Source organism: Oryzias latipes, chromosome 20 (genome assembly GCF_002234675.1).
Source record: "Oryzias latipes chromosome 20, ASM223467v1".
NCBI classification, from domain to species: domain Eukaryota; kingdom Metazoa; phylum Chordata; class Actinopteri; order Beloniformes; family Adrianichthyidae; genus Oryzias; species Oryzias latipes.
The window spans coordinates 1255958-1317503 of record NC_019878.2 but is presented as its reverse complement, the minus strand read 5'-3'; the positions used below and the strand labels follow the sequence as shown (position 1 = coordinate 1317503).

Genomic DNA, 61546 nt, shown 5'->3' with positions numbered 1-61546 from the left:
TGTCTTTGGTCCTGTGTGTGTCTTTGGTCCTGTGTGTGTCTTTAGTCCTGTGTATGTCTTTGGTCCTGTGTGCGTCTGTGGTCCTGTGTGTGTCTTTGATCCTGTGTGTGTCTTTAGTCCTGTGTGATTCTCTGGTCCTGTGTGTATCTCTGGTCCTGTGTGTGTCTTTGGTCCTGTGTGTGTCTTTGGTCCTGTGTGTGTCTCTGGTCCTGTGTGTATCTCTGGTCCTGTGTGTGTCTTTGGTCCTGTGTGTGTCTTTGGTCCTGTGTGTGTCTTTGGTCCTGTGTGTGTCTTTGATCCTGTGTGTGTCTTTAGTCCTGTGTGTGTCTGTGGTCCTGTGTGTGTCTCTGGTCCTGTGTGTGTCTTTGGTCCTGTGTGTTTCTCTGGTCCTGTGTGTGTCTTTGGTCCTGTGTGTGTCTTTGGTCCTGTGTGTGTCTTTGGTCCTGTGTATGTCTTTGGTCCTGTGTGTGTCTTTGGTCCTGTGTGCGTCTTTAGTCCTGTGTGTATCTCTGGTCCTGTTTGTGTCTTTGGTCCTGTGTGTGTCCTTGGTCCTGTGCGTGTCTTTAGTCCTGTGTGTGTCTATGGTCCTGTGTGTGTCCTTGGTCCTGTGCGTGTCTTTAGTCCTGTGTGTGTCTTTGGTCCTGTGTGTGTCTTTGGTCCTGTGTGTGTCTTTGGTCCTGTGTATGTCTTTGGTCCTGTGTGTGTCTTTGGTCCTGTGTGTGTCTTTAGTCCTGTGTGTATCTCTGGTCCTGTGTGTGTCCTTGGTCCTGTGCGTGTCTTTGGTCCTGTGTGTGTCTTTAGTCCTGTGTGTATCTCTGGTCCTGTGTGTGTCCTTGGTCCTGTGCGTGTCTTTAGTCCTGTGTGTGTCCTTGGTCCTGTGTGTGTCTTTGGTCCTGTGTGTGTCTTTGGTCCTGTGTGTGTCTTTGGTCCTGTGTGTGTCTTTGGTCCTGTGTGTGTCTTTGGTCCTGTGTGTGTCTTTGGTCCTGTGTGTGTCTTCTGTCCTGTGTATGTCTTTGGTCCTGTGTGTGTCTGTGTGAAACTTATCAGAGGCCCATCGAGACGACTGTTGTTGTGATTTTGGGCTATACAAATAAAACTGAATTGAATTGATTTGATTATTTAAAAACCTGTAATTGTGAAAATCATGTTTAGGTCTCATAAAACATTGAAAACTAAATTCCAGAACTCATCACTGGGATTACGACAAAAATATTTGTCATTTTCCTAATTTTGTGCAACACCAACAGTAAAAATCCTCAATACTTTCATAAACAAATGATCTATTGTTTATTCATGGTCTGAAAAAGTGCAGCTGTTTTCCAGCCTGCATCACTTGCTGTCTTTATTTGTACGTTACTATCACAAACTAAACATCCGTGAAAATAAATGTATATGGAAAAATGACCTCACTTCTGCTCACAGCTCCCTCACTTATGGTGAGCGATTTAACACAACTAAGATTCCCCACTTCCCATGAGTCTTAAAAGCTGAAGGCGGGTCGCTAACCCCCAAATCGCCACAATGTATTGATTTGCTATATGAGCAGTGCTATTTTTGGAGCATTCCCGTTAAATGATATTTACCCTTCCAATAATTTTTTACATTCTCGCTTTAACTGGACTCAGCGTCGGTCTGCAGCACGTGCAACGCTGAGAACCAACCCGAGTGAGCACTTACAGGAGCAGGAGGTTTGCCGTGTCCAGCCCAGGCCGTTCAGACCTACTGGAATGCTCCGAGAGAAGCAGTGCGGCCTGAGGCCCGCCCCCCCAAAGGAATCCAGCGGCTGCACTGTGTCTTCAGTACCAGCCTGTCGGAGGGAAAGAAAACATTTCAGACAGGGTCAGGCTGGTGTGACAATGAGCAAAAGCAGAGTAAGAGTTCTGGTTCTATAGGAGAATCCTGCAGAGCTGAAGGACGACGGCCTCAGCAGAGACAAAGTCAGAGCTGCAGGACTCAGAGGTTTCAAAGGCGATGCTTCAAATCCTTTGTCTGTGCACATCTCAACTTAAATCCCTGTCCACTGAGCCGCTCTGCCCAGCATGCATCTGGACGTAATTAGTCCCTTTAGTTCTTCTTTTTCACGTTTGGTTATCAGAGCTGATGTTAGGCCTCCAGCTCTACCTGCAGCAGTGTGGATTTTCCTCATTCTAGTGTGGACCTGACTTTCTTAAAGGCATTGACATGTGTTTATCTGATGAAGACACTCAACACTGCCACCTTCTGTTAGACAGACCCCCACCACACACACACACATTTTGCATGATGCACTGATGCAGAAGCCTCCAACACCCAGTGGGGCAGATGTCAGAACCTGACTCTCTGCCTTCAGACGGGCTGATGCAGGACTGTTTTCCTGAGGTCTCCTCTGTGCTCCTTACCTCTCGTTCTCTGATGAAACCAGAGCCGTGGAGGCTGGTGCACGAGTGATTGTGCGTCTTCCTCTGAGCTGCATCCAGAAGGCCGAACCTGGGTTGCAGAGGCCGAGGGTTTGGCTTCATTTCTTTAGTCTTCTTGGATGAGTGTGTCGGTTCTTCTCCATGAAGCAAGGCACCATGATGAGCAGAAGAAAGAGGACTGGCTCTGGTTGAGAGAGGACAGTGAGCTGCTGGTTGACAACAGTTAGGATTTGGACCTAAGAGGCCAAAGGGACGTCCACGCAGCCTTTCCTCGGCCAGTGTGGGGGTTCTGGACTGTGATGGAGTAACTGATGAGCAGGGGCTCAAAGATAAGTCAGACTTTATGTGGCTGGATGTTGGAACCAAGGGCTCATCTAACACTAGAGGAAGGCCGGACAGACACTGTGCTGCAGGACTCGTCCTCCTCTGAGCATTAGCTCTACATCCTTTAGGAGTTTCATCTCCCATCCATTGGGTAACGTCCCACTCTGGGATGGGATCCCTGCAAAGGCTTCTGGGGGATGATAATGATGCTAGGATGGTGATTCTGTCTAAGAGGAGAGATGCTCCTAAATCCGCACAGTCCTGCTCTGGAATGAAAAAGGCCGTTTTCAGCTTCTGCACATTTGCTGCTTGTTTGTTCATCTTCCAAAGCTGTTTGGTTATCCAGGAGTCAGTGCTGAAAGACGGCTGCTCATCCTTCGTATCCAGTGATGGAGACTCAAACAGGTCCAAACTGTGCTCGTCCTTTTTCTGTCCATAAGCAACCTGCACATATTTCAGGAAGAGCTTTTCTGTCCTTGCTCCTCCTTCCTCCTCACAGCTTCTCCCTGGGTTTGCTCGTGCATGGACTGTAGGAGGGCTCTGTGTCTCACTGGGCCTCCACAGAAGTCCAACGTTTTTGGCAAAGGCTTCACAGTCCAGGTAGCTCTTCTGTGGGCCCCGCTCAAAAAGCCAGAGCTCAGTCCAAACACCTAAAGAAGGCGGAGCTACCTCCTCACCTTTGGCAGCTTTCAAGCCCTCCATTCTTCTCAGAGAGTTTGTTTGGCCAAACACAGAGAATTTGGAGTCTTGGTCTTCTGTCCGTCTGATTTCCTCTAGATTGCCATGTCCTGTTAACCGGTGAAAGTTGCTTGTTATAGTAGAGGAAATTGCATGATTGGCATTATTTTTACAACTGCCATTAATAACTTTTCCTTTAAACTGTGTGGGAATGAAGGGCTTTTGCTTGCTGGTGCTGCAGACGGGGCTCACCTTCTGCTCTGTGAGAGAATCCTCCGTGGCTGGGCAGCTTCTGACTGAACACAGAGCTTCCTGCAGGGCCACGGGACACACACAGCTTCCATCTATGGCTTCTCTTTGTGTGTTCTCTGTGTGCTTAACTATAAGATGCCCTGGTTGTAAAGAGCTACCTGGTTGAAGGCACTTCTCCTTCGTCATGTCCCCATTCCTGCAGAGCCTGCTGCCCTCCACTCCCTCTGAAACCCAGCAGTCTGGACTGACGTGGTCTTCAGCTCTCACCTGTGAACCTAACCCTTCTACCTTTTCTGCACTTGGACATGCACGGCTATGAGGATCTTCTCTTCTCTCAGACACCAAGTCTGCACTTCTGCAGAATGTCAAGGGTTCAACAGAAAACAGGCCCACCTCCCACGGTTCTGTCCGTCTCAGTGCATCTTCAGCAGCTCCGCTCCGGGTTCTTTTTGAGAACTCGCCCTCTTTCCTGAAGTCCTCTACCTTTCGGTTAGATTCTGACAGTGACACAGAAGAAACTGGGCCACAGCAGAGTTTGGGGGCAGCTTGTAGCACATCATTATGCTGATGCAGACGGGCCATGGAGTTCATGCCTGAGCGATCAATAGGGCTGTTCTGCATAGATTCAGCACCAACACGGAGTGCTGACCTGCTTTCATTGCCACACATCCACAGATCCAGTGTGAAGCAGGTCGTTGGTTTTTGCTGTGACTGTAAAGCATCGTCTGTCCTTGTTAGGTCCGTCTCACAGGGGCGCTGTTGTCCTCCCACAGCTGGAGTTTCTCTGCGTTCAGTGACTAAACCTGTGTGTCCCTCTGCTGGAACATTTCCTCTGTGACGTCTGCTGTCTGTGTTTGTGTCTTGTTGTTGCGTTGCCGCCACGGTGCGGACGGCCGGTTCAGGTACAGGGGAGCAGCCGTCTGCAGGCTGCACCCACTGCCTCACTTCTCCAGGGTCTGCAGCCCTGTTGTCTGTCCTGTGTCCACCTGTCTCCATGTTTTTGAAAGAGGTTTCTGGAAAAGCAGAGCATACGTGTGACTGCTCACAACGCCAGCCCGTCTTCTGCTTCTGTGGCCTGCTCTCTGCTGGGGACAAACCGCTGCTCCTTGGATTGAAAAACATCTCAAGCTCCACCTGGTTTTCTGGACTCTTCCTATCCTTGTCATTCATCTGTCCAGCATCCGTTGCACTGTCTGGGCCGTCCTCAGCTGGTACTGAACCCCGAGCTGGAGTCCAGTCAGTGCAGGTACCTTCCAGTCCTAAGGCAACCACAAGATCTGAGAAGGGGTCCCTGCCCCCCGAGCAGGGCTCACTGTACCTGTCCAGGTGTCTCTCATTACAGTCCAGACAGTTAGCTTCAAAATCTGTCTTTTCTGAGCCTAACTGGTCAGAGAGGTGAGGGCCTTCTTCAAGACTTTCCTGCAGCTTTGGGGCAGAAACAAAACAGAAACAAGAATCAAGTCATTGGAAAGAAAAGGAGGGAAACAAAGAAACCGAAGTTCTTGACCTTATCCTCCTACTTGGAATACATCGAAATCCTGACGGTCAAGAAACCAAAGATGACATGAGAATAAATGCAGACAATAGTTAAACATAGAAAGCTAGTGGGGACAACATGTAAGTGGGAGTGTTTAAGTGAAGAAGTAACTACAGCAATCTTACAGTTTTTCTCAGTCGCTTTAGTACAATTCTCAGATCAGAATGAAATTCCCAAAACTATTTGTTCAATCTTCACATCATGATGTCACTTGTGCACATCATATAAGCAGTTTCTCACTTCTTTGAACAAGTTGCAATTGCTTTGGTACATCCATGCAAATGATTATGTACAATTCTCTGCTCTTTGCTACATTATCAATTGTTTATGTCATGTTGATCAAAATGTATTATCTAGTTCACTGTGCAATAGTCTTACTCCTCAAAACACCTAGTCATTAGTTCATCGTATAAGTCATTAACTGCAAAATGGTTGACCAGGTTGTCATAATGTGACAAACATATTTCGCTGCATTGCAAGAGAGGATATAAGAGAGGATGTGGATGAGAATTTGTGTCCTAACATACAGGAACGACAAGAGGTGTAGGAAGACCACACCAATTCCATCAATCAATCATCAATCAATCCATAGTGTTTTGCTGTTTGTACAAATTGTTTTGACAGAGAGAGAGAGAGAGAGAGAGACACAGACAGACAGACAGACAGACAGACAGACAGACAGACAGACAGACAGACAGACAGACAGACAGACAGACAGACAGACAGACAGACAGACATATTCCTGAGAGCTGTACATAGACACTCACATCAAACACTTTTCTGCATCCTGCCACGGCTTTCATACTTACGCTCCAGAGCTTTAAGACGTCGGCGTAGAACACCAGAAAAGCCCAAATGTGGGCAGCGACTGAGCTTAGCACTGCTCCCATGATGCTCCTCACACATCCGGCCTCAGCGCCTTTCAGCAGCCTCATGCCATGGAGCTTTGTCCTTCCTTCCTGTGCTCCCGTCTCGGTTTATTCAGATCAACAGATCCAGCCAGGAATCCCAAACTGGCCTTTGCCTCTTAACCTGCAGCAGCAGAAAGTCTAACAGCATTGTCGTTCCTCTGCAGGTCCAGTGAACTCCAGGGATGAGGGCTTACATCAGCTGAGCTTAATCCACTGACGGCGAGGAAAGACACTAAGAAGCAGTGCTATAAATACAGCACTGACAGCTCCTGCACCTCCACAGCAGCAGGTAAACCTGAGCCGAGTGTCAACAGGTGTGCACAGGAAGGCTGGAGCCCTTTGGAACCAGCAGGTCACTCAGCTGGAAGGGAAATCCTAGACTCAGCATTCCAACAGAAGCAACATCTAAATCCTGAAGAGGCCATTCCTACATGCAGAGCTCTGTGGGACAGTCCATTCCCAAATCCCCCCTACCCTTTAAATATGGAGTTCACTTTTGATGCCTTTGAGAAGCTCAAGAGCTCGTCTCAGTGGAGGAGCAGCTGATGGAGGCTCCTCTCAGGCTTTAACATCCGCTGAGCTCATTCCACGCTCAGACTTACAGACCTCATCACAGTTCTCTGAGCTCAAATTTAGGCGGGACGCCTGTCTGGACGACCGTTTCACAGCAGTAAAATTCAATTCAAATTGAAACTTTGGTATTAAAATAAAGTTGCGGAAAAATGATTGGCAGTCTTTGTTTATTTAAATACAACACACGTCCAAACAAGACTTTCCATACATCATTTATATTTCATGTACCGCCTGAATGTTTGGTCCCAGTTGACCTTTGACCTGCCCTGACATCATCAAGGGTCCTTCGTGGGCTGGAGTCACTTGTTTGGCCGTCACTCTTCCTGCTGGGGTGTTTTTTCGTTGTTCGCAGGACAAATGTCCACAGGGCTTTTGTGTCATGATACTGCATAGAATGGAGGCTAGATTTCTTTTGGCAAACTTTGATTTTTGTTCATTACTTGTTAGTGAACCAAACCTTGTGGCTTCACCTTTTCTTTAACATTCTTACTTCGGAGTCATTTCTATATAAACGTTTAAATGACATCTCTTGGATTTGTGTGGGATTGAATCATGTCAAAACTTTGTTTCTTAGTGTGTTGTTTTAATGTTCTAAGCACGTGTTTCTATAATTCTGTTATTCTCGTTAAAATATTTCCTTTTGGTTAACATTTCTGTTAAGGAATCTGGTGTCATGGAAAATTGGGCCAGCTGTTTTTGTGAGTAGTTTAAAGGGCTGAACATGTTTCAAATGTCTTAATACCTCTTTTGTTATTCACTTTGGTTATTTGTGACCTTCAGATATAATGTGTGGAGTTCTTATGATTAATAATTCATGTGCTTTTTAAGTGCATGGTTGGATAAATCCATTGTGAGTTAGATTATTTGTCCTCCTCTATAATTTGAAACTTTATTTAAAAAACGACATCTGAGTCACAGAAGGATTCATGCGTCCGGGGCAGACAGTGCAGGGAGGGCAAGTTGATTCTGCCCGTGGATCTTGTCTGCCTCCTGCTGGACAGTGGGGGACTCGACAGGTACCTTCAGTTTCTGCCTAGATGACCCCGTTTGGTGGGGCAGCTCTGGGGAGACAGAGTGGTGTGTGGAAGCCTGGTTCTGGAAATGCTTTGCAGTGGGCTGCAGGATGAGTCTGGACTTTACTCGCTACTCAGGAAAACTCAGATCCATGACTCAATGGTGGTGCTTTTAGCACAGGTCTAAATGCAGAACAGTGTGGTCTCTATGCAGAGTTGGTTCTAAGTTGTGTTGTGCAAACATGTAAATTAGAACATTTCAAGCCATAAATTCAACACTGACCTCAGATTTTATTGAAGCTTTTTTTTTCACAAGAATACCCACCTATGAATACCTCTGTTTAAATGCAAAGGGGGGGGGGGGGGGTGTTCTCCTGCAGGTCTCCAGGAACAAGACCAAAGCTGACCAACAAGGTCATGTGACTGAACTCAGTAATGCACATCACTCAGAAGGTCAACCCTCTGCTCTCTTCATTCCCTCATGGACAGAACACCAACGAAGGAGCTAACAACAAAACCAACAGGAAGTGTGATTCCAGCATCTATAGGATGACTTCCCAACAGCTCACACACTTTAACTGCCTTCAATTTTCCACAGGTCTTCTATAGTGATGTGCACCACCTGTAACAGAACAAATACACAACGCATCACAACTGATCAGAAAAGATTATTGCAGAATCCGCCATGAATGTATGTGTGTGTGTGTGTGTGTGTGTGTGTGTAAGAACAAGTCATTTACTTTTAACGCCACTTCTGTGAAATGTTATGTCAAATCTAAAAACGTTAAAGCGCATAGAAATTCAGAGAAACATCTCTGTGCTTCTGATTCTGATGCTTAAAGACGTTTTAGGTGTGAGACAAACATGAGACACCTCTAATGTAGAGACAAGTCACTAAAAAAGATGCTTTCATAACATCCATCCATCCATCCATCCATCCACCCGTCTCTCCAAGAGAGAAAAGTGTGTGGATTTGATTGACTGATAAACGTGTAGAAGGTGTGTAGTGAGCGGTGAGGGGATCAGGAAGGAGCAGGTTTCCTGGCAGGGACATGATGTCAATTGATGAAGCAGAATAAATCCTCAAACCATGTTCATCGTGAGACACTCATGGTGTTCAGATCTGCGTGTCGATGCCCCACTGAGGCGCAAAACAGCAAAAAGTGGAAAAGGCTGAAGCTAAAAAAAGTGTTTTTCCGCCAGGAAAAAAATAATTCGTAGATTTTCAGCTCTGTTGAACCATTACAATGTTTTTTTCCTCCATGAATTCAAATGCATCTTTACCAGCTGGCTCAGCACTTCAGGCAGTCTGCGCGCGGACACACGCACACACGGGAGGATCATTGATAACCCTTGTTCTATCTTAGATGACCCCACCCTTACATTGACGTGTTCTCCCTACCATGACAAAGGTGGATTAAGGTGGAAAGATTTCATGTAATCCATGGACACCAGTGAAGATCACAAATCATTGAAGAAAAAAGGTTCAGAGCTCTGTCTAGTGGGTCTAGACCAGCGTTTTTCAACCTTTTCTGAGCCACGGCACACTTTAGCCTTAAAAAAAATCCCGCGGCACACCAGCATCCAAAAAAAAAGGAGAAACTCATAGTCTGCATTGATATACAGCCCCTCCACAATCTCACATGCATTTTTGAGATAATTGTTACAGAAAAAGCTGGAAACTGCTGCTGTTTTTTTCTAAAAAAAATGCAATAAAAGTTAAGTTAGAAGATTTAAAAACAGTATGATGTATGTTCGTTGGTTTCAAGACGTTTAACAGATCTCATTATGCGCTGTCACTCTCACAACCCAATGCATCATGGGAGATGTAGTGCATGAAACGGCCGAAGATCGGTTTTCGGAGCTTCATTGTTTTGTTCACTTGTTCCACGGTCTGATACCGGATTCTGTGGAAAGCTACAGCGCTAAAGACGAGCTTTAGCTGCTATTTATATTAGCACTGAGCGACTTTACGAGCTAAATCGGGACAAGGAAGTGAAGACTTTAACCACTTCTGATTGGTCAGACCGATGACATGTGATTAAGCCCCTCAAGAATGATTGGTGGAGACAGTTAAAGCGACGGGACTTTTCCCAAATACAGCCGAAGGTGCAGCTGAATCGCGTCATTCTTATTAAAATGTCTTTAATAAAATAAAATAAACGCAAAGAAAAAGTATTTTACGATCTTTTATATTCCTAACTCCTCAGTGTTTTATCAGGGCCTGTTTGGATGAACACAGAGCTGAATCCTGGAGATGGGAAATGTTTTTGATCAGTTAATGAGGGCAATTTCCCACGGCACACTTGAACATCTCCCACGGGCACACTAGTGTGCCGCGGCACACTGGTTGAAAAACACTGGTCTAGATGACCCAACTCCCAATGTTAAAGTGCCTAGGATAGAACAAGGGTTAAATACTGTCATATTTTACAGCGAGAAGCAGAATCCCATCCCTCTGAGCTGTCACAACTCCAAAGTCATCAAGTCTACGCATCAACTTACCCCCTTCCTCATATAATCTCATATTAGGGTGAGGGGGTGGGGGGTTTAGCCTGGGATGCACCTTGGGGGGGGGGGGGGGGGGGGGGGGGGGGCTACTTGGCAGTGGTCCCCCTCCCGTGGTTGCCGTCTCTCGGTTTTATTTGCACCTTAGACATGTAGGGCCCTTGGTTGGGGGGGGGGGGGGGGGGGCTTGGACATCAGCAGATGTCCTTTTAGCACCCTACCCGCCAATTTTAACCGCACCTTAGACATTTAGGGCCCCTTGGTGGGAACACATGCACACACACACCCTCACAAACACGCACACACATTTTGCAAGGAAGGTGGGACCTAGGACCTTCTGTCCCTTACTCCATCCCTGGTGGGGGGTACTGGGCCCTTGGCAACGCTGGCCGTGTCCCTTGGGAGCCGGCTTCCTGGGCCCGGCGGTGCTCTCTCCGCGCGCGCGGGGGGGTTCACATTACACCTGAGCCGGGGTTGTCCCTATCCCTGTGGGGTGGGTTCTGGTCCTTGCTCCTGAGCGCTGGGCCCTGCCAGATTTCCAACTGTGGCCGAGTCTGGTCGGGCCATGTTTACAACACCCCTCGTGGGCCCTACATTTCCCCGGGGTGCTCCCCTCCTTGGCGGGGGCAGCTGGCCCCTGCCTTGCTCCTTCCTGGACCAACCGTGGGCCGGGTGGGTGGCTGCCTGGAGTGCGGAGCGGGTCTCCCTTGGGGGGTCCTGGCTCGTACCTGGGGTTGGGGCGGGGGGATGCCCAGAACTCCTGGGTGGTGATGGGGTGCTCGTCTGGGGCTGTGGGCGCACTTCTTGGGTGGGGCCCTGCGTTGGGCCCTCCCAGTGCGGCGGGTGGGCTGCTCTTCTGGTTGGGCTGGGGCGGCACTCTCTTTCCCCCCATCCCTCCCTGCTCTCTGGCTCTGGGGGCCTCACGGCGGTCCTGCTGGCCTTGGCCTGGGTGGCGGATTTGGTCGCCCGGGGGGGCGGCTGTTCTCTGCCTGCTGCCGTGTGGCGTTGGGGGGTTCTGGCTAACACAGCTGCTGCGGCGGGGGTCTTGGTGTGGGGATGGCTGGGCACTCTCCCTCCTTCTTTTCACATTCCACCATCCATTTTAGAAGAACATAAACACTCACCTGAGCACAGGTGTTAGCTCACCTTTGCACTAATAGTTTGCATGATTGAATAAATGAAATATTTCACACTAGTTGGTTTGAAGGCATAAGTATGCGTTCGTGAACACTATCTGTTTTGTGTACATGTTGACATGTGGACATTTTTGCAGCTAGCAGGTGTGTTTATAACATTTGAGTGTGTGTGTGGACAGGCCCCGCCCTTTTTGTACTACATTTGAACCTTACCGTAATGATAAACATTCAGTAAACTTGTTGCTTTATGCTGCTTCATGGTCTTATCCCCCCCCTCCTATTATCACCCTCCTACCCCCCCCCCCCCCCTCTAACGTCCCTCTCTCTTTTTCCCCTTCTTTCCTTTTCCGTCCGGTCCAACACCAAAGATTTTCAAACATGATTGAAATTAATAAAGTTTGGCCTCAATTACAAAAGGGGTTTATTCAGACATACCTTTGGTTTGTCTGAAGATTAATAACCCCTGTTGTTAAAGTAAAATATGTCCAACACAAGAGGCCCTCAGTTCTCATCTGCCTGCCCAGCTGTTTGTACAGGACAAGTTAAAAAAAAAAATAGTCTACGCGTCAGTGAGCTGCTGCTGAATGGAGACAAATGAAAAAAGGTGTAAAGAGCAAACATGAAGAAGAGTTTTCTTCTCTTTCACCATTTCAGAGCAAAGCTGCAGGCTGACCTTCAAACTCTCCGTAAATCCAAAGTGTAATCAACCCACAGACACCCCTTGTAACGCATACGTTGCGGGAGCGGGTGGGATTGGTCAGAAAATAGTCCCGCCCAGGGCTCGAATAGACGGTGAAGCTCACCGTACCGGGGGAGCCTCTGAATGATCTCATGAACCCAGACGTGGAGAAGTGATTACTGATGCGTTTGTAGAGCTTATTTGAAATAAATCTGTGTCTTCCATGCATTGTAAATGACATCAACACAGACAGGCTGAAATGATTTGGCAGTAGCTCCTCCCACACGGGTCTGGGGCGTCAAGTTTTTGAACACATTTTTGGACAAGCTTCAAGACCAAATTCGGCGTGCGTCCAAATACAGCCGATCGACTGGAATTTGTCGCAGTGACTGCGTTTGGTGGGAAGAGCATAAGTCTCAATGCTAATGATGAGACAAAAAAGACGTGAATACAGAAAACTGGATTCTAATCAAGAATACAGGACATCAATTAATGATTAGTGATGAAATAGAATAGTTTCCACTCACCTCCTCATGGTTGGGATCGGGGTGGCTACAGATGTCCTGTGGAAAGGCAGAGCGTATCAACATTTTCACCTCCTCTGGGTACACATAGGTGGGCGGATGCAAACTCCTGTCCTTAACGCCAACCCTGCCAGAGATCTGAAAGAAAAGACAAAAATGGGAAAAAGTGGAAAAAGAAAGGAACATTTTGCCAAAACTTGGGTGGCTGTGGTGCAGAGGACGAGTGGTCAACCTCCGCTCATAGGTTCGGTTCCCGTCCTGCCCACCCATGAGCCAAAGTGTCCTTGGGCAAGACACTGGACCCCACATTGCTCCTGGTGGTTATAGGTTGGTGCCAGAGTTCGGCAGTGAACCGGCCATCAGTGGTAAAATGTGTGTGTGCATGGGGGAATGGGACTGACTGTAAAGCACTTTGGATGTTATACGAGTACACACCATTTCTGTCCATGTTTGTATCTTCAGGTGGAACAACCGCATTCCTATAATTGACTCATTAAAGGAAACCAAGCAGGAAAACCAGAGATGCCTCTCCTCTTGTTGTCCCCCCAGCCCCATCACAGGATCGATGGGTGTGGTCCACCTGGAGTTTTGGTCTTCCAATGAACTAATAAAAGGGCAGCATGGTAAATAGGAGGCAAATTGTGTCTGAGGCCTCCTCCTCTGTTATTATTGCTTAATAACATGTACATGTATTGCTTCTCTGACCCTTCTTTCAAACCATCTGTCCTCTTTGTCAAGAGTTCTTACCAAAAAGAAGCTTGGGGAAAACCAGAACTATAGGTTGTGACGGTGCAATAATGTTCAGGCCAACATTTCCATCATCCACTGCAGCTTCAGCTGGAAACTATGGTGAGAACGAGTGGCTGTGGTGCTCGTGCAGCTAGAAGAGCTAGGTGTACTGGAACTGGACTGGACACAGGGGGTTGTAAGGAGAAGTACCACCCAAAGAGGTGGGTAAGGATTGGGTCTGCTGCTAATGCTGTGTCAGCGCCACAGGCAGCTTTACCAATACAGCCAGTTGCCTTTAGCAACCGAAAATCTGTGCACGGTTGATTTGTCACTCAGCTCACCTGAAATTACAAAAAGAGAGAGCGATAGAGACAGAGAGACAATGAGAATAGAAACAGGAACCAAATAATTCCAGTGACAGTCGACAGAGGAAAACTCTAAACGAGCCGTGAAGTGGCTGACCACTCCCTCCATACACATCCACCAATCAGCAACTTCTCTGAATAGGAGACAAAGAGCAGAGACCTCTGACACTTGTTCTTTTGTCATCCTGTTTGTGGGTCACGAAATACCCCCCAAGTGGATTTATCTCTATGCCTACATCCAGCCTTGTGTGGATACATCCTCTTGGTATCAGCTGTAGCCTTTAAACTGAAGCTCTGGGAATTCCATATGTTGTAAATGAGATAAACACAGACACGGCTCCATGCAGCGATCAGGCTGAAAACATTTGGCGTTAAACTCCTCAGGATATATCTGACCAACTTCTGAAGCTCTCCTCTGACATTCACCAAAACTTTCATCGAAGGGTTTCATAACTGTCATAACCGATATAAGGCAACAGCTGTCAGGTGTCTTTCCGTTCAGGCTAACGTACCCACCAGTTTCCTCTGCAGGAGGCGGTAGGCCTTCTTACGGCGGGAATGGTCACTTCTGAGGCGTTTGGCCGACTGCAGGAGAGCTGCGATCCACACAGGAACTCTGGAGAAGAACTGGAACTTATCTTCTGTTGACATGGTCATTACTACTCCGCTGCACAGAACGCATGCAGAACAGAGGTTCAAAAAAGGCTCAGCATGCTGGTACTCCTAAAAGAGGAATTATGTTCAAATATCACAGTTTACAGTGTTCCCTCACTATATCGATGTTAAGGGAACTCATTTCAGCACAACTTTGTAGGCCCTTTTTTTGAAACAGTGCATTGTGTTCTACGTCCTGATTGGCTGTTGGTCCTGTCAATCAATCTCTCTCAGAGTCCTGTTCAGAGACGCTGCATGCAGCTTCCCAGGGTTAAATCCCTGTTTTCATTCTATAATCCTGGACTTCTTTTTCCATTAAGACTTGAACTTTGAGACTTGAAACAACAGAGATAAGTGTGAAAATGTTTGTAAAGTGTGTTGTGAGGAGTTTTACAGCCTTAAAACATCTCTAATTTGTGGATTTCACCTATTGATTATGGAATATATCCCCTGCAATAAATTAGAGAACACTGACTGTCGTGTGCTTTGAGTTAAGAATGTTTATGACAGCAAATAAAAAAATCAGGAAAAAGAATTTGATTTGGCTCGTTGTGCATAACGGACACAAAAATCCAACTGACCACATTCTTTTTGCTCAGAGGTAGTTTGTATCTCCCTCCAAATGGGAGTAGCTGAAAGTTCACACAGAAGATGAAAAACATCAGGACGGTCTTTATGATATCAAAAGGGGCCCAAGTCCAAGAGGTTTGTTTTTCCAGGAAATTATTTTAATAGCAAAGCTTAAATGATTCATACTTTACCCAGATTTAGCAGCAGTTCATAGCTTCCAAATGCTAGAATATGAAGCACCTCACTTTTATCATTTCAGAGGACTAGCAAACTGAAGTCTCTGGACTTGGGCCCTTCTTGAATTAAACAGGGGTGCTGCCATATTGGATAACTAGTGCTAACTAGTGTTATCCAATATTATTAGTTTAGCTTTATCCCATATATGGGATAAAGCTAAACCCATGCAAGAGAGGCCCAAGTCCAAGAATTTAGCACTTAATGCATTTTAAATGTCAAGCATAGTCAATACATTACAACGGACTTGGAACTTTTTGCACATAGTCAGATAGCTTTACCCTTCAAGATCATAGAATATATAATATCTCTATTTTGAAAAACTGTGGACTTGGGCCCCTTTTGAACTAACCAATTCAATTTTAAGATGGCAACTGAATAAACGGTTAACTCCAGGCATTTTGCAGTGCTAACAGACACATGACTAACGCACTACATTGGAGGAGTTCTAACTGTGAATTCTACAGAGACAGCTATAGAGTTTAAGACTATGAAGGTATTAGACTCTAACGGACATGTAGGTGAGAGAAACAAAGGTAATGATGAAGGACTTTGGTGTTCAGGACAAGAATCCAGGAAGACAGATGCTGATGGACTTTGTTGAGGGAATGGAAATGTTTGGGCTGAGGGCGTTCCAGAAAAGAGAGGAGCACAGGGAGACATAACGGGCTGATTCCATTTTCTGCAGACTAAATCTAAAAAAGATCAGCGACTCCAGAGTGGTGGCTGAGGAGAGTGTAGCCAGAAGGCATAGGATGGTGGTGTGAGGATGAAGAGCACGAGGACAGATCCGACGACCCCAGTGGTGTAAGCTGAACCAGGAAGAGTACTGTGTGGCCTTTAGGGAGGAGCTAAAACAGCCTTCAGGAAATGAGAAGGTTCTTTTAGACAAATGACTAAAACTTACCCAAACGAATGGCAGAGGTCGACAAAGACATCCATGAGCACAACAGACAGCAGCGAACCTGTAAAAACACAATCTACTCAGTCTAAGCATGGCACAAACCAGCAGTGAGCATCTTCCCACACTTGGTGGCCGTCTCATTCATGTTTCTGGGGTCAACATTATGTTATGACTAACAGTGTTTTAAAATAGGTTCATTGGTTCCTCTAAATTGTCCATAGGTGTGAGTGTGATGTGTGGCCCGGCGACAGATTGGCCACCTGTCCAGGATGTCCCCAGCCTTCGCCCACAAGTGGCCGGGATAGGCTCCAGCAGCCCCGTGACCCAAAAAGGGACAAAACGGTTAAAAAGATGAATGAATGACATTCTTAGAACATCCCAATAAGAGTTTAAAATAAGTGTCCTTGTCACGGCTCAACCAAGTTAGAAAAATGGTTCATAGACTAGTTGTTGTATGCATTGAAAAAGAATAAAGGACAGTAAATTGATAGATTTTCTGAATTTGATTATGTTAATAACCACAAACCCTGTTGAAAACTTTCATGAAGGTAGGATATTCCTTTATTTCCCTGTAAACTGGTTGGTGGATGTTTACCTCTAGATGTTGGCCAGAACAGAAACAGAAGCCGGGTACTGGGTAACTTCCAAACTTTAAGGTATGTTCTGAGGGAAATGGATTCTAACAAGTAAATTGAAATGCCAACACCCCTGGTCTAAGGGCAGGAATGCCCAGTTTAGCTTAAAATCTCCTATTGAATTCTATGTATTCATCCTCCTTTTTATGTGTACTTTACAATAACCGGTACGAAGCCCATTGAGACGAATGTTGTTGTGATGTTGGGCTACAGAAATAAATTGAATTGAATGTTGGGATGTCAGTGCCACAAATACGTTTAATCTCTTTGGGGAGGTCACATGGTTTGGGAGCTGTTGGAAAAAAATTCTGCCAGAAATCATAACTATTCTTTGATAAAAGAATTCATATAAAATAACAGCCCATACACATGGTGTGTATGTTGTTGGTATGTGTCTGCACCGAAATTCGGCATAGATTTGGAATCATGAGGTCACATGGAAAGCAACTGAAAAAACATCAGAGTATTAACTTCAAACCATTTTTTTCATTAAAACATTGAAAAAATAAATAAGATCCTTTCAACACAACTTGAGGAAGTGTTTGACTTTGGTTTGATCTTAAATCGTCGCCATATCATGCCCCTGTTCATTTGTTGACGGTCCCTAAGAGAGCCCGCGCTGAACGTCAACCTGACGCTAACTTCACCGCGGCGTCTGTGCTGCATGCTTCATGCAAACAGCTTCAGCCACCGTGAAATGTCTGAATGACTAACAGATGCTGACTCTGCTCTCAGAGTTTTTACCTTCCGTCTCCGGGACGCGCGTGGCCTCGTGCCGTTTCACTGTGGACAGAACAAAGATAGGTTACAGAGAGGAGCGCTCACTCCTGTGCGTTTAATGATTCCTCCCACGCCCTGCGACAGGACCTGTCCAGGTGTTCCCGCCTTCCTCCAGTGGGCTTTCTTTGTCCCGCTGAGGTTACAATCAAATGGAGGCAAACATTTGAGCCTCATTGACAGCAATCAGCCTAAGTAACCCTTCAACAATCCCACACAAACAAACGGAGCAAAGAGAACCATTTTGCTTTTATTCTCATTTTCTTGGATGAGTAATAAACACAATCAATGTTGTTTTTTTTCAACACAGCCCTGAAATCCTGACCTCTGTAAATGGTTCAGAAAGTCCAATATAATCCTCCGTCTACTCAGGGATGGTCCAAATTGGCTTTTGTCTGTTTACTATTTACACCCTGACATGTTTTCCTAAGAACACATGGAATCATTTCATCAGCAAATAATCTTAGTCCTAATCTAATCTAGCATGACAGACTTTTATTTTGAAGGGTCTATAATTAACACTTGCTAGTTGTGAGGACTTTCTCCTCTTTGGCGAGTAAAAGTGAGAGGGTGAACTTGGTCATGCATTAGCTCTCCTTTTGGTGGATGTCTTTGTCCTCTCGCTTAGCGTTAGCACACCAGATAAACGGACGCATGCGAGACGCCGTCCACCCGGCGGCCTCTAAACCCGTTTTTACCGCAGAACAAGCTGCGATTTTAAACAGGATCCAGTCAGAAGTGGAGGATGAAGCTGCTTCGCTTACAGACAGTTGAATAAAAAGTGTTGATTTGGAGACGCCGCTGTTGTTAGCCGCTAATGCTAATGATGCTATGCTAACCAGCTGTTCCGTCTGTCACCTAAACAGACCGCTTTAAAGTCTGACTTTAAGAATAATTACAACAGATTTAAATCATGGGACATGAATAAAACAGTATTTCATAAGGATAATAAAATTTGAATGCACTGTTTTTAGTTCCACCAAAAGCCGTCACCTGTCAGATGTCGCTTCCCTCGCGAGAGCTGCAGCTTTTTAACATTTGGATTTATTCAATGTTTTAACAACTGAGCAAACAGATGAGAGCTGAAGGCCTTTTGTGTTGTGTCCTCACACAACTGAACCAAGGATATAATGAAATAGTTGCATGTCTCTTTATTTTACATAAACATTAGCGATGATGACATTTTTACAGTTTGTGTCAGAACAAGTCAGAGCCGAAATAAGAAGCAGTCTGTGTGGATTCGCAGCTCCTGCAGGCGTTTGGAATCCATCCTAGTAAGGTTTGCCTCCCACGGCGTCCAGCATCTCCAGCCGCTCCGCTGCAGTGGGCATCTCCGGCTTCACTCCGTCTCTCCTCCTCTGCACCATGATGTTGTGCTGCAACCAGACACACAAAGAATGATGCTGGATCTTCATATCTATTGGTTTACTACATGCTGACTGTGCATTTCCTGTGACGGAGGTTTACTCAGGAGAACTTTGTTTAGAACAGAAATCTGTGCAGAGCAGCAGGAAGGAAGCTGTTCACACTCCTGTCCATCTGCCATAATGCTGCCGCTGTGTCGCTCATCTTTATTATTCTATGAATATCTTAAAACACTTTATGTTGTTTATGAGCTGTGTCGATGGGAACATTTTCTTTTTCTTAAGTAAAAAAAAAGCTTCTTCTGACCGGATCTGTCCGATCTCGTGGTCAGGAATCGGGCCGGATCACTCGGTTCCAGACTGGATCAGAATGGGATCTTGTATCCAGATGAGGGATCAGATATTTATTTATTCTGATGATAACCAGCACTGTGTGTTTCAAGCATATTTTCACGGATAAACACTCTTTTAAAACTAGAGCTGTGACGGGGATGAAGCAGCAGGAGTCACGGTGTCGTGGTTAACCGCACCCCCCCACCGCCAAACACAAAATCCCTGTCATAAAAGGTCCTCAGCAGCTGTCTGCACACGCTAAAGGACCTCAGTCTCCTCAGCAGGTGAAGGCGACTCTGGCCCCTCCTGTACAGAGCATCGTTGTTGTTGGACCAGTCCAGTCTGTTGTTCAGGTGAACACCCAGATATTTAAATGTGTCCACGACCTCAATGTCTGAACCCTGGATGTTCACCGGTGACTGTGATGGTGAGGACCTCTTGAAGTCCAGTATCAGCTCCTTTGTCTTGCTGGTGTTAAGCAGCAGGTGGTTAACTTCACACCAGCTAACAAAGTCAGTGATGACCCCCCTGTACTCCTGCTCATCCCCCCCTGATACACAGCCCACAATGGCACTGTCATCTGAGAACTTCTGCAGATGACAGTGGTGGGAGTTGTAGGTGAAGTCTGATGTGTACAGGGTAAACAGGAATGGGGAGAGCACAGTCCCTTGAGGTGCCCCCGTGCTGCAGACCACCACATCAGACACACAGTCACGCAGCCTCACAAACTGTGGCCTGTCCGTGAGGTAGTTGATGGTCCAAGCAACCAGATGTTGGTCCACACCTGCAACCTCCAGCTTCCTCCTCAGCAGTGATGGCTGAATGGTGTTGAAAGCACTGGAGAAATCAAAAAACATGACTCTCACAGGGCTCCCAGGGGCCTCCAGGTGAGACAGGGCCTGATGCTGCAGGTAGATGATGGCGTCATCCACCCCGATGCCTGGTCCATATGCAAACTGCAGCGGGTCCAGTGCTGAGCTCACCTGAGTGCGGAGATGGCTGAGGATGATCCTGTCCATAGCCTTCATCAGGTGGGAAGTCAAGGCAACAGGTCTGAAGTGGTTCGGTTCCGTAGGACGAGGTACCTTTGGAACCGGAACCAGGCAGGAAGTCCTCCAGAGGACTGGTACCTTCTCCAGTCTGAGGCTCATATTAAATATGAACAGCATCACCACACAGAGCTGGTCTGCACACTCCCTGAGGAGCCTGGAGGTGATGCTGTCAGGGCCTGTTGCCTTCCTGGCCTTTGTTCTCCTTAACTCCATCCTAACCTGATTCAGGGTGAGGCAGAGGGGGGTTGGAGGGTGGGTGGGCGGTGGCTGGTCTGGTGCTGTGAGTCGTTGGGGGGGTCCCTTTGCTTCTGTTGGAAGAAGGGGAGAGTGGACTGTTTGGTGCTGAGGTGGTAACAGCTGCAGCTGGGAGAGATGCCTGAGCTGGAAAGGTGTGAAGAGGGGGCCGAGTGGGTGGAGACTGTGGGCTGGGCAGAATCAAATCTGTTAAAGAACAGGTTCAGTTCATTTGCCCAGGCTTGGTCACCTGTGACCTGGCAACCATTTCCAGCCTCAGCATGTCCTGAGATGTGTTTTAGACCCCTCCACACATCACGGATGTTGTTCTGTTCCAGGCGCTGCTCCAGCTTCTTCCTGTAGCAGTCCTTGCACTTCCTGATCTTATATTTCAGGTCCCTCTGTACTCTGCGTAGCTCCTCCTTGTCCCCAGAGAGAAAAGCCCTCTTCTTTTCATTTAGGAGGGTCTTCAGCTCAGGAGTGACCCAGGGCTTGTTGTTGGAAAAACACTGCACTGATTTTGTTTGCACTGTGTTTTCCACACAAAAATTCACATAGTCTTACTGACTGCATCACGGACTGTCAATGTCCTCCCCGTGTGGACTACAGAGAACGTCCCAGTCTGTGGTGCTAAAACAGTCCCTTAGTCGCTCTGTTACCTCCTCAGTCCAGATCTTCACCGTTTTAATCTGTGGTTTCTGCTGTTTCACCACTGGAGTGTACGCAGAGGAGAGATGGACCAGGTTGTGATCAGAGCGTCCTAAAGGGGGGAGGGGGGCAGAAGCATATGCATTCTTGATGTTAGCATAGAAAAGGTCCAGAGTTTTTCTGTCCCTCGTATGACAGTTCACATACTGGGTGAAGTTGGACTAGGTGGGGGAGAGGGGGGTGCATGCATAGAGATGTGAACGGTAGGGATGGGTACCGAGTCCTGGTATTGAACGAGCCCCGGGTCAGCATTCTTCAAGACCGCAGTATCGTTCTGATCTGACCTCAACGGTTCTGCTACTGGAGAAGTCGCACAAGATATAAACGTTATCTGCCATATTTAACTTAAGTCAGTCGATTTTCCATTAATTAATGATTATATTAATTTCTCTATTCTCGCTGAAGAGGAGAGGTCTGTCTGGTTATTTGTGTGCAGGGGGGGGGCGGGGCTATTGCTCAGACACAACGCGGCGAGCACACAGGAACGCCACCAAAGATATACGATGGCGGAAAGAACGGTCCAAAATGCGTCTCTTTCCTCCCTGAGCTGCAGATCTCTGTGGTAAAATAACTATCATGTTCTCAGATTGTGGTGGAGCCTTTAACACCGTCAGGTAGAGAACAGCGTTAATGCAGAGGGGGCGTGTCTGCGGCTGTAAACGCCGACCAGAGTCTGTTATGGGATGTAACGTTTTTCTGGAAAGACAGTCAGTGGCGATCTCGTAGCGGACACGTGACCGCCCCAAAAAAAGGGGAAAAAAAACATTTCCCCCCTAGACTAAAACTCCCATTTCCGTGTAAGATTAATTAAATTTGTGTCAGGACGCCCCCACTGTGCTGTCACCTTGCTGCTATGATGACCGTATGTTGAGCTGTCTGTGTAGAAGACGCTGGAGGGGAAAAACAACAAACAGGTAGAGAGGCGGGGGCGGGGCTTAGACTCACCGCTTATAATTCCAGACAAACTAACAGCTGCTTCCTAATAAAAAAAGAGTTGTTATCCATAAAATTAATATCATTTATTGGTTCACTGGATTTAAAGAAAATAAATAAATAGACAGGAGTCTGCATTAAAGTGAATTTGTTTCCATCATCAAATTCATCTTAACAAAATGGACAAAGATCAAAGGAAACATCACGCTCACAAAGAATAAAAATTATTTAAATTAAATAAATATCCTGACAGTATTTTGAACCAATACAAGTATTGCCAAATAAACTATCGGCGATAATATAGCGATATATCGGCAATTCCAGGTTTGTGTTGTAACATTATCATGCATAAAGTCAAATGTCCAGTTAAAAAAACAATGTTGTTGCATAATGAGGAAATTAAACACTTTATGTTCCTAATTTGTTATTTATGTATTTTTCTTCCTCAAAAGTATCGATAAGACTATCGTTAAAATACCGGATCGATAAGCAGTATCAATGAGAGTAGTAGTACCGTTAGAACCTTAACGATACCCATCCCTAGTGCACGGTGACCACCAGCACAACGGAGAACTCCTGTGGGACGAAGTACAGCCGAACGCTGACTGCCACCAGTTCAATGTCCTTGCTGCAGTGCTGTTCTTTCACAGGAATGTGGTTTTGGTTACACCATCAGATGTTCATCAACACCGCCAGACCACCGCCTTTCTTCTTTCCGCTCTGCGCCGCGCTCCGGTCCGCCGCACTGGGAACTGAGACCACGGAGTTTGTCATGTCCTGGTGGAGCCACGTCTCAGTGAAACACAGCAGGCTGCTCTCCCGGTACACCCGCTGCAGACGCATGAGCGCTGTTAGCTCGTCCAGCTTGTTAGAGAGCGCGCGGACGTTTCCATAGTAACGGATGGTAAACATGGCTTGTACCTCCGTCTTCTCTCCCGGCGTTTAACTCCAGCTCTGCAGCCTCGTCGTTTCCTCCGTATTTCAGCTGGAACATCTGGCTTTCCAGCGAGGAGAATCTCAGCTCGGCCAAGAGCTAACAGCTGATCTCGAGTGTAAACAATGGGACTGCACCCTGAAGTACCCCCCAGGCCGGTTCAAAAAGTTGAGAGAAAATAATAAAATAACAAGCAAAAGTAATTAAGTTTCTGTTTTTTGTCGCAGAACTCCATATTGATTTTTTAAAAGACAAAAGACACAAATAAGGTGGAAGGGAATATTAAAAAACCCAAAGAAACACAAAAGGACCGAGCTGCCCAGATTTGCTGCCAAACACGCGGCGCCATCTTTAAATATGTGGGAATAACTTCAGCCTTTATTTTGTCGGGACATGACTGGAAACACAAATCCGAGTGATTGTTTGAACGGTTTCTAAGGACTGAGCGGCATTTCTGCTTTGAAAAGCTCACACCGCCCCAAAGCCGCTGTGTGAGCTGACGGTCCGAGCTCTGACACACGGTTCTGCTGAGTCCGGCAGCCTGTTCACCTAAAGCAGTGGGACGGATCGCAGTCCGAAGCCTCCCACACTCAACAAAGCAGTTCCCGGGAGGTTTCTCCATTGGAACAACGGACTACATCAACCCTTGGGCTGCAGGCTGGTACCGGTCCGTGGGTCATTTGGTACCGGGCCGCACAGAAAGAACAAATAACTTACATGACTTCCGTTTTATTCATTTCAGAATCTGAAAGATGTTTTATTTTGAAAAATTGGCCGATTCTCTGTTCCATCCGTCTATGTCACTCTTGACGCAGGCCAAGGCGCTCTTCTGGGTCACGTGATAGATTACAGCTAAAATAAAACCCAGGAACTAGCAAAATGAATAAAAAGCAAACGTCTTTGGAAAGTTGCTTTGCCAAGGGGAAAAAGGCCCAGCCAGGAGACAGAAGAGGAACCTGCCACTTCCAAAGGAAAGAAAGCTACATTTAATAGACAGTACTTCTGTTTAGCACCATGAGTGAGGGAAGGGGAGAGGATGATCCCACCTGTGTGATGTACGATGACATGCCTGTCAAAGTAAAAGTTCGGTTTTCGTGTCGTTACATCTCTTCTTTCTTTGTAGTATTGCTACATAAATCACCCGCCTAAACTCGAACGACCGGTCCGTGAAAACTGTGTCATTCCGGTCCGTGGCGTCAAAAAGGTTGGGGACCACTGGACTACATCACATGAGGAGATCCAAAACAGATCTGTTGAACACTTTATCCACTAAACTTACCCAGTACTTCCTGCAGTTCTTATATCTCTGGAAGTAGACGGAGCACATGCTTTTGTCGTAGTTGTAGTGGTCCAAACACTTGTGAGAAGCATCGCTCTCCTGAAAAGAGAAGCAGTGATGATCAGAGGACAGGACTCACAAAGCATGACAGACTAGCATGGAAAGGTCTCAGCAACCATTTACCTTCATCTGTAACTTTGACATGCAAACACAAACATCACAGATACCTTAATGTTCCCATGGCAGACTCCTGGTTTGTATTAGCACAGGTTAGACAAGAGGGAACAGTTGCAGGTTTATTTTTTCAATATTTATAGGGTTTAGGGTTGTGCCGATGGACGATACCATCGTCCATTGTGATGGGTGACTGACATCCCGATGGAGAGACACCATCGTGATGCCACGCTCCCGCCACGCTGCAAGTCGACACCATGAGCCGCGGTTACATGTGAAAAATATCTTGACCGGATCAATGGTCAGATTAGAATCCAACCGTGTACATGGTCCCAGAAAAATGTTTTTAGAATATAACAAACGTTCACATGGCTCACACTTTCGGTCGAAATAAATGATTCGCAGATGCGCAGTAGGGTTTGAAAACCGGAAGCGGATATCAGTTCCGCCGAGCGGCTAATTTTTTCTCAAACTTTATTGAATGCAACAATTCAATACAAAACAATGTTGCCGATCGGCTTTATACATTGATATGTCAGCTCGGTAATATAAAAGACGATCTTCTAAACGTGCTTTTAATAATGTTACAATTATTATGAAACGCCTGTTCACTCATCGTTTTATTTTTAACCCGTGTGGTCAGTGCTTTTTCTGTTGAAAAACGAAGCCGGAAAAAATCCTGAATGAGCAGTATACTAACACGGGCTAACAACATTAGCTATGGTTGGTGCTGCTATCTGCATCTTGGCTGCATGTAAACATGTGGGAATAACATCAGCCTTTTATTTAGTCGGGACACGACTCGAAACACAAATCCACGTGATTGTTTGAACGATTTCTAAGGACTGAGCGACATTTCTGCTTTGACGCTCACACCGCCCCAAAGCGCTGTGTGTGTGCTCACGATCCTCTGCTCAGACACACACTTTTAGACCCGGTTCTGAGTTCGGTAGCCCGTTCCCCTAGAGCTGCGGAACGGATCGCAGTTCTCTCCCACATACCGCTCATGTAACAAAGCACCCCCCCCCCCCCTCCACTCAAACACAAAGCTGTAAGTCTGCGCTCCGCCGGTCCACTTGACTAGTTAAGTGCGGGAGCGGACTACTTCTTTTCTAGTTTGTTTGTTACTTTTTTGGTTTAAGTCACTTCCCTCAGTTTATACTGGATCATCGCGGATGAGTCATTAGTTGGGAAATAAAATAAAGTAATAAAGTAAAATAACGAATAGTACGACGGAGTATTAGGGCCACCAAAAATAAAATAAATAATAAAATTACGACATTTTATCTCGTAAATTTACGAGAAAAAAGTCATAGATTAACAAAGAGAAAACACCGAAGTTGTCCGTTCATCGGAGCATCGCTTGAAGATGAAAGATTTGGAGCCTTTTGTGAAGCTTTATTTCCAGGTTTATTATAGGTTTAAAACAAAGAGATTCTGAACCTTTGGCGACTCAAAATCAGATTATTGTCAGTGGAGCCGGTTTTCCGGGGTTCGGTGTCAGTAAAGCGGAGTTTCATTTGTAAAATAAGGAGCTCAGAGACACGTTTGGGTGTAGAGGATCGCTGCAGCTTTTATTCTCCTTTTCATTCACAAACCCTGAAGTTCATCTGTCACATTACGTCATGAACCTGTCATCAGATCCGAACACCAATGCGGAAGTAAACGTCCCGTTATATCATTAAACAACAAAGATGAATGAAAATAGTCTATTATATTAGCATTAGAACGTTGAAAATGCCAAAAAAAGTGATCCTCCTCCTCAGACGGAAGCGTCACACAAACGTAGAGATCTTGTTTTTGGTGGAGGAAGAAATGATTGAAGTGGAAAGCTGCAGGGACACCGATGGCTTCATCGGGCTGCAGGGATCCTGCAAACCAACCATCAATAAATAAAACTTTAATAAATTGTAAATCAAACAAATGAGCTTCCAGATTATTGGAACGTTCAAGCTCATTCAGCTCACCTGTTCAACTGAGTTTAGTCAGTCTGCTCTGCTGCTGCGCGGCGTTCACCTGCTGCTCTGCATGCTCACTTCCACTTAATATCGTAAATTTACGAGTTTTTTTTCTCATAAATTTACGAGTTTTTATCTTTTACGAGATTTTTTAAAATTTTTATTTTTACGAGATAAAAACTCGTAATTTTACTTTTTTTTTTTTTTTGGTGGTTTTTTTCATTCTTGGTGGCTTTTTTTTTTTTTTTGGTGGCCCTAAATACTCCGTCGTAGAATAGCAATTATATAAGACCGAAATATTAAAAATAGCCCTCCCACACACACACACCCACACCCACACACGACGATATCATCGTCCATCCCGATGGTTGACAGCAAACATCGTCAACGGCCAATTTAAGGGACATCGCCCAACCCTAATAGGGTTGATCAGGGTTAGACAAGTAGGATCATACAGGAAAACAGATGGGGGTGAATTGTAACTATGGTGGAACCAGGAAGTTCAGAATGAAAAAGAATGGTTATTTAAGATCAAACAACACACTAAGAGAACAGAGGAGATCGGACAGAAGTCCAGGAGATGCAGGATAAGGTGATGGTACAGAACAGAGAGAAGCCAAGCAGTTGGGTAGATAAGTCTGGAGGAGCAGTGGATGTGGATGTGGATGTGGATTGAAGCTGGAAGACAGTGGTGACGTGTGCTGACAGAGGAGTTCAGGGTGGAGGTGGGACTGCCCCAAGGACAGTGATGAAAGTCAGGCAAGGAAAAAATCCCTGAACTTTTCTTTGAGCGATATGGCGGGCACAGAGCGAAATTTTGGAAAAATACGTGGTCTTAGATGCATTCTGGTGCATTCTGGCAGCAAGTTATTCACTTCTTCATCAAGAAACTAAGACTAATTAGAGCATCATGATTTGTCATTCAAACCCCTAGTTTGACTCTCCATTAAGGACTTGCTGGTCCTAAAAAAGAATTTGGAAAATTGCTCAAAGTAACACAATCCTACAATCTACGCTTTTCCTAAAAGCTGCAAAACATACAATTGCTAAAATGTAGTAACATCAAAGCCCCAAATGGCAAAAAGAACACCAGTAACTATGATATTCTATGAAAATACCTCAGTTATTTATACATTATTTCTGCTTTAGAAATGACTGATGTACAACATCCACTTGCACTGTTTTCTCAAACTATAATTACATCAAAATATGGGATCTGCTTTAAACTATAATTCTATAACATAATACATCAATTCTTTAACACCAATACTAAGTAATCTGGGAAATATCAAAACAAACATACAAACTAAGCTAAACATTGTAAACATTATTTTTTAAGGGAGTGCGGGTCCAAACCATCAAATACTTATAATTAATGTCAACTATACTGAACTAAATCATGGTAATTAGGAAATACAAATAAATTAGAGAAATGTATTCAAAATAAAAACTGAAACTCAAAACTAAAATTGAAATTATTTCAAAATGTGGTTTTGAGATTATTTTACACAAAAAAGTATTTGACCTACACTACCTTAAAAATCTTTTTTTTCCAGCCAAGACCACTTCAATTTGTTTTTTATCGTCTTCTCACAACTGAGGTCGTGACCACGCTCAATAATGACGATGCCTGCCATTATTTTAACACAAATTTGATCGCAAACTCTTCAGATGTGTTTGTGAAAGTTTAGCGTGGGTCCGCCAGTTTTGGTCTCTAGGGAAGCAAGTCACGCTGACCACGTGGTGCAGACAGAGCCAATCAGGCCCGTCGACGCATCCGAAAGCAACTAAAACGTCCCGTCATTGGTCAATTAGGCCGGGAAGACGAGAGATGGCCACGACCATAGAGGAAGCGATCTGCGGAGAAATATAGAAAATAAAGCTAAAATTAGCTGATTTCAGACCATTTTTTGATCCGGAAAGCGATTTTTTTTTATTTTTTTTATTTATAGAACACAATACAAAACAATACCAGAACATTTACATAAAAATTACAAAATATGGCGAATACAAAAGAGAATACTATAATTGGAAAGGAAGCAAAAAGAAGAAAAATTCTTATCAGTATGCAAACATAAACCTATGTATATTCATAATCATAGAGAAATCAGGGAAAAGTATAACATAAGAGAACAACAATTTCAGAGTTGGATAGTGTTGCAAAAAGCAGGGGGATACAAAATATAAATAAACTGTCTTAGACATCAGGAATATCACTGTCAAATTGTTATGGCTTTAGGTGAGTCGATTAACTTTATGGATTTTAAGTATAAATTGACCTCATTATTAAAGAAGTTAAAGCTGGGGTGGCATTTCTGTAACCTATTTTTGTGTATAAAAAACTTGGCTAAACATAACACAGTATTGATACATACATTATTTACATTGTTGTGTATTGACAGGCCAAAGATTATGACTTCTTTGGAAAAGAAGTCCATGATGAATGGAAATTTATGTCTTAACCATTTGTAAACATCCAACCAAAACACTTGTACAACATCACACAGGAAAAATATGTGGTCGATGTCTTCAACAGCAGTTTGGCAGAAGGAACAGCTGTTGTCATCAATGTTGAAACGTAATCTAAGTAGTTCTTTGGAAGGATAGATATCATTCATAATCTTGAAGTGTGTTTCTTTAACTTTTGGGGGAATAGGAAGTTTCATGAAATCGGTTCTTAATTTAGTAACAACATTTTGTTCAAATTTCTGCAGTATATTATTTTTGTTTTGTCGACCAGGAAAAAACCTTTCAATGAACCAATTTCTGATAAATGAGTTATTACATTTTCTGTCCATTAGAGGGCATCCTTCAATTGACAATGTGGCTAACTGTGGTTTTATCTTTAAATGTGTCATTGTGTTATCCGGAAAGCGATTTGTCCGTAGAGATCAGGTCTTTATTTCCCGGAAAGTACGTTCGGTTTGCTCAAAAACCCGGATTTCCGGGAATTCCCGGAAGACTTTCATCACTGAAGGATCTGCTTTTAACCGCGGTTTACTGTGGTGATGGACAGACTGACACATGAGGTTAGACAGGAGTCTTTGTAGACCATTGTGTTTGCAGGTGATGCAAAGAAGTAATCAGTCAGCCACCAACTGTGCAAGTTCTCACACTTAAAAAGATGAGAGGCCTGTAATTTTCGTCATAGGTAAACCTCAACTATGAGAGAAAATTAGAAAAATAAATCCAGAAAAATCACATTTTCTAATTTATTAAGATTTTATTTGTAAATTATGGTGGAAAATAAATATTTGGTCAATAACAAAACTTCAACTCAATAACTTTCTTGTATATCCTTTTGATAGTACTGACAGCAGTCAAAGGTTTTCACAAACTGTTGCCGGTATTATGAACCATTCCTCCATGCAGATCTCCTCTACAGCAGTGATGTTTTGGGGCTGTTGCTGGGCAACACAGATTCTGGAGTCTGGCTAGGCCACTCCAGGACCTTGAAATGCTTCTTATAAAGCCACTCCTTCGTTACCCGGGCAACGTGTGTTTGGGATGGTTGTCATGCTGAAAGACCCAGCCATGGTTCATCTTCAGTGCTGATGGACGGAGGTTTTTACTCCATTCATTCTTTCCTTTACACAGATCAGTCGTTCTGGTCCCTTTGCTGAAAAACAGCCCCATACCATGATGCTTCCTCCCCCATGCTTTACAGTAGGTCTGGTGTTCTTTGGATGCTGCTCAGCATTCTTTCTCCTCCAAACAGTAGAGTTCTTCCCACAAAGTTCTATTGTGGTTTCATGTGACCATAGGACATTCTCCCAATCCTCCTCTGGATCATCCAAATGCTCTCTAGCAGACTGTAGACGGTTCTGCACATGTACTGGCTTTAGCAGGGGGACACGTCTGGCCCTGCAGGGTTTGAGTCCCTGGTGGTGTAGTGTGTTACTGATGGCAGCCTTTGTTACTTTGGTCCCAGCTCTCTGCAGGTCATTCTCTAGGTCCCCCGTGGGGTTCTGGGATTTTTCTCACCGTTCTTGTGATCATTTTGACCCCATGGGGTGAGATCTTGGGGGGGCCCAGATGGAGGGAGATCATCAGTGGTCTTGTATGTCTTCTATGTCCTAATAATTGATTTCTTCACACCAAGCTGCTTATGTTTCAGATTCAGTCTTCCAGCCTGGTGCAGGTCAACAGTTTGGTTTCTGGTGTCCTTAGACAGCTCTTTGGTCTTTAGTGGAGTTTGGAGCGTGACTGTTTGAGGTTGTGGACAGGTGTCTTTCTATAGATAACCAGTTCAAACAGGTGACATTAATACAGGTAACCAGTGGAGGACAGAGGATCCTCTACAGAAGAAGTTACAGGTCTGTGAGAGACAGAAGTCTAGCTTGTTTGTTGGTGACCAAATACTTATTTTCACCATAATTTACAAATAAATTCTTTAAAACTCAGACAATGTGTTAGATTAGAGAAACAGGTAAACGTTGTAGAGGGAGGGGGGCACATCTCAGAAAGGTTATTAGAAACTTAACAGAGGGTGAAAAATAATTTGCTTGTCTTCTAAATGTTATTAGATGATATAAAATGGAATATATTAATATTTTAAATATGGCCTGATTTCTACCAGACAGGTAGTTATTGACTGACCTCAGTGCAGGGGTTGATGTCCACATTCCGCAGTTTTCTGGTATTTTTATCCATCTGGTTCTGTGAAATGGTCACATTGCTTTACCATCAATCAATCAATCAATCAATCAATCAATCAAAGATAAAAGGCTTTAAAGGCACCAATGGATTCAAACAACAAACCTCATTCTGCCTTTAAATGCATTGGCAGTGCATCAATCTAACATAAGGGTTTTGGGTTAATGGGAAATATCCACAAAAACTGTGGAATCTCTGTCCCGTGTGGGAGCTCATCCTTTAATCTATAAAGCTTAACATCACCAAAACACTGGAAGATGAAATGTCTGATTTGATCTTTATATAGCAGACAGAAAAGTAAACATACCTGTCTGTTTAATTCACATTTTATTAGACTTTTCATGATTCAGACTCACTTTTTACTTTAGCCAGACGTCTGAACAGGACGCATCAAACCAACACACATCAGATGTTCAGGGACAGGAAGTTTGGTACTATGTTCAAAATAAAACACCAGGGGGGATTTTCAAAATAAACGAACGACAGTTTTAGCCAGTGAGCTTCCTGACTATGTGACTGAGCCTGAATGTGTCTGTTTACCGTATAGATGTAGGATATGTGTTGGAAGTATTACCACCTGGAATAAACTTGATTACACCTGCAGCACATGGTGCCAACAGAAACAGCCTCCAGTGTTTCCCAGTCTGTGATGAAGTGAATTAACTCCTGTTGACAATAATTTGTTTACATAAAAAATGACAATTGTATCACTTTCATCTGCAATAGTTTAGTAGTTTATTTTAAAATCCTGTCCCTGCATCCAACACACACACATAGGGTCACATTAGATTAATCAATTAGATCAATACCTAACAAGTAGAGTTTGATTAGTGGCTTTAAGGGAGGGGAAATATGGAGTTTATATAGTCCTACCCCTCCTGATATTATGATTATTTGGTATATGATATTTTTGCATCGTTGTCATAATCTGGTTCTGATCCGATCCAGTGCAGGTTTTTGTCAAGTATCAAACCTGATAGTTATTGATTATCCTCAGAAGGTCTTTCATTGATATGAATCACACGTCATGTTACAGACATGATGAAATATTCATTGACTGTCATCATCAGGAAGTTTACGTCCAGAATGTGACAGCCCAGCGTTACACAACAAACGCTTTGAGTGCAGTTGGGCTTCAAGTTTGACCAAATAACCTTTGAGGACTGTGTGCGCGCGTGCGTGCGTGCGTGCATGGCGGTGGTCCAGTCGTGCGTTCCTCTTTTAATTGAACTTTGCTCACAGCTTGGGTAAACCTCCGCGTGAAGCTTTCGTGTTATTGTCAGGTCAGGAATGAACGCACCTCCGAGGCTGATGGTGATCCGGCTCCTCCTGCTCCCCGCGCCTGGAAAACGGCCGTTCTCCCGGAATGACCCCTCTGCGGACGCTCACATTTAACCCGGGTCACACGCGCCTTTGGTCTGGGAGCCGCGCGCGTGGGACAGTAACGCTGCTGCTATGCTAACAGCTAATAAACACGCTCAGAGGTCTTCCTGACGTCATAAGCAGCGGACAGCTCCAACATCCAATCGGAACGCGGGGATGTATCCGTTCAAACTGACAGTCCTCTGGGCCAATGGGATTTCTTCTTGCGCTTTACGAGTCCGCTGTCTTTGTGAGGCGAACGGTAACGATTGACGGTGAGCTCAGCAAGTCCAAAAATTGGATTATTTTCAAAGAGTTGGTTGAGTGACACCGAACCCAAAGTGGCAGCCCCCTCAGCCAATCACAAGTGCGTGTGGGCGTGGCCACAGCGAGTGCGGTTGACCCGCAGCGCACACACAATGGCTGCTCGAAAGAGGAGAAAGCAAACAATTTTCAGGCCCGCCGCGTCCCGCAAAAAATATGAGAAAAAATTTTTTAAAAATACGGAAAACAGTTGAAAGTCCAGAAAAACACAACAGAAAGGATGTTAAAGCGACCGGGGTAAGTTTGATGATCATAAGTGACACATTGACTCAGTTCTTGCTCCCAAATATCCGAGTTATTTAAATTATGAGTGACTGGCGAGCTGCACAAAAAGTTTGCGGGAATCGGTCCCCGAGCTCGGACCGAGCGGAGAACCAAAGGAAGAGCGATACTGATGAAGACTCAAGTCCACGGAGTCCCGCCACTGCCACAGTGCGTGACAGTGGACAAGCACAGCAGGCAGCGTGACAGAAAGTGAAGGAAAGTTGATCAAGTCCTCATGACTGACTCTTTTCTGAGGGTCATCAGCGGCCACGACCAGCCGCGCGCGCCTCCACAAACATTCAACCCATTTTATGCCTGAACGACTCTTCCTGCTGCCTCCGTTTGAAATGCCGACCGGAGCGGACCGCAGTTCGGCTTTGAAGCCACGTGAAGCTCGTGAGCACCGCTGTCAGGCTGCGCGCGCGCGCCGCGGCTGTCCGGCCGACGGCGGCCAGACTGGGGGTCGCTGTCCGCGGCGTGAACCCGCGGCTGCCGCTCGCCTCCTCTGCCAAGCACAAGCTGTCGCTCTGTCTGATGACTGATCCGGCCGCGCATCTTTCCGACTAACGGGGGGGTTCTGCCCCTCACCGCGAAGAGCGTGGGTCTGGAAAAAGTTCGGTCCGATTCTGAAAGTCTTGTCCCCGTCTGGGAGCAGCCTTCAGGCGCCACATGCGGGGCTCGCAGCTCCGTTTCCACCTGTCCGTGGTGAAAAGGCGCCGAGGGGCTGCTGGAAACGTGCCCACCGTTCTACGGGGATGGTTGCCAGATCGCGCAAGAAAAACAGGCAAGCAGCCCCCAGAAAACCAGAGGAAAAACAAGCCCCGTCCGATCAGTCCCGCGTGCGTGCGTGTTTGTTTGTGCAGTAAACAAACGCGCTATCACATGTAGAACCTCTTTTTACACTCTAAACAATAAAACAGATACACGCATCATGCAGTACAGACTTTTAATGACTGATTTCATTTAAATGAATGGGCATTGGTCATTTATTGCAGCAGGAGAACAGCAACAACTGAATAGATCAGTGTTTTCCAGCCTTTATTGAGCCACGGCACACCAGCATCCAAAAAATGAAAAATAAAAAAGGAGAAACTCATAGTCTGTATTGATCTACAGCTCCTCCACAATCTCACATGCATTTTTGTGATAACTGTGGCAGAAAAAACTGGAAGCTGCAGCTGTTTTTTCTAAAAGATGTAATAAAAGTTAAGTTAGAAGATTTAAAAACTGTTGGATGAGTGTTCGTTGTGGTTTCAAGACATTAAACAAGGACGACTAATAGTGCGCTGAGACCCTGTCACTTTAACCCAATGCATCCTGGGAGATGTAGTGATGGCAGACAGACTCGCGTCTCACTTCTTCATCTTCATTGTTTTGTTCACTTGTTCCACGGTCTGAGACCGGATTCTGTGGAAAGCTCCACCGCTAAAGACGAGCTTTAGCTGCTATTTTTGTTGGAACAGAGAGACTTTATGAGCAGAATCAGAACAAGGAAGTGAAGACTTTAACCACTTCTGATTGGTCAGACTGATGACTCCAAGAATGATTGGCGGAGACAGTTAAAGGGGCGGGACTTTTCCTAAAACAGCTGAAGCTGCGGCTAAATTGCGGTACCGTCATTCTTATCAAAATGTCTTTAATAGAATCAAATAAACACAAAGAAAAAAGTATTTTATGATTTTTCATATTCCTAACTACTCAGTGTTTTATCAGGGCCTGTTTGGATGAACACAGAGCTGATATCCTGGAGATGGAAAATGTTGTTAGATCGGTTAAGGAGGGCAATTTCCCACGGCACACTGGTCAAGGTACAGACAAAAGCAGCGGTGGCCAACCCTGGTCCTCAAGAGCCTCAACCCTGCCTGTTTTCCAGCTCTCACTGGACTGCTTGCTGTTGATTAGCTGACTCAAGTGATTTCACATCCTGATTGACTGAAAATACCTGATTTAGGTTATCAGCATCAAGCAGTCCAGGGAGAGCTGGAACACAAGCAGGGTTAAGGCTCTTGAGGACCAGGGTTAGCCACCCCTGGACAAAATCAAGCATTTTAGACCCCAAAACTGTTTATCTGGTTTAGGGCTGCACGATATGACGAAAACTTGCGATATGAGTGATCAATATTGCGATGACTACATGATTTGCGTAATAAAAAATATGCGGTAAAACAACATTGTACAGGCCTAATCTGGTTCAATATCACAAAACAAAATGTCGAAGATCTAACTGAACCTGTAGTTTCTTTTGGTTTGTAAGGGTAGAAGAAAGTTTTTAATGTTTTATTTAAGCGCTTCAGAAGTCCCGAACAGTCTTAGGAAGAAGAAAGAGGAGGTAGAGTTTTGTTGGATTTAGACCCAGATAAAGATGAGTGCTGCTCTTAATGTTGGAGCAGTAAACAGGAAGAACTGTTTGGAAGAGCAAAGGTGAGTGCTAACTGCTAAAGCTAGTTAATAAACCAACTGAGATGCTGTTAACAAGTAAACGTGTTTGGAAAGTTTCTTTGGGGAGAAAACTGAGGAAGATCCTTGGACTCCACAGAAACATGAAGCTGCGGTTTCCAGACAGAACCAGGAGTCTTCCTCCAAATACGCATTTATTTGTTCTGTAGGATATAGGAAATGTATGTTTTCATATCGTTCCCACGAAGAAGAAGCTGCTCTGCCCACAATGTAGTTTTGCTTTGTTTATCCGTCACACCTTAAAAGTCGCTAAAGTTAGCATCCGGCTGTTAGCATCCACTTTGACGTCTTCATCTTCATCACAAAAGTTTAAACCAGCCGCAAACATTTGACGGAATGATGATTCTGTTAAAAACGTTGTTTCTGATTTGTGGAAACTTGTGAAAGAGACATTTAGGAGTTTTCCTACAGAAAGGGGGGAATTAGGCAGACATAGAACTTTAGCACAGAAAATGTTCTTCTGTTTGTAAAAAAAAACAGGATTTGTGTGAAAACAAAATAGGATACATTTTTTTTGCCCTGAAAGATGATCTGAGATTTGGTTGAGTTCTATGTATTATAATAATATTCTATGAAAAAACTATAATGTTGCTTTAATTGAATTCTTCACAAATCAGAAACAAATTCTACAAATCAACAACTTGGTTTCATTGAATCATCTGTATTTTTTCAAACTACATTTTTTGTTGTAGTATTTTAATGGGAAAAATAGTTTTTTTCAGAGCCCGTAGGCTTAAAAACATCAAACGTAAACTCTGGCCCTGTTCGGACCGGTTGGTGAAGGCTCAGTAAGGGTTAATGGCCGGCATAGTGTGCATTATTACTTTTTAACGCACGCCGTGGAGGCCTGAACTTCTGCGAAGTGCGTTAAAAAGTAATAATGCACACGTTGAAGGCCATTAACCCGCTTATGCTATGGTCACTTACAAAAGAAATGAATATTAACCAGTTTTTAGTCCTTAATTCTTGTTTTTTTACCAATTTGGATCACTTTTCTCATCGCGCCGCATCACGTAACAAATAGTCCGCGTCGCGCCGCATCACCGCTGCAGTCAGGATTCGGTGATATATATATGCTGATCTTCCCGATGGCTTGAATAAAGCATCAGTTCAGAGAGAAAGTTCATCTCTTACCGCTTGTTTTTGTCCAGATGATGAAGCAAAAGGGTGTTTAAAAGAAGCCGGCGCAGTGATACAAAACATTTAAGCTAGGTGACCGGAACTTCTTTTTTCACCGTGCGGTTATCAGGTTTTAATGCACACCCAGCAGCCAATCAGAATCAAGTATTCACCCGGACCGTGGTATAAGGGTCCGTTAAACCAGTCTGTGCCTGAAAAAGGTTGGAGACCACTGGATGAATCCATCACCAGAGTTAAATGCACACATTATGAATGTAATAAAAGCCAAGTGGGCGGTCCTGAAGTCTTTTTTGATTTTTGATTTGAAATGGTTTATTTCAAGCAATTAAGAAATAATACACAACAGCAATATAAACATCAGTTATACATTCATACAGTAACTAATCAAACTTAGGATAATTAGACATATTAATAAATATTGCTTGAAAGGGAGTGGGAGGAAGCGAACTTATATAATCCCATCCCGTTATACTGTAACCATTTTATTACATGATTTATCAATATCCGGTTCCCAGTTTTTATCAGACAGAATTAAAAATCATAAGATATCGATAAAGCACATGACAAAGATGAATTACTTAAGTATTACGTCAAAAATAACTATTTTAGAAATCAACATGGCAAATGCAGATCAGTCATCTGAAATATATGCAGCTTATGTTACTTATAAAAGCCATTCATATGAATAAAACATAATACTATATTATTAAAGCAGACAACACTGTTTCAGGAATTTTCATAGCAAAAATTTCATCAAGTATCAAAAGTTAAAAACATGTGCAAAGTTATGCTACATTAGGAAAGATTTTTGAATCAATTTATCAATTTTAGGAGAAAGTGAAGTAATATCATCAAAAGTCAATCAATTTAACAATTTTCAAAAGTGATTAATCATTTGTTTTACTTTTTTTTAAATATTTTTTTGTATTTTTTATTTTTTTATAATAAGGTAATGCCGTAGGGGGAAAGTAAAAAGGGTCCATAACTGTCGATTGTCCAAGGTTGGTATTTCTTCTTTTACTGATAACAGCTGATCTCCTGGGTTCAAAACAGAGTTTATAGTTCTCTTCGATGTTATGTCTGCAGACATTAGATTCAGATCCATATCCTTCTTCAGCTGATATCAGCGACGGTGAAAGTTGAGGTCAAGTTGTCTGCAGGTCAGAACTCTCTGCTGTTATTCAGGTTACGTAAAGTGATGAATCCAGGTGTCATATTTCTTGAAATTATTTGGCTCTTTGGTTTATTACTCCATGTTGTTTCAGACGACCGTGACCAAACACTTTTCAAAGTCCTTCATGGTGTTCACGACCACAACCTTGGACCGGTCCGGTGGACCGAGTGGTTTGACGTAGATCCTGCAGCCTTTAACCCAAGTGTTCTCAATCTGCTTACGCTTCCTGAGAAGCCGTGCATGTTTTGAGATTTCAGCATTCCTTCTGGTCAGATGGTCGTTCAGATAAGCAGCCGAACCTTTCAGTTGTTTCCTTTGATTCATCAAAGCTAGCTTGTGTTTGTGATTCACAAACCTGATGAGGATCGCTGGTTTATCCGTCTCCTTTCTCCTGGGGAGCAGGTGGCAGGTCTCAATGGTATTGAGATCCAGGGAAATCCCTTTAGATGTGAGAAATGAATGTATTTGCTGATCCAGAGACACAGCACCGATCTCCGTATTGGCACTGCTAGCTACGCTAGCGCTAGCATTAGCAGTGCTAGCTCGAGGCTTGATTGGTACTCCAGTGAGAATGACATTATTCATCCTTACTTGCTGTTCCACATCGTCCAGTCTTTTCTCCAGAATCTCGACCCGGTTTTCTCGCTGCTCGTTTTGAGCCCGAAATCTTCGGAACTCTTCCATCATATCCCACAGTGGTGTTAGCTTAGCCGACACTTGTTCCATAAAACTTTTCAGCGTTTCTTGAATAATGTCAAGAGTCTTTTTGAGTTCTTCATATTCCTGGGGTTTCTTCGGGGGCATGGTCAGCTCTCTTTTTTGAAAATCAACCTTTTAAGTAATTTGAAGATAGTTGTATTCGCAGAGAGGCACGCCACGCGTCCTGCCGTGTAACCCGGAACCGTAAGAAGTGTCTCACTGAGGCACCGGTTTATCTCTGGACGTGTTTCATCTTCCTATGTTGTAATGATAGAAGTGTATTAACACTCAGGGGGGCAAAAACCTGTTTGCCCGTCTCTGATCCTGCAAGTTGTCCCACTTCAAAAGCTGAATTTGTTCAGTAAAGTTCATCAAAGATACTTGAATGTAAAAAAAAAAAGAATCACTTTTGTTTGTATTTTCTAAACAATTATTTTGTGTCGTCTATTTCTGGAATATTTGTAACCAGGACGATGTTCTCTGTCTAAACTGGGAAGTGTTTGACTTTCAGACTGAAAACCTCACTGAAGAACAGAGAAACGAGTCTTTCCATCGTCTCACCTGCAGTCCCATTTAGTCTTTTGCTGTGCGTTCTTGGTCTCCTCCATGTGACAGATGTTGATGCTGCGATGTAACCAAGCAACAACAAAGAAAAGCTGCTCCATTTTTGACTAAGAACTGGGCCAATATCTCAATATAAATCCAGAACCTTTTCCCATTTAGGCAGTTTTTAATCAAAAGGCCTTCAAGCTTCACTACAAATTTCTGCAACATGTCTTTTTTTAGGCCATGTTCCTCAGCATGCAGCTGCTCCAGCCTTTTCACACTGGACTCCTTTAACTGACAGATGAGCAATTGAGTAATAGAAGCAGGAACCTTATGTTCATATATGGTCTGTTTGCTCATAGTTGAAACTTTGCAATGCTCAACCTGTTCTGTGCAGTCTCTGACAGAGACTAGGTGGTGGAACCTTCTTTAACTTCTCAGCAGAAGCCTTCATGCAGCATTGTAGTTCATTACACTGATGCTAGGAAGGGTTTCCAGCTGTGGATGGAGCAATAGGTGGTGTTACAATGAAGAAAGTGAAAGAGTTTGTGTATTCTTGGCACCTCTTTACACGTGTCTGTTGGTTTTTCATAACCTTGTGGAGGTGAAACTGAGAATTGTGTAGATATGCTGCCCCCCAGTGGTCACACACGTGTTAAATATCAGAGTTACAAAAAGCTGGAGTTCACCTTGAAGGTTAAAAAGACCTTCAGTCAGCAGCTTTTGGTGCAGATGAAGGTGAATGCCTTCCAGTTAGATCCACACCTCTGACACGCTCCGTTCAGTCAAGTTCACCTTTGTGCTTTTTCTGCAAAAACATCCACCTGTCAGGGACTGAAGATGGAAAATAGGCTGTGGCTAAAAATAGATACTTTTGATTTGAAGTGTTCAATAATATGCAATGTCCCTCCCGCAAATAAATCTGTAGTTGTTCAGTGTTGATATCTATTTAAAGGCCCTGATCCTCTTCATTATTTCTTAAAATAATAGTTCATAGGAATTTAACAAAAAAGAAACCGATAAATATGAATATCCATAAAAGTCTGAGTAAATCCATTTTGAAATGATCATTTCTATAACATTTGTACCAGCCACCAAACATTTTAAATCAAACTGGAACGGCTTTACAACATCTTTGTAAAAAAAACTTTCAGATTCACTAAACTTATCAGAACATCTTTAGCATTTTAAGGCAAATGATCTTTCATTTAACAACATTTTTAATTCAACCTTGCTCTGGTACTGTCACAAGAACAGGCAGACGGCTGGATCCAAATGCAGCAGCTTTACTAGCTCAGCTAAAAGTCCACGATGCTAAATCAGGGTCAGGCAGGCAGGAGTCAATAACAGGCATGAGAGCATCAGAGGGGAGACGGGATGGTCAGGATCCAGGCAAGGGTAGGGGCAGGCGGCAGGCAAACAGAGTCAGAAGACAGACGATCAGGTTCAGATACAACGCTCAGTAATGAAGGCAGACTGGCGCAGACAATACTTCACACTGAATGAGGCTCAGTGCAGTGTTTAAGTATGCTGTGGTTGATTGAGTGAATGAGAGTCAGTTGTGCGGCATCCAGGAAGTATGCGCTGGGGTTGCTGGGAGATGAGGTTTTCTCAGTAATTTGGAGACTGAAGGCAAACGGGCCAACAAGTGCTAAGCATTCTGGGAACTCCTTCAAGACTGTTGGAAGACCATTTCAGATGACTACCTCTGGAAGCTCATCAAGAGAATGCCAAGAGTGAGCAAAGCAGTAATCAAAGCTAAAGGTGGCTACTATGAAGAACCTACAATATGAGATATTTTCAGTTGTTTCACACTTTTTTGTTATGTACATAATTCCACATGTGTTCATTCATAGTTTTGAAGCCTTCAATGTGAATCTACAGTCAACCATCTGCAAACAACACCTGGTGCAGACGGATGCAGAGCTGATGCTTGGAGTTTGGAACGTCTGTCATCTTTACGGTGAAGCTGTCAGTGGATCATAGCAGTCACTGATCTGGGCTTTTCCAACACTACCGTTTTCACCGGGAAAAAGACCCTCAACGCCCAGCAGACATCAACCCCTCTCATGGTTGTCTAGGGGCAGAAGTTCGTCTTTTGTGCAGAAAAACTCTTTTTTCATGAACACCATCCAGACATGGACCATGGACACTTCACTATGGAGGCTACACCACCTGCACTTTCAGTCCTGCCAATCGACCATAGTAAAAGACCTTTCAACCGTTGTAGTCGCCCCCAGATGGACATCGAGAAGAGCGGAAATGGATTTGGTTCCAGCTTTAAGCCCAGTTTTTGCAGTTGTCATTATTACTTCTTTGAAAAAGTACTCATCAGAAAGTCTTTTTTCTGGATGAATCCTGTGTACCTTTGAATGAAGCCTCGGTTGGAAGTTTGCATGACGAAAGACGTACTGTCTGCACAAACAGGGCTGCGCATTGGTTAGGGAGAAGGCCCTGGTTCAAACCCCCGCTGGAACCTTTCTGTGTGGAGTTTGCCTGTGGAGGTGTGGGTTTTGTCCAGACGCTCCGGCTTCCTTCCACCGTCCAAAAACATGCTGCATAGGTTGTTTGGTGAATCCAAAATGTCCCTAGGTGTAATTGTGAGAGTGTCTGGATGTGTGATTGTGTGGCCCTGTGACAGACGGGTGATCTGTCCTGGGTGAACCCCGCCTTCGCCCAACAGTAGCCAGGTTAGACTTGTATAACCCCGTGACCCTGAGAGGTTTACAAAAGGCTCTCTGCTCTGTCTGGTTGGTAGCTAGCATGACACATTCTGATAAGTGGGGTTCCCCATAGCAGACAGATGGTAGTAAATGACTGAAGCCCTTCATGCTTGGGTACTCAAATCTTCCTCCAGACAAATAGGTTCCATGTTAAAGCCAATGAACATGCATCAGTTTTTACAAAGAAGCTTTTTTGAAATGAGCACACATTCTCTGACTTGGTGAGACGTTTGTTGTTTGCACTTCAGGAGGGAAGGCCCAAAGTCAAAATTCTCACCGTTTCTCTTTCTCTCTTCTTGTTTTCAGGCCTCCGAGTCCAGGCAGTGTTGAAGGCACCAAACTGGATAGGATAGCCACATTAGAATAAGTCGGGCACCATGCTGCTGTCTATGTAGCGGCTCTGCTCTAGGGCGCCATGGCCTCGGGAAGTCAGGACCACCGCAGGCGCTTCCTGGAGAAAGCCAAGCTCGCGCCACCCTCAGCAAGGCGCCGAAGATCAGAAGTAAAAGCAAAAAAAAATTTTCTTTGCCCGGAGTGTCAGAAATCATTCAACAGTCTGGAAAAACTGAAGGTGCACTCATATTCTCACACAGGAGAAAGACCTTACCGCTGCTCCCAACCGGACTGCACCAAGGCTTTCGTCTCCAAATACAAGCTGCTACGGTACAAACAAGCAGCCGTACACAGCAGGCTGCCACACTTTTCCCTTTACACTTTTGCTAACGTAGCGTTGTGCAGTGGTGATGTTGATGAATGCTAGCTTTCAACTCTTCTGATTACGTGTAAAGCATGCCTGATTCAAATATATTGACAACAATTCTGAGTGTTCCTATCGTGTGTCTGTGTTCAAAGGCATATGGCAACTCACTCTCCAGAAAAAACCCACAAGTGTTCATACTGTGAGAAAATGTTCCACCGCAAGGATCACCTGAAAAATCACCTCCACACTCACGACCCGCACAAAGAGGCCTTCACCTGCCGGGAGTGCGGCAAGAGCTACAACACCAAGCTGGGCTTCAAGCGCCACATTGCCCTCCATGCCGCCAACAGTGGAGACCTCACCTGCCAGGTGTGTCTGCAGCAGTTCCCCAGCACCGGGGTTCTCCTGGAACACCTCAAAACCCATTCGGGCAAGTCTTCTGGTGGGACCAAAGAGAAAAAACATTGCTGTGAGCACTGCGAGCGATGTTTTTACACCCGTAAAGATGTGCGACGCCACATGGTGGTGCACACTGGGCGCAAGGACTTCCTGTGTCAGTACTGTGCCCAGCGCTTCGGAAGGAAAGACCACCTGACGCGTCATGTCAAGAAAAGCCATGCCAGGGAGCTGCTGAGAGTAAAGACTGAGCCAACAGATCTGCTGGGGCCGGTGTTGGATCTGCCATCAGGGAGCATAAAGGCCGAGCTCCTGGGAATGTTAACACCCAAGTCCCACCAGCCCAACACATGTCCTGGACTGGCCGTTGATCCACAGCCCTTTTTTCCCCCCTTTTCCTTAAAATACCCTCTGGGGCCCAATGTTACCTCATACTCGCCCTCCCCGCATCAGAGGGAGCAGGCTCTAAAGGGAGAACTGGAGACGTACCTGATGGAGTTGCAGAGCAGCACGCCATCCTCCTCCTCTGCAACCCAGGAACCCCAGCGGTCTTCTTCCAAACCCGGGATGGAGCCCGCAGAAAGTGCCTTGGAGGATCCAAACCAGGAGGAGGAGGAGGAGGAGGAGGCCCTGTCCAAAATGTCCACACTGGCGGCCGTCACTACAGGTGACTCTCTGGCCTCATCGTCTCCTCTGATGGACTTTACTCAGCTGTTCAGCTTCCTTCCATACAGTCAGGTTGTGGGCGGCAGCGGACCAGTTAATGAAGAACCTGCACATTTGCCCCAGCTGTCTGCTCCGCCCCCCACGAGCCCCGATGCTCCAGAGAATCCACTTCCAGGAATACCCTCATCCTTTTTATCCTCCATGAGCACGCCGACCACACTTCCTCGCTTCCATCACGCTTTCCAGTAGTCGGCAGTTTACAGACATCCCACAGCAAAAACAGCCACTTGCTGAGCGAGCAGAGAGACGCCAACAAGAGGCCTGTTGGTTGAAGGAATCCATGATCAGAGTAAGGGTTGGATGATGATCGGGACACCCCCCTCCCACACCCCCCCCCCACCACCACTCAGTCATTGGTCAATGCTGGGATGTGTTCCTGCTGTCGAGATGAAGAGCACTTTTCAACCCGCACTGTAAGAAAAAGCTCCTTTCAGCTCCTTCAGGTTTTTCTTCCATGTTCACCTTCCTGGTCTTTCTCATCTGCTCTGAAAATGAGAAGCGAAGCATGCATATGTTATTTTTCTAAAGCATTTTAGAGGACCAATATCTACATTACCTGAGCTGTTTGAAACGCATTCAATACATTTTCTATATCCTAAAGTGCCCAGCAGTCACTCAAGCTGCTGCTTCATGAGAAAAACAACGTCCTGCATCCAGATCCTCACTTGGTTTCTTCTCTGTCAGCAGCATAATGTCTGAACATTATGCTTGAGCCTCAGTCACCAACGGAACGGACTTTTCCTGTAACCATGGAGAGATTACAGAGATGACACATAAATGTCACCGTCAGTCTTCAAGATCATAATTGTAGAAGAAGCTTTCAGAAAAGAAGCTGCATCCACCTATGATTACTCTGGTGATGGACCCATGAAGGTTTTCCACACCAATTCCAGTCCTTTGGACCCACTTTCCTCCATATTGTCACTTTTTCTGTTTATGCACAGCTGCCTTTACTTGCTGTCATCACTAAAAGCAGACGACTTGGTGGTCCTGAAGGAACCCCTTCCAGTCCAAACCCCACCCTTTGAAATCTCCAATCCATGCCGTGGTTTGGACCAAACACTCTCCTGGTAATTGACCTGAACAACTTGAACCCTGCTCAGATTTTAGAAGGGGAATGCTGCTATCCGTGGAAAAGCGTTTGACTGGGTGGCTGAGCCAGAAAAACAGAAGTTGAATTTAAAATCTCTCTCTTTAGGACCACACGCTGTCCCCAACTTACAGAGAAACTTTTTTTAACCAGCGGTTACCTCCAGATTTCAGCTGTCAGTCATTTAACATGTTCATTATTTGATTCTATAAAAAACAGGTCAAACATGCAGAGAACTTTGAAAAATGGCTCAAATAGGCTGAACATGAACATTCATTACAATTACCGCATGTTCCTCTCAACATGAGATGGTTCTTTACATTTTAATGCAATTTTCAACTCTGACAATGTTACATTTACTAAGGAATATTTCGATATCTTTATAATGTTTAGATGTTGCATTAAAGACATTTTTGTTGCCTACATGGAGGCCCCTAAATGTCTTTGGTCCTGTTCACTGAAGTCCAACAATTCAGTTCTTCGGTAGATGTCTGGTGAGGGATGGAACCTGCTGCTGAAAGAGGCCGTGGTGCACACCTGAACGGTTTGTGGCAGAGGCTGAGAGTGGGCTTGTTAGTGATCAGCCCCCACTTTAGCCACGGCGGTGTGTAAATGCTTGAAGCTGCTCTGGTAGATCCACGAAGAGCCAGGTCTCTTTGGTTCCTCCTGCTCCGATCACGGCATGCGTGACTTTAATGGCTGCTCCTCGCTTTGACAATGAGAAAGGAGGCTGAATGGAAGAGGAGAGGCTTCCGTCACTCCCCATGTCTGTCTGTTGTTCAGCACTCATTTCATATAAAAGTCCAACTGTTGTGGGGAGATAACGTTTTTGAACTCTCAAATGTGGAAGTTTCCTCTCCGTTTTCCATCACATACATTTATCATCCATGTGTATTTATATTTAATGTTTTAAAATGGGAAAATAGGTTGAATGGTAAAGATAACTGCAGCTGAGCTGCACTGGAGCCTCAGCAATGAAGAAAGAGACAGAGGCACAACGTTTGTTATGATGAGCAGAGGGGGGGATTTGATAAAAAAGAGTGAGTTTCTAAACTTCAGGATCCTCCAGTTAAGCTGATAAAAGGAAGATTTTCATGATTAAAGACAAACCTGGAAACAATCTAGCTTAATGCAGATTCTCTTTCTTCATGTTGGAAATGTTAGAGACGAAGGCGATGATCTGTGGAAGCGAGTCTTTGTTCACTTGTCGTGTAGAACAAGACACTGGACTAGTCCTACAGCAACCAGGAAGAGGAAACTTCCTTTTTATAACCAGAAGCTGTCCATCAGCCACAAGAGAAAACATCTCATGAGCATCTACAGGTGAATGTTACACGGTAAAAGATGCTTGTCCTAGAAGAGAAAGTTAACATTGCATGAATGTGGACTTTCCTGAACGGCTGGATGGTTTGAAAACATTTATCAGGGTGGAAATCCAGATGTAGTGAAGCTTTGAGCTCTCACTAAGAGTTTGAAACGTACTATTTTTGTCCTTCATAGCACTTTGAATAGAGTGTCCTACTTCCTTTAAACCTTTATAATAAATGTATAGAAAATATATTTAGATCTATCAGACAGCACTTCTGTGTAAATACTTTCAAATGTTTGACTTTTACCGGTTGTTTAACAGACGTTTAGCCTCTTTGCACAGGGGCTCTGTATGTCTTAAGCTATGCTTCTTTAAACAGAGATTTCTGTGTATTTGTTATGAGGGTAAACATCTGGTATAGTAAATATTGAAATCCACAATGTCATTTTTTTAGTACCTAATTCTGACTTGTATTCATGGTTCTTGTATTTGCTTAAAAAACTGTAAAAGTTCTGATTTTCTGAAGACTCAGAAATGAGGTTGATATGCTGACATCATGGACCGGACCTCCAGCTCTGAAGCTGATCTGTGAAGACTCCCGTTTTAAAAAGGTCATCCGGATTTAGTTTATCGGTTGAAGACAGTTCACCTCTTATCCCAAGAGGGTTTCCTAGTTCTGCTGCATCTCCAAGCTCAGAGGTTTGCACTGGTTTGATGTATGGATCCAATATGAAACTGAAACCAGCATTTCTGATGACAAATCAACAAATTCCCTTTGGTCTGTAGTCATTTAGGAAGAAAGAGGGTTTTAGCGAGAAGCCAAAAAGCGGGCAAACGTAGTCTTGGTGGCGTCCGTGGTACAGAGGAGTGTCTGAATGTGTGTCAGACACACGGCCATGTGCCTTGGTGTTGGATTTAGCTGCTAACGTGTCTGCAGCTCCTGAAGGGGCGCGGAACTCCACTTCCTCCGTTTCTGATGTACGATGCGCACCGGGCTGAACATGTACTCCTGTTGTACTGTGACTGCTGTCAGCTGGTGACCCATGTGCCTGTCATGCCCCCCCCCCCACACCTGTCACTGCTGAAACACTTGAGTCCAGGCTTTGCTGAAGGAGTTCATGACTACACTCCGCTTTTACATGTTCCTAGCAGTGAGCGAGTACAGCCTCTTTGTTATTTTCCAGATCCATTACACAAACTACTGTTGTATTTGTACACACATAGATAAAGTCATGCATAAAAAAAGAAGTGAACAGAATGTTTAGGGTGTGTAAAATAAGTATTAATGCTGCCTTTCTTCAAACATAGGCATAATCCAAAGAAACCGATTATTTATTGCTTGTCAGAATAACCTGGTTTAATTCAAACACATTGCTGCTATGGGAGTGAGGAGTTGTAGTCAACGACTCCAGTGTTTCTACTCTGTAATGAAAGTTAAATAAATATAAGAGGAAAACCCAACATTGTCTGTCTTTTTTGATCAAACAATCCCCCTCCCATGTCTGTCTGCGTGTCCGATAGAAACACATCTTTATGATTGGCTGTTTACCCCCAACTACCGGCTGTTAACACGTCGAGATGGGCAACGTAACCTCTTGGTGATGTCACATGTGGTCCATGTCATGAATGTTTGGTGGTAACTATAATGCGAGACAAAAGAGACCGGATCCAACAAATCTGAATATTTGTGCCAAACTTTGATGAAATGTTTTGGTACTGATGTTGTAAAGATGTAGAAAACAGTGGTTCTTGAAGACTTCAATCATGGTCAATGTCGTATACTTATATAGCGCGTTCTTCCTTCTTACGAAGGCCCAAAGCACTTTACAGTCAGTGTCCCATTCACCCATGCACACACACATTCACTCACTGATGGTGGCCTAGACCCACCAGACAGTGCTCTGAACCGTTTTTCAATGATTTGTGATCTTCACTGGTGTCCATGGATTACATGAAATCTTTCCACCTTTATCCACTTTTGTTATGGTAGGGAGAACACGTCAATGTAAAGGGGGGGTCATCTGGACCCCATAGGATAGCACAAGGGTTTAACTCTGAAAATGTCATAGTTGTTGTCCGGGTGGAATGAGTAAATCCTGCAGAACTCCTGCCACTTCCTTTAGTCCTTGTGCTGCTTCAGTGTCCAGCATGACATCCTAAAGTCCTAAGTCGTCCCTCAACAAATAATGTAAAATACAACAACATTTTCATTTATTTCAAAGAAAATGACCACGAGTGACCGGGATAGGCTCCATCAGCCCCGTGACCCCTAAAGGGACAAACCGGGTCATCTCTCCTAAACACTACCATGTTATCCTTTGTGTCCAACCTGTCTTACAAGTTTAAGAATTGGGTTAGGTTTTTATTTGGCCTTAAATCTTGTATATTCACAGTCATAGATTTACAACGTAATATACCTTTTTTTTTTCTTTCTTTTTTGTTTTGGTCGCCCTAATCTCTGTCATACTTACAAACCCACAAAGACAGAAAAAAAAAATCCTGGGGAGAAATCTTCCCAAATTTCTTTTCTTCTTCTTCAGGTTACAGTTTTTCTCAGTCGCTTTAGTACAATTCTCAGATCAGAATTGAAGTTTGCAAATACGTGTGTGCATTTCTCAAAACAATTTGTGCAAACAGCTAAACACTATGGATTTCTTGAAAAAGCCTGTAACTTGCTCAAAATCTTTAGTTCATCTCTCCAAACTAAGTCTTTATGTCATTGAACATGTCAGTGCCATCAGAATGTCAAGCTCTTGTGTCATTGTCTACGAACAAGACAGTCAAATGACTTAGTCATGTTGTCAATATAACTGTGTACTTTAGAGGGAGGTTCTGATGTAAACTATGGCTAAAGTTTGGATGACAATTATTGTAAAATGTAAGTTACACCTTTTTTGTTTGATTGCAAGAGACTGGACAAGATTCACATTTACACTTTTATTGTTCATATTGTAATTTGTTTACAGACCATGTCATACCAACATAGAAAAAAGCCACTGCAAACAGTAACACAAAGGGAAAAAAAAGATAGGACAATATTCTGTACAACAGTACAGGCAGTGCAGTAGGAATTGGTGTGGTCTTCCTACACCTCTTGTCGTTCCTGTATGTTAGGACACAAATTCTCATCCACTTCACAGCGAATATCCTCTCTTGCAATGCGGCGAAATATGTTTGTCATTATGACAACCTGGTCAACCATTTTGCAGTTAATGACTTATACGATGAACTAATGACTAGGTGTTTTGAGGAGTAAGACTATTGCACAGTGAACTAGATAATACATTTTGATCAACATGACATAAACAATTGATAATGTAGCAAAGAGCAGAGAATTGTACATAATCATTTGCATGGATGTACCAAAGCAATTGCAACTTGTTCAAAGAAATGAGAAACTGCTTATATGATGAACACAAGTGACATCATGATGTGAAGATTGAACAAATAGTTTTGGGAATTTCATTCTGATCTGAGAATTGTACTAAAGCTACTGAGAAAAACTGTAATTGGTTGGCAAACAGCTTTTTGACGCATCAATGCCAGCATCCAGTCTGGAGTGTGGATCAGGAGGATTTTTTGTTTTGTTTTCTCCATAACTCTTTCTCTACCCTTAGTGTCACCTAGATTCTCCAGAACAACTTGTTTTTTTTCAGAAACAAAATCAAATCATCAGCACTTCTACTAATGGGTACACTGTATATTCCAGCATATCTTTAGTTTTCCAATTTTTCCTTTGAGTATTTCTGTCGTCCTGCATACTTTTCACGTAATTTTTACATAATCTATAGTCTCATTTTTCCAAATTCCCACCCTAACCCCTACTTATACTATGGTCCGGGTGAATACTCGATTCTAATTGGCTGCTGGGTGTGCATCAAAACCTGATAACCCAGGTGAAAAAAGAAGTTCCGGTCACCTAGCTTAAATGTTTCGTATCACTGCGCCGGCTTCTTTAAAACAACCTTTAGCTTCATCATCTGGACAAAAACGAGCAGTAAGAGGTGAACTTTCTCTCTGAACTGATGCTTTATTCAACCTTCAATTCAATCTTGACTGCAGCGGTGGTGCGGCACGACGCGGACAAATAGTCTGCTTTTTGTGAGAAAAGCGATCCAAATCGGGAAAATAACAAGAATTAAGGACTAAAGTCTCGTATAAGCGGGTTAATGGCCTTCGAAGTGTGCATCATCACTTTTTAACACACTCGCGTCGGACGGTTCAGGCTTCCACGGCGTGCATTAAAAAGTAATAACTCACACTTCGTCAGCCATTAACCCTTACATAGAGCACTTTATCGAGCGTTCAGCCTTTTCTAGTGCTGTCTGAATCTAAAATTCCAAAATCCAGAGCCCTAGAAATTTCTCAGACGTATCTGCAAAAAACCAGTGTGCATCGATGGTCACTAGATCAGCGAATATAGACCACAAAGCATTGCGTCAGAATACGACGGAGTATTAGGGCCACCAAAAGTCCAGATGACATCCCCTAAACCTACTACAATAAACCATCAACGTTTTTTATCTTCAGAAGACAGTGGACTCATAAATAATCATCGCAAAACACTCACATCAATTAGATTATTACTTTGTTAAATTGATGACGTCATGTCCGCCGTTTAAAAAAAAAGCAGGTAGTGAGACTGAATTGCTTTTAGAATCCAGGTCATCTAGTAGTTGGGGGTTAGGGCGGGAATTCAGACACAGCCAGTGTCACCACAGAATTCATAATTCATGCATGTCATTGTACATCACACAGGTGTCATCCTCCTCTCCCCTTCCCTCACTCATGGTGCAACAAAGAAGTACTGTCTGTTAAATGTAGCTTTTTTTTTTTTGAGGTGGAAGGCTCCTCTTCTGTCTCCTGGCTCTTTTCCCCCTTGACAAAGAAACTTTCCAAAGATGTTTCTTTTTTATTCCTTTTGCTAGTTCCTGGGTTTTATTTTAGCGGCAACTTATCACGTCACCGAGACGAGCGCCTTGGCCTGCGTCAAGAGTAACATAGACGGATGGAACAGAGAATCAGGCAATTTTTCAAAATAAAATATCTTTCAGATTTCTAAATAAATAAAACAGAAGTAATGTAAGTTATTCTATTCTTTCTGTGCGGCCCGGTACCAAATGACCCACAGACCGGTACCGGTCCACGGCCCGGGGGTCTGGGACCACTGTTCTAGAGGACTTGAGGATTCTTTCTGCTGAGGATCTGGATGGAGATGCAGATTTATCTTCCAGGAGGACCTGGACCCAGCCCATGCGAAGTATTAAAGATGGAAATATCATTATAAAAACGTGTTGTGATCAGAATCTATCTTTATCTTTTCCATTTTAAATGGTGATTTCTCCACAGTCTCTAATTTTCTGAAATCCTGTAAATAAATGATAAAAACTTGAAACCAATTCAACTTATTATAATGAATTATTGATAATGATAATTATTGATATTGATAATGATCAGAAAAGATTATTGCAGTAATTGCCATCAATGTGTGTGTGTGTGTGTGTGTGTGTGTGTGTGCGTGTGTGTGTGTGTGTGTGTGTGTGTGGGTGTGGGGGTGTGTGTGTGTGTGTGTGTCTAATGCAGGACACAACAGATTAGTGGAAAAGCCAAACGAACAGTAAAGTTATGACAACCTCAGCTGGGAGTTTCCTTCTTTTCATGACTCATCAGTTTTCTTTTTACTTAAATGGATTATTCCTTAATATTTTGTCAGTTGCACAGACATACAAAGATGTTGTTTTGCATGTTGGCAGTATTCCGTCTGCAACATGCTGCATGTGCCAAGCACACGCGTGTGGACTGCATCAACTTCCAGCTTGTTCTCCATCTTCTGTCATGTTTGCTTCGTCAGCCCTCACGCCGTTTCTCTGATGCTGTTGGAAGACCTAACATACTAGCTGATAAGGATCCCGCCCAGGCTCTTGTCTGCACCACCTTCATGCCTGCATGTACGCGCGCTCAGCCTTCTTTTAGCCCCGGTGTGCAATGATGACATCAAAAAAGGCTCTGAGATCAGAAAGTTCAAATAAAGATCCGACGAGTCAGCTGGACTAACACGGGTCTAAGGTTGGGATGTAAATCACATGGAAACATAGAGCTGTGTCTCACAGCCAGCTGACAACAAGCTGCAGGATGATGGGCCTCTGCTGGAGCTGCACAGCCCTGCAGAGGGCGCACACATCCCACAAATGTGGGAACAAAAGGAAGGACTGGAGATGTTCTTCAAGCCCTTTCAGCTAGTCGTCCCATTCCAGACCATCATTCTGACCTTCTGTGGGCGACAGGAGCCAGTTTGTTCATTGAAAGCCAAAAAGCTTTCCTTCATAAACGTAACAGCAGAGTCTAGAGAGCCCTGTCATCCATCACACATCAACAGGTGGCTTTTTAAGGAGCCCATCCCAGCTTCAGTCCACCTTTCCTGAGGCCTGGAGGGTATGCCAGTCCAGCGCAGGGCAACACAATCTCACACTCTCACAATCACCTCTAGTGACTAAAGAAGGATTTGAGACTGTGGGAGGAAGCTGGAGAGCCCGGTTTTAACCCAGGCCTTAACGAGGACGACATGCAAACTCCACACAGAAAGGACCCGGCTGGGAGTCAAACCGGGCCCTCCTGCTGTGGGATGAGTATGTGGCGGGGCCCCAGGTGAACAGCAACGCGAGGCCCTCTGCAGCGGTTGCATGAATTTATTTTTAAATCCGTAGGGTCACACGGCGAATAATTTTCTGGCTTCTGACTGGTTCACTTCTGGACAACATCAACGTCAAGAATTCAATTGTTTTGATAAACATTAGAAACTGAAATGACATTTACATTTTAGAGAACTGTATTTTTTAGACGTCCAAGTCTTACGTCCACCTCCACCATGTTAGAGCGCCAAAATCGTACCAATCGCAGAGGCAGTCATGGCGAACCAGCAAGCGGAGGTCAGTTTTTCATATCTTTAACTGTATTTTAAAAAAGCGATCAAACGGTACTCTATGTAATCGGAGAACGCCAGCATAGTCAGCTGAACTCCCCCGGTAACTGGTAGTGAATAAAAGATGTTAGAAAGTAAAATGTTGCATGACACAACCGCTATAACGGCGTTCTCCTGTGCTAGCTCAGCTATGCTAGCGGATTTTCCCGCCTCATGTCATGAATTGTCGTATGGATTTAACAAAGTGGATTTTTACGACAGTGTCAGGATATTGTCAAACCTGGGAGGGAGTAATAGCCCGTCAATTGTTACTATGATTAGTCAAATATGTTTTTAAGAAGTCAGAAGAATGTATAACCTAAATAAGGTTTCTCAACATTTTCTTAGGGATTACAGAGGGAAGTGCTGCAACGTCTATTGAACAACATTGAGAGATCATTTTCACACCCGCTGGATCTGGATCATCTACTTTTTACATGTAACCATGAACTGGCATTCATTCTCTCTGTTTCAAACCAAGTCAGCATACCTGAAGATGTTTTTAATGCTCTATAAATCTGTACACAATTCTGACACAATATAAGCAACAGCATGGCCCAGCTGTGGAAGTTGAGTTTTTGAACAACGTGGGACGTCCTGAAATCATGTTGAATGAAGAAAAGTTGAGACAATTGCTTGAAACTGACTTGTCCATCCCATCCATTTCAAACTTATGGGAGTATCCAAGAGAACGATCAATCGGGCCTTAAAAAGGCAGGGATTGTCAGTGAAGAGCACATATAGTGACATAGCAGATGACCAGCTGATCAACTTGTTTTCAGCATCCAAAAAAGCAACCCCACTATTGGTTTTCGATGAATGATTATCATAATGATAATTGTGAATGGCAAACTTCAGGCTCTTGGACATCGCATTACATGGACCAGAATATGGAAATCAATGAGGCGCATAGATGGAGCAGGTGTTTCACTCAGACTGGCAAGATCTGCTTTTGGATGTGTAAAGAGGCGGGTGTACAGTGTACCTGCTCCACTATCTTTAGTTCACCTATAGATACAAACCATAAACTGATCAGGCAAGTCAGATATTATCTATTCATCTAATAAATCGCAAGATGTTATACTTCATCGGTGGCACTTGAAATGTGTTGTCATTTTCAATTTGTGTTGCAGGTTTGATTTTGTTATTTGGAGCCATAGATGGCTTCTCACGAAAGGTGAAGGTTTATGTTTTGTTTGCCTTTCACACTAGTATTTTACTAATTGATTTTAGATATTACCTAACTGGCATATATTGATATTTTTTTTACTGTTTTTCCCCTTTTATCTCACCCACAGATATGTACCAGGGAGCAGCAACCAACAACAAAGCTTCAACAGCATTAGGGTTTTTTTTGCGCTCAGTGGAGGACCATGAAGTTCCTGACAGGTCTGTGACTGTCAGTACCTCAATTCTCTCTTGCAGACTCCAAAAGTGTAGAAAGCCACTTAGCTTTATTTAAACCAGAACCCTGTAACTTCCTGTCATGGGACCTTTTTTTTTTGCAAAACGTTTTACCTTAAATGCTTGAGAGCAGAGGTCATATGATTTCACTTTAGAGCGGGAATCAGTGGCGTTAGTTAATATTTTTATGTGCATCTAAAGGGTTAGAGCAGACCAAGGATGTGAAAATGTGGACACAGCTAAATGGATGTTTACAATCCGTGGGTGTGACAGAGGCGGTTTCATGGCTGGCAAAAGTGTTCACAATCAAAGGTAAGACATATTTAGCTCCCATATAATCATTACAAACATCCAGCAGTTTGTTGCTCTTTATGATGCTTTGATTTTAGCGCCCCCCCCCCCCACACACACACACACACACACACACACACACCTTCTATAATCCTCCTTCGCACCCGGCATCCCTCTCTCTTCTTCCCTTCTTTTCCTCCCAGTCCAACAAAAGACTGTTACTGATATGAGTAAGTTGAATAAAGTTTAGCCTAAATTACAAAAGGGGTTTATTCAAATATGCCCCTCCTGTGTCAGAAGATTCGTAACCCCTATTGTAACAGTAAAATCTGTCCAACACAAGAGGCTTTCAGCTCTCATCTGTCTGCTCAGCTGTTGGATAGGACAAGTTAGGGGGAAAAAACAGCTCCCAAATACAGTTTTGTGATAAAGAAATGTGGGCCACAGTCATATTGTTTTTAACTGTATAGATCTGGATAAAATCCAAATAAATTTAGATTTAATTTTGTACTGTGTACAATAACAGACATAATGCTGCACATAAAGATCACAACATATTTAAGATGGGCAGCGATTCTCAGTACGCTCTCTTTATACTTTGGGCTGTACGTTTTGTGAAATAATCCATAACATATTGAAATTGAAAATTATTTCTGTGGAGGGATGTGTGGACGTCTGTCACCGTCATCTACTACAACATGTTTCACTGTTTGGAAGAAGATGGAGTGCTGGACCCATCTGACAGTCGTCATCTCTTTGCAGCACATTATGTGTTTTTGCCACGACTGCAAGCCGACTTGGAAAGTTTCATTTCCATGTGGCACAACCACGCTCTTCGCAGTGAACAAAATTAACCCCCAACCAACTGTGGGTAATGGGCCGAACTCAAAGTCCCATCAGTCCTCCTGTCTATTCACAGGTAAAACAACAAGAAGCAGTGTTAAGATTTGTTTAACTACAATAATGCTGTTTGTGTTTTTCTGTTGCTGTGGCAAAAAAATGGAATTGGTAAATTAAAAGTCGATGCACTACTACAGTACAAACCAAAACTTTGAACACACCTTCTCATTCAAACGAATATTGTACATGTATATATTCCCATTTTACTTGAATTTTTCTTTGTGTGCAGGAGGCTGTGGACATTGAACGACAGTCTAACTCAAACCAGGCAGAGCAGGAAGCTGTTGGAGTTATTGTTCCCTCTCTGACTCCCACATGCCTCTACTGTCCCAACTGTTCAACCCTTGTGGGATGTCGGAAAACCACGGCCAAGACATTTACATGAACTATGTTTGTCATCGCAGCAGGATGTAAACAATATGAACAGATTTCAACCTATCAAAGAACTGCCCCCCCCAAGCAAATACATAGCATCGCTGAGCTAGCACAGGAGAACGCCGTTATAGCGGTTGTGTCATGCAACATCTTACTTTCTAACATCTTTTATTCACTACCAGTTACCGGGGGAGTTCAGCTGACTATGCTGGCGTTCTCCGATTACATAGAGTACCGTTTGATCGCTTTTTTAAAATACAGTTAAAGATACGAAAAACGTACCTCCGGTTGCTGGTTCGCCATGACTGCCTCTGCGATTGGTACGATTGTAGCGCTCTAACATGGTGGAGGCAGGCGTAAGACTTGGAGTCATTCGGTAGCCAATGAGCTTCTGGATGTCCCGCCTCCCCTCCCCTTGACTGACATGTCACTGATTTTACGTGTGGACAGGTTTTCAAAACCGCAAAAAATAAAACTGCAACTCAAAAACAGGATTTCAGATTGATTCAGATTTGATTGTGGCCCTGCGACAGACTGGTGACCTGTCCAGGTTGTACCCCGCCTTCGCCTTTGAGTGGCTGGGACAGGCTCTGGCAGCCCCGTCCCCCCGAAAGGGAGAAAAACGGGTTTAGAAGTTGAATGGAGGAATGACTGAGTTTCTCCAAACTCCTCTTAGGATGAAGATTCAGCTTTATGAAGCTTCAGGAGAACACGTGTAAAGATGTGAAGATGTTGCACACTGACAGTGGCAGAAACTTCTCCTGCAAGACTCTGAGGCCCATGAAATCTCACCTGGAACCACATCCTGTTTAGTTCTGACTCCTGGACAAAAACGTCACGTGTTTGATGGTGGAAAAGCCCAAAACGAGGACCTGAAAACATTTCTGAGTGCAGGTGTTTGCCAGTTTTAAGACCATTAATGCACAGCATGAAAATATGCATAACTTTAAATGTGCAACAGTGTGATTGGTCCTGTATTCTACAAATAGTAGAGCAAAATCAAACATTCAGCTTTCATTGGATGGTAAAATGGTGAACAGCGTTCACTAACTTTTTCAAGTATCAGAATAGAGCTGTAAAAAAAGGCCTGCATCCAGATTAGCGAGATCTGCTCCGCTTTAACCTTTCACACCACGCCTCTCCCGCCTGTAGGTGGCAGACATGCGCTAGTGAACAGTGGAAAAAGAAGGAGAAGCCCCTCCCTGCTGGTCCAGAGGGAACACCGTGGCTATGTGTGCATTCAAGTTCTTTAGTGTGTGCTTGAACGCGCGTCGCATGCCCGGGGTGTCTACAGCTTTACACTCAGTCCCATTCACCCACACACACACACATGCACACACTATAACTACCACGCACCAGCCAATAACCCCCTGGAGCAACATGGGCTCTGTGTCTTGCTCAAGGACACTTCAACACATGAGCTGGCATGGCGGGAACTGCTCGACCGCTCTGCCTCTGCACCACAGCGGCCACTGTCAGCCCTCTGCAGCCCCTCCTGACCTGCAGAGGATTTCTGCAAATGCTTGGAATTGTGGAAGTTCTGCCTCCTGCAGAAAGAGCTTTCAGTCTGTTTTCATGAAGATGCTCTGGTTATTTGGTCCAGCTTTTCTAGAAAATTCTCTTTTGTTCTTTTACTCTATCTCTCTTTCTTAAATCCTCATCTGATGGGGAATCTTTTGATCCTTTTAGGCTGAGAAAGGAGGAGAGGAGTGGAACAGAAGTGGGAAGTAGTTACATTTATTCAGTTACATTTCTGGAGAAATTGATTTCTTAATCATTTTTCTGCTCCTTACTTGTATTTAGTGGTGATGATAAAGCAGTCTTATTACTCAGTTGGGCTGGAACTGTCTAGTTATGACCCGCAGCAGCATCACTGACTGCAAGGACCAGATTGGTTTCACAGTTGGAACGACTTTGCCGCCTTTCAGCGAAGATTTGACCCCCCCCACGCATACTCGAAAACTCACCAATAGGTGCACACACCTCAGATAAATTTAAAAATAAATTTTCACATAGGAAAAATTATTTCTTTTCGAGCAAGTTTCACTATATTTTGAGAAACGTGCCGCTAGCCCAAGTCTACAACGAACTCTGGAGGTTCATCAACCTTCAGCACCAGCACCTTAGCACCAGACACAAACGAAAACTCGTCGTTGGAATTTTCATCGATCTGCTTGAAAATTCTCGGGCCTCAACGCCAAGCTACTGTTGAAAAAATGTTAGAATTAGAAGTTATTATTTTAAACGGCGCACGCGGGGCGAATTCGCAACTGTTTGGATTTTAGCTAGGTTGCACACTTTTTATCGGAATGTCATGAAAATGGGATATGCGATTCCCTGACCCACGCTGAACAAAACATTGAAACATACGACAAGATTGATAAAGAAATGTGGGCGTGGTAAACAAAAAACGATCGCAAAAAAGTGCTGACTCGTCAAAAAAAAAAATTCAGATTTTTTTTTAAGAATCGGCTAACGAAACCGAGATAACTTTGTCGGGGATATCCAAACAAAGTTTTGAAATCATTATGTGATGGCAACTCTACCTACGGTTTAGTGGCCATTTTGTGCCGAAATCTGCAATTTCGCAATTTTCACTTTTGAAAACTGAACTTTTTTTCGAGCAATTTTTACAAAATTTAACGCACATGTTGCTAGCATAAGTCTACAATCACCTCTGGAGTATCGTCGATCTTTGACATCGGGAAACGCCGCCATCTTGAATTTTTTATAAAAAGCACCTTTACTGCCAGATACAAACGTAAACTTGTCGTTGGGATTTTTATCAATCATCTCAAAACTTGTTGGGCATCAATGGCAAGTTACTTTGGATTAAATGTTTGAATTAGAAGTTGCAGATTGTCAATGGCGTGCACATTGGAAAACTGTGAAAATTGAATGCATGCTTCCATGGCTGGAACTGAACATAATGGAAAATACTGGATATGGACATGTAAGGACTGTGGGCGTGGTTAGCAAAAAACCTTTCTTGCTAAGGACAGCAGAAAGTTTACTTTTTCCAATTCGTCTGAAACTGACGTTGATCTTTTCATCATCCCAATGCTGCATAGACAAAAAATGGTTGCTATGGAGATAAAATCAAGAGAAAAAAGTGTATTTTTTTGTACTAACTTATGACATATAGCTCTCACCAATGGAGCTATTGGTTTTTCTGAATCAGTTAGGGTTAGGGTTAGGGTTAGGGTTAGGGTTAGGGGTTAGGGTTAGGGTTAGGGTTAGGTCCTGATCGCTATGCTAGCAGTTTTAGCTATATTTGCATAACTAGCATGGTAAGCATAATAAACATCTTAAGCAATGTGTTTTCTGATGTGTTGATGGTGCTGATCGCAATGCTAGCAGTTTTAGCAACATTAGCACAATCAGCATAGGTAGTACAATTAGCATAACCAACTTTGACTAGCCTTGATCAAAGGTGGGTGGGGAGGTTGGTGAGGGCAGCGGTGGTGTGTAGAGATGGCAGGCGGGACCGGGTAGCCCCTGCTGCCAAACAATGCCGCTTGCGGCTTTAATTGGATATTGAAACACACTGGATACGGACATATATGAGATTGTGGAAATGGTTAGATAAACCTCTGTTGCTAAGGAGATTCAAAAGTTTACTTTTTCCGATTTATATGAAACCGACGTCGATCTGTTCATCATCCCGAGGCAAGGAAAATATAAAATGGTTGCTATGGAGATAAAATCAACAGAAAAGTCCCCATTTAAAAAAAAGTGAATTTTCTATCAACTTATGAGGTGTAGCCTTTACTAACGGAGCAATGTATTTTTCTGAGTAAGTTGATGATGCTGGCCGTTGTGCTAGCACTGTTAGCCACATTAGCACAACTAGCTTAGTTAACATAAGCAGCTTTGACTAGCCTTCATCAAAGGTGGGCAGTAAGGGAGGCGGTGCTGCGTAAAGGTGGGCAGCAATGGTGCGGAGGTGGTGCGTAAAGGGGGGGGGGTGGGGGGGTGGAAGGCGGGTTGCACCAGCGGGCCATACAACGCCACTTCAATTCCATTTCTTTTTTAGTGATCACTACTGAGGTATCACTACCGTGACTGTATCACCATTTTTGGAGACTGCCCTCTCTGAGGCTCGTCTCAGCTTCTGTGAGGAGAGCAGCTTCCCCCTCACTCGGTCTTCAGTCCAGAGTCATCCAACACAGTCTGGGTTAAGCAGCAGAGCATATTGCTTCCTCCGTGAATGATGCTGTGCTGCAGTTTAGGTCTGGGTTAATTCTTTTATTCCCAGACTCTGTCTGAGCTCCTCAGCATCAAAAGAACAAAAACTGCTCTAGGTGTTATCAAGAATGATGCCTCCCATCAGACTGAAACTCATCCCCATGCTACCATGAGGCTTTCTGTCAGCGTGAGCCACTTCCTTCCCAGCTCACGACTTCACTGAAACTTCTGAAGCAGGAACACGGACGCAGCCTTTTCTTCAATTCAATTCAATTTTATATGTATAGCCCAAATTCACAACAACCGTCATCTCAATGGGCTTCGTATCGGTAATTGAAAAAGTTAAACATAAAATCAAAAGGATCATGAATACATAGAATTCAATGGGAAAAGAAATTGAACTACCAAACTGACTAAACTAAACTGGACATCCCTGCCCTTAGATTATGGGTTTGAAAACAGCTGTGATGTCAATTAAAGGAAATACCTTCAAGATTCAAGATTCAATATTTGGTTTATTGTCATTCCACTCATAGTATTTGCAGAGAAATACACGGGTGAGACGAGATGTTGTTTCTCACTAGCATGACAGTGCAAAACGCAGCAATACTAAAAAAAAAGCGATAAAATAACAATCCAGGAATAAAAAATAAGATTAATAAAACATTAAGTGAAATAAATAAGATTAAAAAAATATAAAATAAATAGAATAGAGACCAGCAATCAGTGTGAAAGTGACTATGTGCGTTAAACAGCAGTCTTGTTTATGGGGGGGTTGCTAGAGTCTGTCCATGTATTGTGTCTTTGGGTTGTTTGGGGGGTTGGGGGTAATCCTTGCATTTTATACCTGAGTTCATCATGACCCCCTGGGCAATTAGTCTTTAATGGAGGTACCATCATTTTTGTCCAGCCTTATTTCATGAGGTTTTTTTTCGAAATAGTTCTGTTAACTAACAACTCAAAAGTAATGGCTTATTTTTTTATTTTTAATATATTTTAATTCATTGTTACTTTTGAACGTTTCAAGTCATTTCAGTGAGCATTGTGGACTTTCTTTTTTTAACTGAGGGGTACCAACAATTTTTTCCAACACTGTATAAACTAAAGGAAAATAAGGAAGACTTTCCAACAGATCATAGAGCTTTTAGTGGAGAAGAATCGGCGGACAGACTCAAAAAGTAAGGCCAAACATGTTTTTCAATGTTTGTTTGTTTTTTTAAATAACATGGGAGTAAGTGGAAAAAATGTAAGTAAAATCATTTATTTTATTTTTATTATCATTTTCACAGACAACATTTGATAACTGATTAAAGCTCCAGAATTTGAAGTTGTAAAAATACCAGAAATAGTTACTGGGGGTCAAATGTGTGCTGAACACATCTGTATACTTTTATTTGTTTACAGTACATATGGATAATTTATACACAAGAAGAGTGTTCTCTTTATCTGTAACAGAAATATTCTCTGTAGGATAAATATGTTCTTGTGTGGAGTTT

At 43.8% G+C, this 61546-nt stretch overlaps 3 protein-coding genes and 1 long non-coding RNA gene across 5 annotated transcripts; 1 reads left to right on the top strand and 3 right to left on the bottom strand.

Moving 5' to 3' along the window:
• Window positions 1-1283: 1283 nt before the first annotated feature.
• On the bottom strand, window positions 1284-6790 carry LOC110014316. Its single transcript, XM_020701115.1, has 3 exons — window positions 5997-6790; window positions 2379-5075; window positions 1284-1807 (listed from the first exon to the last, which is right to left on the bottom strand). Exons 1-3 carry the CDS (start codon window positions 6120-6122, stop codon window positions 1622-1624), a joined length of 3009 nt encoding a protein of 1002 aa, XP_020556774.1. The 5' UTR covers window positions 6123-6790; the 3' UTR covers window positions 1284-1621.
• A 10840-nt stretch (window positions 6791-17630) lies between these two features.
• chchd7 (coiled-coil-helix-coiled-coil-helix domain containing 7) lies at window positions 17631-32590 on the bottom strand. The gene is made up of 4 exons (XM_004086854.3): window positions 32325-32590; window positions 30968-31027; window positions 24237-24335; window positions 17631-18775 (listed from the first exon to the last, which is right to left on the bottom strand). The coding sequence occupies exons 2-4, from the start codon at window positions 31019-31021 to the stop codon at window positions 18671-18673; spliced, it is 258 nt and encodes an 85-aa protein (XP_004086902.1). The 5' UTR covers window positions 31022-31027; window positions 32325-32590; the 3' UTR covers window positions 17631-18670.
• LOC110014884 lies at window positions 22157-23057 on the bottom strand. The gene is made up of 2 exons (XR_002289898.1): window positions 22945-23057; window positions 22157-22854 (listed from the first exon to the last, which is right to left on the bottom strand). It is a non-coding gene; the product is annotated as an uncharacterized LOC110014884 (long non-coding RNA).
• Window positions 32591-32610: 20 nt separating the features above from the next.
• Window positions 32611-47395, top strand: plag1 (PLAG1 zinc finger). Of its 2 annotated transcripts, none has more exons than XM_011473559.3 (3): window positions 32611-32947; window positions 42020-42376; window positions 42566-47395. In XM_011473559.3, the coding sequence occupies exons 2-3, from the start codon at window positions 42129-42131 to the stop codon at window positions 43722-43724; spliced, it is 1407 nt and encodes a 468-aa protein (XP_011471861.1). In that variant the 5' UTR covers window positions 32611-32947; window positions 42020-42128; the 3' UTR covers window positions 43725-47395. The 2 variants fall into 2 exon arrangements, with proteins under 2 accessions (XP_011471861.1, XP_011471862.1); XM_011473560.2 differs by lacking the exon at window positions 32611-32947 and having other exon boundaries at window positions 42136-42215; window positions 42307-42376.
• The last annotated feature ends 14151 nt before the right edge of the window (window positions 47396-61546 follow it).

What these genes read in the sequence shown, in the direction of transcription:
- LOC110014316 (XM_020701115.1), bottom strand. Translation starts at nt 6,122, where the DNA reads ATGAGGCTGCTGAAAGGCGCTGAGGCCGGATGTGTGAGGAGCATCATG. An exon ending in ACGTCTTAAAGCTCTGGAGC is followed by an intron (nt 5,076 to 5,996) that starts GTAAGTATGAAA and finishes TCTGCCCCAAAG; the next exon opens with CTGCAGGAAAGTCTTGAAGA. An exon ending in GTTTCATCAGAGAACGAGAG is followed by an intron (nt 1,808 to 2,378) that starts GTAAGGAGCACA and finishes TCCCTCCGACAG; the next exon opens with GCTGGTACTGAAGACACAGT.
- chchd7 (XM_004086854.3), bottom strand. Translation starts at nt 31,021, where the DNA reads ATGGATAAAAATACCAGAAAACTGCGGAATGTGGACATCAACCCCTGC. An exon ending in ACATCAACCCCTGCACTGAG is followed by an intron (nt 24,336 to 30,967) that starts GTCAGTCAATAA and finishes TTCTCTTTTCAG; the next exon opens with GAGAGCGATGCTTCTCACAA. An exon ending in AGAACTGCAGGAAGTACTGG is followed by an intron (nt 18,776 to 24,236) that starts GTAAGTTTAGTG and finishes GTCTGGTTGCAG; the next exon opens with CACAACATCATGGTGCAGAG.
- plag1 (XM_011473559.3), top strand. Translation starts at nt 42,129, where the DNA reads ATGGCCTCGGGAAGTCAGGACCACCGCAGGCGCTTCCTGGAGAAAGCC. An exon ending in TCCAAATACAAGCTGCTACG is followed by an intron (nt 42,377 to 42,565) that starts GTACAAACAAGC and finishes CTGTGTTCAAAG; the next exon opens with GCATATGGCAACTCACTCTC.